Consider the following 72,089-nt stretch of genomic DNA (forward strand, 5'->3'; position numbering starts at 1 on the left):
GTCATAGAGGATGTGTAGTGATGGTGTCATAGAGGATGTGTAGTGATGGTGTCATAGAGGATGTGTAGTGATGGTGTCATAGAGGATGTGTAGTGATGGTGTCATAGAGGATGTGTAGTGATGGTGTCATAGAGGATGTGTAGTGATGGTGTCACATAGAGGATGTGTAGTGATGGTGTCATAGAGGATGTGTAGTGATGGTGTCATAGAGGATGTGTAGTGATGGTGTCATAGAGGATGTGGAGTGATGGTGTCATAGAGGATGTGTAGTGATGGTGTCACATAGAGGATGTGTAGTGATGGTGTCATAGAGGATGTGTAGTGATGGTGTCATAGAGGATGTGGAGTGATGGTGTCATAGAGGATGTGGAGTGATGGTGTCATAGAGGATGTGGAGTGATGGTGTCATAGAGGATGTGGAGTGATGGTGTCATAGAGGATGTGGAGTGATGGTGTCATAGAGGATGTGTAGTGATGGTGTCATAGAGGATGTGTAGTGATGGTGTCATAGAGGATGTGGAGTGATGGTGTCATAGAGGATGTGGAGTGATGGTGTCATAGAGGATGTGGAGTGATGGTGTCATAGAGGATGTGGAGTGATGGTGTCATAGAGGATGTGGAGTGATGGTGTCATAGAGGATGTGTAGTGATGGTGTCATAGAGGATGTGTAGTGATGGTGTCATAGAGGATGTGGAGTGATGGTGTCATAGAGGATGTGGAGTGATGGTGTCATAGAGGATGTGGAGTGATGGTGTCATAGAGGATGTGTAGTGATGGTGTCATAGAGGATGTGTAGTGATGGTGTCATAGAGGATGTGGAGTGATGGTGTCATAGAGGATGTGTAGTGATGGTGTCATAGAGGATGTGGAGTGATGGTGTCATAGAGGATGTGTAGTGATGGTGTCATAGAGGATGTGGAGTGATGGTGTCATAGAGGATGTGTAGTGATGGTGTCATAGAGGATGTGTAGTGATGGTGTCATAGAGGATGTGTAGTGATGGTGTCATAGAGGATGTGTAGTGATGGTGTCATAGAGGATGTGTAGTGATGGTGTCATAGAGGATGTGGAGTGATGGTGTCATAGAGGATGTGTAGTGATGGTGTCATAGAGGATGTGTAGTGATGGTGTCATAGAGGATGTGTAGTGATGGTGTCATAGAGGATGTGTAGTGATGGTGTCATAGAGGATGTGGAGTGATGGTGTCATAGAGGATGTGGAGTGATGGTGTCATAGAGGATGTGTAGTGATGGTGTCATAGAGGATGTGGAGTGATGGTGTCATAGAGGATGTGGAGTGATGGTGTCATAGAGGATGTGGAGTGATGGTGTCATAGAGGATGTGTAGTGATGGTGTCATAGAGGATGTGGAGTGATGGTGTCATAGAGGATGTGTAGTGATGGTGTCATAGAGGATGTGTAGTGATGGTGTCATAGAGGATGTGTAGTGATGGTGTCATAGAGGATGTGTAGTGATGGTGTCATAGAGGATGTGTAGTGATGGTGTCATAGAGGATGTGTAGTGATGGTGTCATAGAGGATGTGTAGTGATGGTGTCATAGAGGATGTGTAGTGATGGTGTCATAGAGGATGTGTAGTGATGGTGTCATAGAGGATGTGGAGTGATGGTGTCATAGAGGATGTGGAGTGATGGAGTCATAGAGGATGTGTAGTGATGGTGTCATAGAGGATGTGGAGTGATGGTGTCATAGAGGATGTGTAGTGATGGTGTCATAGAGGATGTGTAGTGATGGTGTCATAGAGGATGTGTAGTGATGGTGTCATAGAGGATGTGTAGTGATGGTGTCATAGAGGATGTGTAGTGATGGTGTCATAGAGGATGTGGAGTGATGGTGTCATAGAGGATGTGTAGTGATGGTGTCATAGAGGATGTGTAGTGATGGTGTCATAGAGGATGTGTAGTGATGGTGTCATAGAGGATGTGTAGTGATGGTGTCATAGAGGATGTGGAGTGATGGTGTCATAGAGGATGTGGAGTGATGGTGTCATAGAGGATGTGTAGTGATGGTGTCATAGAGGATGTGGAGTGATGGTGTCATAGAGGATGTGGAGTGATGGTGTCATAGAGGATGTGGAGTGATGGTGTCATAGAGGATGTGTAGTGATGGTGTCATAGAGGATGTGGAGTGATGGTGTCATAGAGGATGTGTAGTGATGGTGTCATAGAGGATGTGTAGTGATGGTGTCATAGAGGATGTGTAGTGATGGTGTCATAGAGGATGTGTAGTGATGGTGTCATAGAGGATGTGTAGTGATGGTGTCATAGAGGATGTGTAGTGATGGTGTCATAGAGGATGTGTAGTGATGGTGTCATAGAGGATGTGTAGTGATGGTGTCATAGAGGATGTGTAGTGATGGTGTCATAGAGGATGTGGAGTGATGGTGTCATAGAGGATGTGGAGTGATGGTGTCATAGAGGATGTGTAGTGATGGTGTCATAGAGGATGTGGAGTGATGGTGTCATAGAGGATGTGTAGTGATGGTGTCGTAGAGGATGTGTAGTGATGGTGTCATAGAGGATGTGTAGTGATGGTGTCATAGAGGATGTGTAGTGATGGTGTCATAGAGGATGTGTAGTGATGGTGTCACATAGAGGATGTGTAGTGATGGTGTCATAGAGGATGTGTAGTGATGGTGTCATAGAGGATGTGTAGTGATGGTGTCATAGAGGATGTGTAGTGATGGTGTCATAGAGGATGTGGAGTGATGGTGTCATAGAGGATGTGTAGTGATGGTGTCATAGAGGATGTTGAGTGATGGTGTCATAGAGGATGTGTAGTGATGGTGTCATAGAGGATGTGTAGTGATGGTGTCATAGAGGATGTGGAGTGATGGTGTCATAGAGGATGTGGAGTGATGGTGTCATAGAGGATGTGTAGTGATGGTGTCATAGAGGATGTGTAGTGATGGTGTCATAGAGGATGTGGAGTGATGGTGTCATAGAGGATGTGGAGTGATGGTGTCATAGAGGATGTGGAGTGATGGTGTCATAGAGGATGTGGAGTGATGGTGTCATAGAGGATGTGTAGTGATGGTGTCATAGCTGATGTGTAGTGATGGTGTCATAGAGGATGTGTAGTGATGGTGTCATAGAGGATGTGGAGTGATGGTGTCATAGAGGATGTGGAGTGATGGTGTCATAGAGGATGTGTAGTGATGGTGTCATAGAGGATGTGTAGTGATGGTGTCATAGAGGATGTGTAGTGATGGTGTCATAGAGGATGTGTAGTGATGGTGTCATAGAGGATGTGTAGTGATGGTGTCATAGAGGATGTGTAGTGATGGTGTCATAGAGGATGTGGAGTGATGGTGTCATAGAGGATGTGTAGTGATGGTGTCATAGAGGATGTGGAGTGATGGTGTCATAGAGGATGTGGAGTGATGGTGTCATAGAGGATGTGGAGTGATGGTGTCATAGAGGATGTGGAGTGATGGTGTCATAGAGGATGTGTAGTGATGGTGTCATAGAGGATGTGTAGTGATGGTGTCATAGAGGATGTGTAGTGATGGTGTCATAGAGGATGTGTAGTGATGGTGTTATAGAGGATGTGTAGTGATGGTGTCATAGAGGATGTGGAGTGATGGTGTCATAGAGGATGTGTAGTGATGGTGTCATAGAGGATGTGGAGTGATGGTGTCATAGAGGATGTGTAGTGATGGTGTCATAGAGGATGTGTAGTGATGGTGTCATAGCTGATGTAGGATGTATCCAATCCCCTCTCTCCATAGAGCCCAAGACCCAGGATAAGTCCCAAATGGCACCCTATTCCCTATAGGACATGGTCAAAAGTAGTGCAAAAAGGAGCGCACTACATAGGGAAACTAGGGTGGAGAGAAGAGAGGAGGGCAGGGCAGAAGAGGAGAGGAGAGGGGAGAGGAGGGCAGGGCAGAAGAGGAGAGGAGAGGAGAGGAGAGGAGAGGAGAGGAGAGGAGAGGAGAGGAGAGGAGAGGAGAGGAGAGGAGAGGCGTTACAGATTGTGAACTAGAAATGTAAAGGTCATTTCCGATTGGGCCGACATATGCAGCGTTTACCGTTGCCTTTAAATGTAACACTGAACTTCCGCCATGAATATGAATAAATCCCCCGCGTCATCATGCTTCTACCAGGTGGATGAATAAATCCCCCGCGTCTTCATGCTTCTACCAGGTGGATGAATAAATCCCCCACGTCCTCATGCTTCTACCAGGAGGATGAATAAATCCCCCACGTCCTCATGCTTCTACCAGGAGGATGAATAAATCCCCCACGTCCTCAAGCTTCTACCATGAGGATGAATAAATCCCCCACGTCCTCATCCTTCTACCAGGTGGATGAATAAATCCCCCACGTCCTCATGCTTCTACCATGAGGATGAATAAATCCCCCACGTCATCATGCTTCTATCAGGAGGATGAATAAATCCCCCACGTCATCATGCTTCTACCAGGAGGATGAATAAATCCCCCACGTCCTCATGCTTCTACCAGGAGGATGAATAAATCCCCCACGTCCTCAAGCTTCTACCAGGTGGATGAATAAATCCCCCACGTCCTCATGCTTCTACCAGGAGGATGAATAAATCCCCCACGTCCTCATGCTTCTACCATGAGGATGAATAAATCCCCCACGTCCTCATGCTTCTACCAGGTGGATGAATAAATCCCCCACGTCCTCATGCTTCTACCAGGAGGATGAATAAATCCCCCACGTCCTCAAGCTTCTACCAGGTGGATGAATAAATCCCCCACGTCCTCATGCTTCTACCAGGTGGATGAATAAATCCCCCACGTCTTCATGCTTCTACCAGGAGGATGAATAAATCCCCCACGTCCTCATGCTTCTACCAGGAGGATGAATAAATGCCCCACGTCCTCATGCTTCTACCAGGAGGATGAATAAATCCCCCACGTCCTCATGCTTCTACCAGGAGGATGAATAAATCCCCCACGTCATCATGCTTCTACCAGGAGGATGAATAAATCCCCCACGTCATCATGCTTCTACCAGGAGGATGAATAAATCCCCCACGTCATCATGCTTCTACCAGGAGGATGAATAAATCCCCCACGTCATCATGCTTCTACCAGGTGGATGAATAAATCCCCCACGTCCTCATGCTTCTACCAGGAGGATGAATAAATCCCCCACGTCATCATGCTTCTACCAGGAGGATGAATAAATCCCCCACGTCCTCAAGCTTCTACCAGGAGGATGAATAAATCCCCCACGTCCTCAAGCTTCTACCAGGAGGATGAATAAATCCCCCACGTCATCATGCTTCTACCAGGAGGATGAATAAATCCCCCACGTCATCATGCTTCTACCAGGTGGATGAATAAATCCCCCACGTCCTCATGCTTCTACCAGGAGGATGAATAAATCCCCCACGTCATCATGCTTCTACCAGGAGGATGAATAAATCCCCCACGTCCTCAAGCTTCTACCAGGAGGATGAATAAATCCCCCACGTCCTCAAGCTTCTACCAGGTGGATGAATAAATCCCCCACGTCCTCATGCTTCTACCAGGAGGATGAATAAATCCCCCACGTCATCATGCTTCTACCAGGAGGATGAATAAATCCCCCACGTCCTCAAGCTTCTACCAGGAGGATGAATAAATCCCCCACGTCCTCAAGCTTCTACCAGGAGGATGAATAAATCCCCCACGTCATCATGCTTCTACCAGGAGGATGAAGAAATCCCCCACGTCCTCAAGCTTCTACCAGGAGGATGAATAAATCCCCCACGTCCTCATGCTTCTACCAGGTGGATTCCTGTTTTAAAATTGATTTTGTAAATGAATATCACTATCAACAACAGATGCAACGAATTTTGGACAAGGGATCCGTGGAAAAGGTTTAGAGGGTGCAATACAATAATACAATGTTATATTATTCATCCACAGTTTATGTTCTAAACACTTAAATGCACCACGTCGTCCTGGGAGGCTCACAGGGATACTGGTGTCCACAGTAGTGGTGTGCGGGTCAGGTGTTATATTAAATGCACCACGTCGGCCTGGGAGGCTCACAGGGATACTGGTGTCCACAGTAGTGGTGTGCGGGTCAGGTGTTTGTTCACCCGCAGCCCCAGGCAATTACAATAACCCATCAGCAACTACTATGTGATAAAGTAAAATCCGAGCCCCGCAGCCACCCCTCAAATACAGAAAAGGCACAATAGGCTACAGGGGTGGCAGGACTCTTTTTGTTGCCTGATATAGATATGTTTCTGCTTATAATGTCCGACATTTTGGTAGGCTATTTGTTGGTCAACTTGTCTATAATGACATAAATGCAGCTTCTCTTCTGTCATTATGTGTTGCCCTAGAAGACTGAATAAACCCTTACTCAACAGAATGACGAAATGCACGGATGGAATGAATGCTTAGTAAAGTTCTCTGTGTCATCTTTCGTGGAGCAAATACAAAAAACGGAAAATATTTTCTGTTGAAAATGTCCAAATGAAATCAGTTTGACCAGTTGTAGGGAAAAAACAAAGCTGTGAAAACGACGTGTTTTCTGATAAGATTTCAGTTCGGTTTAAATGCATATTTGATGTGGTTGAAAAACGATCAGCTTTTTATGAGCTTTTATCAAACTGAACATCTCAAGATGCAGAAATAAATAAACAAATCATATTTCTCCACTTCTGTTCATTTTAGTGCAGGAAACGCTTCATTCTGCAGGAGTGTTTATTAAGGCTACAGCCCTATTCGCACCGTACTAGTATTACTAGAGAACGTTGGTCATGTTTTTATTACACCACAAGGTCCGTTATTCCAGATGTCGATTCGGATTAGTATTTTTCAAACTGTTTTCTGTAATTCTATAAATTGACAGTTATGACGGAAACCCAGAGGTTATTTTTTCTAGGCGTGAAGATATGTCAACAAGTCCAGGCGATGACAGGCTACTGTAACGCTTGTTCTCCTCCTCTTCGTCCGAAGAGGAGGAGTAGGGATCAGACCAAAATGCAGCGGGTTTTGAGAACATAATGAATTTATTCAACCACGAAGACGAACACGAAACAACACTTGGACTAATACAAAATAACAAAACGAACGAAGACAGACCTGAAATAGAGAACTACATATAACAAGAAGAACTCACAAACAGGAATAGACTACAAACAAAACGCTACAGTCCCGTGTGGTACGAACATACAATACACACGGAAGACAACCACCCACAAACAAACAGTGTAAACACCCTACCTTTATATGGTTCTCAATCAGAGGAAACGTCAAACACCTGTCCCTGATTGAGAACCATATAAGGCTAATTACCACTAACCTAAACATAGAAACACATAACATAGAATGCCCACCCCAACTCACGCCCTGACCAACTAAACACATACAAAAATAACAGACAACAGGTCAGGAACGTGACAGCTACACTGATAACTCAAGTTTGGTTCTCAGGTTTCTAAACCAAACATACCGTAGCATGTAGGCTGTTTGGCGCGTTCATACAGTACAGTTTAGGTTTATACAGTATAGCAAGATAGCCTAAATGAAATAAAAACCTCCAATGACGACGCCGAACGCATTGAATAACACATTCATAAATGGCAAAAAAGACAGTCAAAGAAGTAATAATAAGAAACTGGATTTGAAATGTTTGTCCTGTATCTAGGAGATATAAAACAGCTCAGGAAATATATACATTTACAGATTTTTAACCCCATTTTTTTGATCGGGACAAAATTACCTTCATACTTCCATGCATTTTTTAAAAACGGGTACCTGTTACCTTCAGACCAGTCCCGTAACATTTGTGGGCAGTAGCGGATTTATGCACGGGGCCGCTTCATGACAAAATCGGAATGGTGACATTTGCGTGATCGGTTTTGTATCGCTTATTTGCACGTTAAAGTCAATGATATCATGTCACCGTGTGGGACTGTGGGTCAATTAACCTTATCGGAGTGGGCGCCCTGATTTTAGTTTGTGAGCTCGGCAGGCTACTGCCTGGGAAGGGTCTCCCACTGGAAGCCCGAGGTAGGGGAGCGGGCGATTCTATCAAATAGCGCACCTCTAACTTTGTACAGGACTAATGCAATTAGTAAAATCAGTCACACTACGAAATGTTACCAAATAAACAACAATTCATTCATAATACTGTGAATATATAGTTTCACAGACATATTGTTGCATTTTTTTTCTGGTTTGTGTGAAATCGTTAAGAATAATATAAAACCAGTCTGCACACCACCAAGGTGAATTGATTTAGTCTTGACTCTTGGTTGACAGTGTTGGGGGATGGGTAATGTAGTCTTGACTCTTGGTTGACAGTGTTGGGGAATGGGTAATGTAGTCTTGACTCTTGGTTGACAGTGTTGGGGGATGGGTAATGTAGTCTTGACTCTTGGTTGACAGTGTTGGGGGATGGGTAATGTAGTCTTGACTCTTGGTTGACAGTGTTGGGGGATGGGTAATGTAGTCTTGACTCTTGGTTGACAGTGTTGGGGGATGGGTAATGTAGTTTTGACTCTTGGTTGACAGTGTTGGGGGATGGGTAATGTAGTCTTGACTCTTGGTTGACAGTGTTGGAGGATGGGTAATGTAGTCTTGACTTTGATTGACAGTGTTGGGGGATGGGTAATGTAGTCTTGACTCTTGGTTGACAGTGTTGGGGGATGGGTAATGTAGTCTTGACTCTTGGTTGACAGTGTTGGGGGATGGGTAAGGTAGTCTTGACTCTTGGTTGACAGTGTTGGGGGATGGGTAATGTAGTCTTGACTCTTGGTTGACAGTGTTGGGGGAGGGGTAATGTAGTCTTGACTCTTGGTTGACAGTGTTGGGGGATGGGTAATGTAGTCTTGACTTGGTTGACAGTGTTGGGGGATGAGTAATGTAGTCTTGACTCTTGGTTGACAGTGTTGGGGGATGGGTAATGTAGTCTTGACTCTTGGTTGACAGTGTTGGGGGATGGGTAATGTAGTCTTGACTCTTGGTTGACAGTGTTGGGGGATGGATAATGTAGTCTTGACTCTTGGTTGACAGTGTTGGGGGATGGGTAATGTAGTCTTGACTCTTGGTTGACAGTGTTGGGGGATGGGTAATGTAGTCTTGACTCTTGGTTGACAGTGTTGGGGGATGGATAATGTAGTCTTGACTCTTGGTTGACAGTGTTGGGGGATGGGTAATGTAGTCTTGACTCTTGGTTGACAGTGTTGGGGATGGGTAATGTAGTCTAGACTCTTGGTTGACAGTGTTGGGGGATGGGTAGTGTAGTCTTGACTCTTGGTTGACAGTGTTGGGGGATGGGTAATGTAGTCTTGACTCTTGGTTGACAGTGTTGGGGGATGGGTAAGGTAGTCTTGACTCTTGGTTGACAGTGTTGGGGGATGGGTAATGTAGTCTTGACTCTTGGTTGACAGTGTTGGGGGATGGGTAATGTAGTCTTGACTCTTGGTTGACAGTGTTGGGGGATGGGTAATGTAGTCTTGACTGCTGTTTGACAGTGTTGGGGGATGGGTAATGTAGTCTTGACTCTTGGTTGACAGTGTTGGGGGGGATGGGTAATGTAGTCTTGACTCTTGGTTGACAGTGTTGGGGGATGGGTAATGTAGTCTTGACTCCTGGTTGACAGTGTTGGGGGATGGATAATGTAGTCTTGACTCTTGGTTGACAGTGTTGGGGGATGGGTCATGTAGTTTTGACTCTTGGTTGACAGTGTTGGGGGATGGGTAATGTGGTCTTGACTCTTGGTTGACTGTTGGGGGATGGGTAATGTAGTATTGACTCTTGATTGACAGTGTTGGGGGATGGGTTATAGAGCAGCTTCCTGTTGGAGACTCAACATAGTGATTTACCTGCTCTGTGGGGTTGGGTTATAGAGCAGCTTCCTGTTGGAGACTCAACATAGTGATTTACCTGCTCTGTGGTGTTGGGTTATAGAGCAGCTTCCTGTTAAAGACTCAACATAGTGATTTACCTGCTCTGTGGTGTTGGGTTATAGAGCAGCTTCCTGTTGGAGACTCAACATAGTGATTTACCTGCTCTGTGGTGTTGGGTTATAGAACAGCTTCCTGTTGGAGACTCAACATAGTGATTTACCTGCTCTGTGGTGTTGGGTTATAGAGCAGCTTCCTGTTGGAGACTCAACATAGTGATTTACCTGCTCTGTGGTGTTGGGTTATAGAGCAGCTTCCTGTTGGAGACTCAACATAGTGATTTACCTGCTCTGTGGTGTTGGGTTATAGAACAGCTTCCTGTTGGAGACTCAACATAATGATTTACCTGCTCTGTGGTGTTGGGTTATAGAACAGCTTCCTGTTGGAGACTCAACATAGTGATTTACCTGCTCTGTGGTGTTGGGTTATAGAACAGCTTCCTGTTGGAGACTCAACATAGTGATTTACCTGCTCTGTGGTGTTGGGTTATAGAGCAGCTTCCTGTTGGAGACTCAACATAGTGATTTACCTGCTCTGTGGTGTTGGGTTATAGAGCAGCTTCCTGTTGAAGACTCAACATAATGATTTACCTGCTCTGTGGTGTTGGGTTATAGAGCAGCTTCCTGTTGGAGACTCAACATAGTGATTTACCTGCTCTGTGGTGTTGGGTTATAGAGCAGCTTCCTGTTAAAGACTCAACCTAGTGATTTACCTGCTCTGTGATGTTGGGTTATAGAACAGCTTCCTGTTAAAGACTCAACCTAGTGATTTACCTGCTCTGTGGTGTTGAGTTATAGAACAGCTTCCTGTTGAAGACTCAACAGACTCTCTCTGAGCATGATCTTTCCCACACATCTCACATTCCACAGCCGGCCAGCCGCTTTCTATTGGAATATTCTGAATTGTAATAACTTCCGTAGAAACAATTAACAATGAGAGAATGTATTGCGGGAAAGAGAGGGAGGGGAGAGAGGAGAGAAGAGAGGGGAGGAGGCGGAGGAGGAGAAGAGAAGGGGGCTGGAGCATCAAGAGGGGTTTGTAAGAAGTCAACTGAAGGCTGAGGACAGAGAGAGAAAGGAGTCTCAGATGTTCGGCTGGAGAAGAGCTCTGTGATGTGTTGCCAGACCTTCACTATATGAAAGAGTACAAAAAACTGTTAAGTCTTGGCTTTACCAGCCATACCGGCTCAATGGTTTCTGTTGAGGCTAGAAGGAGATGAGAGTCTGTTTCACACTCCCACATCACTCACATTATCACAGATGTGACAGAGCTGTCACTCTCTACCGGAATGGACATCTCACAAATTACATCTTTGAAAATGACCCTCCTCCTTGAGAAGTCCACAGCTTTGAGAGAGAGAAAGAGAGAGAGAGAGAGCGGGACCTAGAGAGGGAGAGGGGAGAGAGAGAGGAGGAGAGAGAGGGAGAGAGGGGGGAGAGATACAAAAAGAGAGGGAGAGAGCGAGGAGAAGGAGAGGGGGGAGAGAGAGGTAAAACGAGAGAGGGAGGGAGAGAGAGAGAGAGAGGGGAGAGAAAGATAAAAAGAGAGAGGAGGAGAGAGAGAGAGAGATATAGAGAGAGAGAGAGACAGAGAGAGAGAGAGGGAGAGAGAGGGGGGAGAGAGACAAAGAGAGAGGGAGAGAGAGAGGAGAAGGAGAGGGGGAAGAGAGAGGTAAAACGAGAGAGGGAGGGAGAGAGAGAGAGAGAGGGGAGGGAGAGAGGGGAGAGAAAGATAAAAAGAGAGGGAGAGAGAGATAAAAAGAGAGAGGAGGAGAGAGAGAGATATAGAGAGAGAGAGAGAGAGAGAGAGAGAGAGAGGGAGGGAGAGAGAGAGAGAGAGAGACAGAGATGTACTGTACCATGACATCATCAATTCTCTTTCTTCCCTTACTCTGTAGGAAAGAAGTGCATAACACAGTGTATCATTGTATTAGACACACACACACACACACACACACACACACACACACACACACACACACACACACACACACACACACACACACACACACACACACACACACACACACACACACACACACACACACACACACACACACACACACACACACACACACACACACACACACACACACACACACACAGTACAGACGGTTTCTACCACCAGGCTAACATGACAGACCTACACACAGTACAGACGGTTTCTACCACCAGGCTAACATGACAGACCTACAGACAGTACAGCCGGTTTCTACCACCAGGCTAACATGACAGACCTACAGACAGTACAGACGGTTTCTACCACCAGGCTAACATGACAGACCTACAGACAGTACAGCCGGTTTCTACCACCAGGCTAACATGACAGACCTACAGACAGTACAGACGGTTTCTACCACCAGGCTAATATGACAGACCTACAGACAGTACAGACGGTTTCTACCACCAGGCTAACATGACAGACCTACAGACAGTACAGCCGGTTTCTACCACCAGGCTAACATGACAGACCTACAGACAGTACAGACGGTTTCTACCACCAGGCTAACATGATAGACCTACAGACAGTACAGACGGTTTCTACCACCAGGCTAACATGACAGACCTACAGACAGTACAGACGGTTTCTACCACCAGGCTAATATGACAGACCTACAGACAGTACAGACGGTTTCTACCACCAGGCTAACATGATAGACCTACAGACAGTACAGACGGTTTCTACCACCAGGCTAACATGACAGACCTACAGACAGTACAGACGGTAAAATGTGATCACATGAATTATTTTATTTGAATGTTATTTGAATGTTTGAGTGTTACGTTATAAAATAGTTTATTACTCATTTAAGAAACGTTAGGTAGCAACCTTGAGTGTTACACCAAACATTGTTGGAGCAAATATCCACATTACCCCGAACTGACATTTGGTTTTCCTTTCCAGCACACATCTGAAATATGGACGACCCCCGGTAAGATCGACCCCCGGTAAGATCGACCCCCGGTAAGATCGACCCACGGTAAGATCGACCCCCGGTAAGATCGACCCACGGTAATATCGACCCCCGGTAAGATCGACCCCCGGTAAGATCGACCCACGGTAATATCGACCCCCGGTAAGATCGACCCACGGTAAGATCGACACACGGTAAGATTGTGTTGCTAGGGAACTATTCAATCACAACTGGTCACCACATTTTCAAGGAAAGTCTAAAACAACATTCATTTTCATTTTGTTTCATGGGTTTATTGACGACATGGAAACATGGACATGTGAGAATCTTGGCTTGGATTGTTTGATTTACGGATTCCTTTTGGGTTTTGATGTACGGAAATCCAGTTACAGGTTTTGATTGAATACCGCCCTCCGTTTTCTTCAAACCAAACCTTTTGTGCTGACAACATTTTGTCAAAATGTTTTGCATAATTTCAGAAAAACAGTTTCAAATTACTGTCGTCTTCGCAGTCTTCTTTAAAATGTCAGATTCAGAGAACCAGGCGTCCTCTGGTTGAACCAGTCAGTAAGGACCAGGCTTCCTCTGGTTGAACCAGTCAGTAAGGACCAGGCGTCCTCTGGTTGAACCAGTCAGTAAGGACCAGTCAGTAAAGACCAGGCGTCCTCTGGTTGAACCAGTCAGTAAGGACCAGACAGTAAGGACCAGGCGTCCTCTGGTTGAACCAGTCAGTAAGGACCAGTCAGTAAGGACCAGGCGTCCTCTGGTTGAACCAGTCAGTAAGGACCAGGCGTCCTCTGGTTGAACCAGTCAGTAAGGACCAGGCGTCCTCTGGTTGATATGTTATACTATGAGGTGTAGCTATTTGCAGGCAGACTGTTTCAGTGGGTCTAGTCTGGTACGGAAGGTTTCCTCCTGGACTCTCAGCTTCTCTGTGAATTCAGCCTGTAACAACACAAGAGGAAAGACATTGATAATAGTTTGGATAATTACTCATTATTTAACACATGAAGACTGCTTCAACGTAGTCATCTAAAAGATGTCCGTATTCCCCTGGCTGCATCTATTCCCATTGGCTGCATCTATTCCCTTGGCTGCATCTATTCCCATTGGCTGCATCTATTCCCCTGGCTGCATCTATTCCCATTGGCTGCATCTATTCCCTTGGCTGCATCTATTCCCATTGGCTGCATCTATTCCCCTGGCTGCATCTATTCCCCTGGCTGCATCTATTCCCATTGGCTGCATCTATTCCCCTGGCTGCATCTATTCCCATTGGCTGCATCTATTCCCCTTGGCTGCATCTATTCCCCTTGGCTGCATCTATTCCCCTTGGCTGCATCTATTCCCCTTGGCTGCATCTATTCCCCGGTCGGTCGGTCAGTCAGCCAGCCAGCCAGCCAGTCAGCCAGCCAGTCAGTCAGCCAGTCAGTCAGCCTGTCAGTCAGTATGTCAGCCAGCCAGTCAGTCAGCCAGTCAGTCAGCCTGTCAGTCAGCCAGTCAGTCAGCCAGTCAGTCAGCCAGTCAGTCAGCCAGTCAGTCAGTCAGTCAGCCTGTCAGTCAGCCAGTCAGTCAGCCAGCCAGTCAGCCAGTCAGTCAGCCAGTCAGCCAGCCAGCCAGTCAGCCAGTCAGTCAGTCAGTCAGTCAGCCAGCCAGTCAGCCTGTCAGTCAGCCAGCCAGTCAGCCAGCCAGTCAGCCAGCCAGTCAGTCAGCCAGTCAGTCAGCCTGTCAGTCAGCCAGCCAGTCAGCCAGTCAGCCGGCCTGTCAGTCAGCCAGCCAGTCAGCCAGTCAGCCGGCCTGTCAGTCAGCCAGCCAGTCAGCCAGTCAGCCTGTCAGTCAGCCAGCCAGTCAGCCAGTCAGCCGGCCTGTCAGTCAGTGCAGCTGTTCAGCTCTTTATCACAGGCCTGTCTACTGTTATTACGTCTGGCACCCTATTCACTATTTAGTGCACTACTTTCAACCAAGTCCCATAGGACTCTGGTCAAACGTAGTGCGCTACATAGGGAATAGGGTGCCATTTGGAACACATCCCTACATGTCTCTGTTGTCCTATTTAGACCTGTCATAATGACAACTACTTGTACTGTTTAATAACACGACAGCTATTACTATAAAACAAACCTGCGTTTCCTGTTTAACATCCAAAACATTCAACTTGTGTGGAAGACATGAAAACCACCAACAACAATCCCTAAGCCCTTGTTCTGATGACACCAGCATGGTGATAGATGGACTGGTTATTGGTTATTGGTTATTAGTTGGACTGGTTACTGGTTATTAGTTGGACTGGTTACTGGTTATTGGTTATTAGTTGGACTGGTTACTGGTTATTGGTTATTAGTTGGACTGGTTATTGGTTATTGGTTATTAGTTGGACTGGTTACTGGTTATTGGTTATTAGTTGGACTGGTTACTGGTTATTGGTTATTAGTTGGACTGGTTACTGGTTATTGGTTATTAGTTGGACTGGTTACTGGTTATTGGTTATTAGTTGGACTGGTTACTGGTTATTGGTTATTAGTTGGACTGGTTACTGGTTATTGGTTATTAGTTGGACTGGTTATTGGTTATTGGTTATTAGTTGGACTGGTTACTGGTTATTGGTTATTAGTTGGACTGGTTATTGGTTATTGGTTATTAGTTGGACTGGTTACTGGTTATTGGTTATTAGTTGGACTGGTTACTGGTTATTGGTTATTAGTTGGACTGGTTACTGGTTATTGGTTATTAGTTGGACTGGTTACTGGTTATTGGTTATTAGTTGGACTGGTTACTGGTTATTGGTTATTAGTTGGACTGGTTATTGGTTATTGGTTATTAGTTGGACTAGTTACTGGTTATTGGTTATTAGTTGGACTGGTTACTGGTTATTGGTTATTAGTTGGACTGGTTACTGGTTATTGGAGATCAGGTGATAACTGACGTCTGATTGGAACAATGATCACATTCAACTGTATGAAACACCAGCAGGGTGATAGATGGACTGGTTATTGGTTATTGGTTATTAGTTGGACTGGTTACTGGTTATTGGAGATCAGGTGATAACTGACCTCTGTTTGGGGACAATGATCACATTCAACTGTATGAAACACCAGCAGGGTGATAGATGGACTGGTTATTGGTTATTAGTTGGACTGGTTACTGGTTATTGGAGATCAGGTGATAACTGACGTCTGATTGGAACAATGATCACATTCAACTGTATGAAACACCAGCAGGGTGATAGATGGACTGATTATTGGTTATTGGTTATTAGTTGGCTGATTGGAACAATGATCCCATTCAACTGTATGAAACACCAGCAGGGTGATAGATGGACTGGTTATTGGAGATCAGGTGATAACTGACCTCTGATTGGGAACAATGATCACATTCAACTGTATGAAACACCAGCAGGGTGATAGATGGACTGGTTATTGGTTATTGGTTATTAGTTGGACTGGTTACTGGTTATTGGAGATCAGGTGATAACTGACCTCTGTTTGGGAACAATGATCCCATTCAACTGTATGAAACACCAGCAGGGTGATAGATGGACTGGTTATTGGAGATCAGGTGATAACTGACCTCTGATTGGAACAACGATCACATTCAACTGTAAGAAACACCAGCAGGGTGATAGATGGACTGGTTATTGGAGATCAGATGATAACTGACCTCTGATTGGAACAACGATCACATTCAACTGTAAGAAACACCAGCAGGGTGATAGATGGACTGGTTATTGGAGATCAGGTGATAACTGACCTCTGATTGGAACAACGATCACATTCAACTGTAAGAAACACCAGCAGGGTGATAGATGGACTGGTTATTGGAGATCAGGTGATAACTGACCTCTGATTGGAACAACGATCACATTCAACTGTATGAAACACCAGCAGGGTGATAGATGGACTGGTTATTGGAGATCAGATGATAACTGACCTCTGATTGGAACAACGATCACATTCAACTGTAAGAAACACCAGCAGGGTGATAGATGGACTGGTTATTGGAGATCAGGTGATAACTGACCTCTGATTGGAACAACGATCACATTCAACTGTATGAAACACCAGCAGGGTGATAGATGGACTGGTTATTGGAGATCAGATGATAACTGACCTCTGATTGGAACAATGATCCCATTCAACTGTATGGAACACCAGCAGGGTGATAGATGGACTGGTTACTGGAGATCAGGTGATAACTGACCTCTGATTGGAACAATGATCCCATTCAACTGTATGAAACACCAGCAGGGTGATAGATGGACTGGTTATTGGTTATTACAACAACAATCCCTAAGCCTTGTTCTGATGACATCAGCATGGTGATAGTTCCAACAACAATCCCTAAGCCTTGTTCTGATGACATCAGCATGGTGATAGTTCCAACAACAATCCCTAAGCCTTGTTCTGATGACATCAGCATGGTGATAGTTCCAACAACAATCCCTAAGCCTTGTTCTGATGACATCAGCATGGTGATAGTTCCAACAACAATCCCTAAGCCTTGTTCTGATGACATCAGCATGGTGATAGTTCCAACAACAATCCCTAAGCCTTGTTCTGATGACATCAGCATGGTGATAGTTCCAACAACAATCCCTAAGCCTTGTTCTGATGACATCAGCATGGTGATAGTTCCAACAACAATCCCTAAGCCTTGTTCTGATGACATCAGCATGGTGATAGTTCCAACAACAATCCCTAAGCCTTGTTCTGATGACATCAGCATGGTGATAGTTCCAACAACAATCCCTAAGCCTTGAATGGAACATACATGAAGGTGGTTCATATCAATAAGCTTTAAAGGAATCAGATTCATCATGAAATCCTACCTGTAGGTCTCCCAGCATCTCGTTGGTCAGGTCTTTGACATCCTGAACGTTGAATCCTTCAAACTCTGTAGCCTTGTTCTCCTTCTCCTGCTGCAGACCTGTTTCAGCTGGTCCCTCTCCATCCTCCTCCTGGCTGGACCTCTGTCCCTGGGTCAACAGAACACCACCTATCAGACAGGCTGGTCCCCTGGGTCAACAGAACACCACCTATCAGACGGGCTGGTCCTCTGGGTCAACAGAACACCATCTATCAGACAGGCTGGTCCTCTGGGTCAACAGAACACCACCTACCAGACAGGCTGGTCCTCTGGGTCAACAGAACACCACCTATCAGACGGGCTGGTCCTCTGGGTCAACAGAACACCACCTATCAGACAGGCTGGTCCTCTGGGTCAACAGAACACCACCTACCAGACAGGCTGGTCCTCTGGGTCAACAGAACACCACCTATCAGACGGGCTGGTCCTCTGGGTCAACAGAACACCACCTATCAGACAGGCTGGTCCTCTGGGTCAACAGAACACCATCTACCAGACAGGCTGGTCCTCTGGGTCAACAGAACACCATCTATCAGACAGGCTGGTCCTCTGGGTCAACAGAACACCACCTATCAGACAGGCTGGTCCTCTGGGTCAACAGAACACCACCTATCAGACAGGCTGGTCCTCTGTCCCTGGGTCAGCAGAACACCACCTATCAGACAGGCTGGTCCTCTGTCCCTGGGTCAGCAGAATACCACCTATCAGACAGGCTGGTCCTCTGTCCCTGGGTCAGCAGAACACCACCTATCAGACAGGCTGGTCCTCTGGGTCAACAGAACACCACCTATCAGACAGGCTGGTCCTCTGGGTCAACAGAACACCACCTATCAGACAGGCTGGTCCTCTGTCCCTGGGTCAGCAGAACACCACCTATCAGACAGGCTGGTCCTCTGTCCCTGGGTCAACAGAACACCACCTATCAGACAGGCTGGTCCTCTGGGTCAGCAGAACACCACCTATCAGACAGGCTGGTCCTCTGTCCCTGGGTCAACAGAACACCACCTATCAGACAGGCTGGTCCTCTGGGTCAACAGAACACCACCTATCAGACAGGCTGGTCCTCTGGGTCAACAGAACACCACCTATCAGACAGGCTGGTCCTCTGGGTCAACAGAACACCACCTATCAGAAAGGCTGGTCCTCTGGGTCAACAGAACACCACCTATCAGACAGGCTGGTCCTCTGGGTCAACAGAACACCACCTATCAGACAGGCTGGTCCTCTGTCCTCTGGGTCAGCAGAACACAACCTATCAGACAGGCTGGTCCTCTGTCCCTGGGTCAGTATCAGACAGGTAGAACATTCCAGGAGGGAGATCCACATTATTGTTCCATTATGGTTCTGCATGTTGAATAGGAATGAGATGAATGCAAAGCTACTGGCATGTTCAGAATACCATTACAACTTTAACTACCATCTCCTACCCTTACACCCTGTTAAATGTTCAGAATACCATTACAACTTTAACTACCATCTCCTACCCTGTTACATGTTCAGAATACCATTACAACTTTACCTACCATCTCCTACCCTTACACCCTGTTACATGTTCAGAATACCATTACAACTTTACCTACCATCTCCTACCCTTACACCCTGTTACATGTTCAGAATACCATTACAACTTTACCTACCATCTCCTACCCTTACACCCTGTTACATGTTCAGAATACCATTACAACTTTACCTACCATCTCCTACCCTTACACCCTGTTACATGTTCAGAATACCATTACAACTTTAACTACCATCTCCTACCCTTACACCCTGTTGCATGTTCAGAATACCATTACAACTTTACCTACCATCTCCTACCCTGTTACATGTTCAGAATACCATTACAACTTTAACTACCATCTCCTACCCTTACATCCTGTTACATGTTCAGAATACCATTACAACTTTACCTACCATCTCCTACCCTGTTACATGTTCAGAATACCATTACAACTTTAACTACCATCTCCTACCCTGTTACATGTTCAGAATACCATTACAACTTTAACCACCATCTCCTACCCTTACTTCCTGTTACATGTTCAGAATACCATTACAACTTTAACTACCACCTCCTACCCTTACAGAATACCATTACAACTTTACCTACCATCTCCTACCCTTACACCCTGTTACATGTTCAGAATACCATTACAACTTTAACTATCGTATCCTACCCTGTTACATGTTCAGAATACCATTACAACTTTAACTACCATCTCTTACCCTGTTACATGTTCAGAATACCATTACAACTTTACCTACCATCTCCTACCCTGTTACATGTTCAGAATACCATTACAACTTTAACTACCATCTCCTACCCTTACAGAATACCATTACAACTTTACCTACCATCTCCTACCCTGTTACATGTTCAGAATACCATTACAACTTTACCTACCATCTCCTACCCTTACACCCTGTTACATGTTCAGAATACCATTACAACTTTACCTACCATCTCCTACCCTGTTACATGTTCAGAATACCATTACAACTTTACCTACCATCTCCTACCCTTACTTCCTGTTACATGTTCAGAATACCATTACAACTTTACCTACCATCTCCTACCCTGTTACATGTTCAGAATACCATTACAACTTTAACTACCATCTCCTACCCTTACTGTCTGTTACATGTTCAGAATACCATTACAACTTTACCTACCATCTCCTACCCTTACACCCTGTTACATGTTCAGAATACCATTACAACTTTAACTACCATCTCCTACCCTTACTTCCTGTTACATGTTCAGAATACCATTACAACTTTACCTACCATCTCCTACCCTTACACCCTGTGACATGTTCAGAATACCATTACAACTTTAACTACCATCTCCTACCCTGTTACATGTTCAGAATACCATTACAACTATAACTACCATCTCCTACCCTGTTACATGTTCAGAATACCATTACAACGTTACCTACCATCTCCTACCATCTCCTACCATCTCCTACCCTTACACCCTGTTACATGTTCAGAATACCATTACAACTTTACCTACCATCTCCTACCCTTTCAGAATACCATTACAACTTTACCTACCATCTCCTACCCTTAAACCTGTTACATGTTCTGAATACCATTACAACTTTAACTACCATCTCCTACCCTGTTACATGTTCAGAATACCATTACAACTTTACCTACCATCTCCTACCCTTACACCCTGTTACATGTTCAGAATACCATTACAACTTTAACTACCACCTCCTACCCTTACAGAATACCATTACAACTTTAACCACCATCTCCTACCCTGTTACATGTTCAGAATACCATTACAACTTTAACCACCATCTCCTACCCTGTTACATGTTCAGAATACCATTACAACTTTAACTACCATCTCCTACCCTTACACCCTGTTACATGTTCAGAATACCATTACAACTTTAACTACCACCTCCTACCCTTACAGAATACCATTACAACTTTAACCACCATCTCCTACCCTGTTACATGTTCAGAATACCATTACAACTTTAACCACCATCTCCTACCCTTACATCCTGTTACATGTTCAGAATACCATTACAACTTTAACTACCATCTCCTACCCTGTTACATGTTCAGAATACCATTACAACTTTAACTACCATCTCCTACCCTGTTACATGTTCAGAATACCATTACAACTTTAACTACCATCTCCTACCCTTACAGAATACCATTACAACTTTAACTACCATCTCCTACCCTGTTACATGTTCAGAATACCATTACAACTTTAACTACCATCTCCTACCATCTCCTACCATCTCCTACCATCTCCTACCCTTACAGAATACCATTACAACTTTAACTACCATCTCCTACCCTTACACGCTGTTACATGTTCAGAATACCATTACAACTTTAACCACCATCTCCTACCCTTACATCCTGTTACATGTTCAGAATACCATTACAACTTTAACTACCATCTCTTACCCTGTTACATGTTCAGAATACCATTACAACTTTACCTACCATCTCCTACCCTTACACCCTGTTACATGTTCAGAATACCATTACAACTTTAACTACCATCTCCTACCCTGTTACATGTTCAGAATACCATTACAACTTTAACTACCATCTCCTACCCTTACATCCTGTTACATGTTCAGAATACCATTACAACTTTACCTACCATCTCCTACCCTTACACCCTGTTACATGTTCAGAATACCATTACAACTTTACCTACCATCTCCTACCCTTACACCCTGTTACATGTTCAGAATACCATTACAACTTTACCTACCATCTCCTACCCTGTTACATGTTCAGAATACCATTACAACTTTAACTACCATCTCCTACCCTTACAGAATACCATTACAACTTTAACCACCATCTCCTACCCTGTTACATGTTCAGAATACCATTACAACTTTAACTACCATCTCCTACCCTTACACCCTGTTACAAGTTCAGAATACCATTACAACTTTAACTACCATCTCCTACCCTTACAGAATACCATTACAACTTTAACCACCATCTCCTACCCTTACACCCTGTTACATGTTCAGAATACCATTACAACTTTAACTACCATCTCCTACCCTTACATCCTGTTACATGTTCAGAATACCATTACAACTTTAACCACCATCTCCTACCCTGTTACATGTTCAGAATACAATTACAACTTTAACTACCATCTCCTACCCTGTTACATGTTCAGAATACCATTACAACTTTACCTACCATCTCCTACCATCTCCTACCCTGTTACATGTTCAGAATACCATTACAACTTTAACTACCATCTCCTACCCTTACAGAATACCATTACAACTTTAACCACCATCTCCTACCCTTACACCCTGTTACATGTTCAGAATACCATTACAACTTTAACTACCATCTCCTACCCTGTTACATGTTCAGAATACCATTACAACTTTAACTACCGTCTCCTACCCTTACTTCCTGTTACATGTTCAGAATACCATTACAACTTTAACTACCATCTCCTACCCTTACAGAATACCATTACAACTTTAACTACCATCTCCTACCCTTACAGAATACCATTACAACTTTAACTACCATCTCCTACCCTTACATCCTGTTACATGTTCAGAATACCATTACAACTTTAACCACCATCTCCTACCCTTACACCCTGTTACATGTTCAGAATACCATTACAACTTTAACTACCATCTCCTACCCTGTTACATGTTCAGAATACCATTACAACTTTAACTACCATCTCCTACCCTTACAGAATACCATTACAACTTTAACTACCATCTCCTACCCTGTTACATGTTCAGAATACCATTACAACTTTAACTACCATCTCCTACCCTGTTACATGTTCAGAATACAATTACAACTTTAACTACCATCTCCTACCCTTACACCCTGTTACATGTTCAGAATACCATTACAACTTTAACTACCGTATCCTACCCTGTTACATGTTCAGAATACCATTACAACTTTAACTACCATCTCTTACCCTGTTACATGTTCAGAATACCATTACAACTTTACCTACCATCTCCTACCCTGTTACATGTTCAGAATACCATTACAACTTTAACTACCATCTCCTACCCTTACAGAATACCATTACAACTTTACCTACCATCTCCTACCCTGTTACATGTTCAGAATACCATTACAACTTTACCTACCATCTCCTACCCTTACACCCTGTTACATGTTCAGAATACCATTACAACTTTACCTACCATCTCCTACCCTGTTACATGTTCAGAATACCATTACAACTTTACCTACCATCTCCTACCCTTACTTCCTGTTACATGTTCAGAATACCATTACAACTTTACCTACCATCTCCTACCCTGTTACATGTTCAGAATACCATTACAACTTTAACTACCATCTCCTACCCTTACATCCTGTTACATGTTCAGAATACCATTACAACTTTACCTACCATCTCCTACCCTTACACCCTGTTACATGTTCAGAATACCATTACAACTTTACCTACCATCTCCTACCCTTACACCCTGTTACATGTTCAGAATACCATTACAACTTTACCTACCATCTCCTACCCTGTTACATGTTCAGAATACCATTACAACTTTAACTACCATCTCTTACCCTGTTACATGTTCAGAATACCATTACAACTTTACCTACCATCTCCTACCCTTACACCCTGTTACATGTTCAGAATACCATTACAACTTTAACTACCATCTCCTACCCTGTTACATGTTCAGAATACCATTACAACTTTAACTACCATCTCCTACCCTTACATCCTGTTACATGTTCAGAATACCATTACAACTTTACCTACCATCTCCTACCCTTACACCCTGTTACATGTTCAGAATACCATTACAACTTTACCTACCATCTCCTACCCTTACACCCTGTTACATGTTCAGAATACCATTACAACTTTACCTACCATCTCCTACCCTGTTACATGTTCAGAATACCATTACAACTTTAACTACCATCTCCTACCCTTACAGAATACCATTACAACTTTAACCACCATCTCCTACCCTGTTACATGTTCAGAATACCATTACAACTTTAACTACCATCTCACTACCCTTACACCCTGTTACAAGTTCAGAATACCATTACAACTTTAACTACCATCTCCTACCCTTACAGAATACCATTACAACTTTAACCACCATCTCCTACCCTTACACCCTGTTACATGTTCAGAATACCATTACAACTTTAACTACCATCTCCTACCCTGTTACATGTTCAGAATACCATTACAACTTTAACTACCATCTCCTACCCTTACAGAATACCATTACAACTTTACCTACCATCTCCTACCCTTACACCCTGTTACATGTTCAGAATACCATTACAACTTTACCTACCATCTCCTACCCTTACACCCTGTTACATGTTCAGAATACCATTACAACTTTACCTACCATCTCCTACCCTGTTACATGTTCAGAATACCATTACAACTTTACCTACCATCTCCTACCCTTACATCCTGTTACATGTTCAGAATACCATTACAACTTTAACCACCATCTCCTACCCTGTTACATGTTCAGAATACAATTACAACTTTAACTACCATCTCCTACCCTGTTACATGTTCAGAATACCATTACAACTTTACCTACCATCTCCTACCATCTCCTACCCTGTTACATGTTCAGAATACCATTACAACTTTAACTACCATCTCCTACCCTTACAGAATACCATTACAACTTTAACCACCATCTCCTACCCTTACACCCTGTTACATGTTCAGAATACCATTACAACTTTAACTACCATCTCCTACCCTGTTACATGTTCAGAATACCATTACAACTTTAACTACCGTCTCCTACCCTTACTTCCTGTTACATGTTCAGAATACCATTACAACTTTAACTACCATCTCCTACCCTTACAGAATACCATTACAACTTTAACTACCATCTCCTACCCTTACAGAATACCATTACAACTTTAACTACCATCTCCTACCCTTACATCCTGTTACATGTTCAGAATACCATTACAACTTTAACCACCATCTCCTACCCTTACACCCTGTTACATGTTCAGAATACCATTACAACTTTAACTACCATCTCCTACCCTGTTACATGTTCAGAATACCATTACAACTTTAACCACCATCTCCTACCCTGTTACATGTTCAGAATACCATTACAACTTTAACTACCATCTCCTACCCTTACAGAATACCATTACAACTTTAACTACCATCTCCTACCCTGTTACATGTTCAGAATACCATTACAACTTTAACTACCATCTCCTACCCTGTTACATGTTCAGAATACAATTACAACTTTAACTACCATCTCCTACCCTTACAATCTGTTACTACATGTTTCAATCAATCGTTACGGTAACTACCATCTCCTACCCTTACAATCTGTTACTACATGTTTCAATCAATCGTTACGGTAACTACCATCTCCTACCCTTACAATCTGTTACTACATGTTTCAATCAATCGTTACGGTAACTACCATCTCCTACCCTTACAATCTGTTACTACATGTTTCAATCAACCGTTACGGTAACTACCATCTCCTACCCTTACAATCTGTTACTACATGTTTCAATCAATCGTTATGGTAACTACCATCTCCTACCCTTACAATCTGTTACTACATGTTACAATCAATCGTTACGGTAACTACCATCTCCTACCCTTACAATCTGTTACTACATGTTTCAATCAACCGTTATGGTAACTACCATCTCCTACCCTTACAATCTGTTACTACATGTTTCAATCAATCGTTATGGTAACTACCATCTCCTACCCTTACAATCTGTTACTACATGTTACAATCAATCGTTATGGTAACTACCATCTCCTACCCTTACATTCTGCTACTATAATGTTACAATCAATCGTTATGGTAACTACCATCTCCTACCCTTACAATCTGTTACTACATGTTTCAATCAATCGTTATGGTAACTACCATCTCCTACCCTTACAATCTGTTACTACATGTTTCAATCAATCGTTATGGTAACTACCATCTCCTACCCTTACAATCTGTTACTACATGTTACAATCAATCGTTATGGTAACTACCATCTCCTACCCTTACAATCTGTTACTACATGTTTCAATCAATCGTTATGGTAACTACCATCTCCTACCCTTACAATCTGTTACTACATGTTTCAATCAATCGTTATGGTAACTACCATCTCCTACCCTTACAATCTGTTACTACATGTTACAATCAATCGTTATGGTAACTACCATCTCCTACCCTTACAATCTGTTACTACATGTTTCAATCAATCGTTACGGTAACTACCATCTCCTACCCTTACATTCTGTTACTACATGTTTCAATCAATCGTTATGGTAACTACCATCTCCTACCCTTACAATCTGTTACTACATGTTACAATCAATCGTTACGGTAACTACCATCTCCTACCCTTACAATCTGTTACTACATGTTTCAATCAATCGTTATGGTAACTACCATCTCCTACCCTTACAATCTGTTACTACATGTTTCAATCAATCGTTATGGTAACTACCATCTCCTACCCTTACAATCTGTTACTACATGTTACAATCAATCGTTATGGTAACTACCATCTCCTACCCTTACAATCTGTTACTACATGTTTCAATCAATCGTTATGGTAACTACCATCTCCTACCCTTACAATCTGTTACTACATGTTACAATCAATCGTTATGGTAACTACCATCTCCTACCCTTACAATCTGTTACTACATGTTACAATCAATCGTTATGGTAACTACCATCTCCTACCCTTACAATCTGTTACTACATGTTACAATCAATCGTTATGGTAACTACCATCTCCTACCCTTACAATCTGTTACTACATGTTTCAATCAATCGTTACGGTAACTACCATCTCCTACCCTTACAATCTGTTACTACATGTTTCAATCAATCGTTATGGTAACTACCATCTCCTACCCTTACAATCTGTTACTACATGTTTCAATCAATCGTTATGGTAACTACCATCTCCTACCCTTACATTCTGTTACTACATGTTTCAATCAACCGTTATGGAATGTACTAGTAGTAGTCGTGACACAGTGATCAGTCATAAGGTCAGGCTTCAGTTCTCAGTGAAGAGGTCGTCAACAGTGTGACAGCACCCCCCTGTGGTCTTATGGGAAACAGCACTGACTTGGAAGAGGAGTTTTAGAAAAGGAGTGATACTAACTCAGAAACAATACACAATAATACAATCTGTATGATTTATTCATCTACTTGTCTTTTTAATCCAGGTAGTAAACTAAAACAGCAAACTAAGACATCAGCTGTGAGCAACAACTTAAGCAGAGCCCATGGTAGAGTCAATTACAGTACAGGACCTCTTCCTGCTGTTCAACATGGTAGAGTCAATTACAGTACAGTACCTCTTCCTGCTGTTCAACATGGTAGAGTCAATTACAGTACAGGACTTCTTCCTGCTGTTCAACATGGTAGAGTCAATTACAGTACAGGACTTCTTCCTGCTGTTCAACATGGTAGAGTCAATTACAGTACAGGACCTCTTCCTGCTGTTCAACATGGTAGAGTCAATTACAGTACAGGACCTCTTCCTGCTGTTCAACATGGTAGAGTCAATTACAGTACAGGACCTCTTCCTGCTGGTCAACATGGTAGAGTCAATTACAGTACAGGACTTCTTCCTGCTGTTCAACATGGTAGAGTCAATTACAGTACAGGACCTCTTCCTGCTGTTCAACATGGTAGAGTCAATTACAGTACAGGACCTCTTCCTGCTGTTCAACATGGTAGAGTCAATTACAGTACAGGACCTCTTCCTGCTGGTCAACATGGTAGAGTCAATTACAGTACAGGACTTCTTCCTGCTGTTCAACATGGTAGAGTCAATTACAGTACAGGACCTCTTCCTGCTGTTCAACATGGTAGAGTCAATTACAGTACAGGACCTCTTCCTGCTGGTCAACATGGTAGAGTCAATTACAGTACAGGACCTCTTCCTGCTGTTCAACATGGTAGAGTCAATTACAGTACAGGACCTCTTCATGCTGTTCAACATGGTAGAGTCAATTACAGTACAGAACCTCTTCCTGCTGTTCAACATGGTAGAGTCAATTACAGTACAGGACCTCTTCCTGCTGTTCAACATGGTAGAGTCAATTACAGTACAGGACTTCTTCCTGCTGTTCAACATGGTAGAGTCAATTACAGTACAGGACCTCTTCCTGCTGTTCAACATGGTAGAGTCAATTACAGTACAGGACCTCTTCCTGCTGGTCAACATGGTAGAGTCAATTACAGTACAGTACCTCTTCCTGCTGGTCAACATGGTAGAGTCAATTACAGTACAGTACCTCTTCCTGCTGTTCAACATGGTAGAGTCAATTACAGTACAGTACCTCTTCCTGCTGTTCAACATGGTAGTCAATTACAGTACAGGACCTCTTCCTGCTGGTCAACATGGTAGAGTCAATTACAGTACAGTACCTCTTCCTGCTGTTCAACATGGTAGAGTCAATTACAGTACAGTACCTCTTCCTGCTGTTCAACATGGTAGTCAATTACAGTACAGGACCTCTTCCTGCTGGTCAACATGGTAGAGTCAATTACAGTACAGGACCTCTTCCTGCTGTTCAACATGGTAGAGTCAATTACAGTACAGTACCTCTTCCTGCTGTTCAACATGGTAGAGTCAATTACAGTACAGTACCTCTTCCTGCTGTTCAACATGGTAGTCAATTACAGTACAGGACCTCTTCCTGCTGTTCAACATGGTAGAGTCAATTACAGTACAGGACCTCTTCCTGCTGGTCAACATGGTAGAGTCAATTACAGTACAGGACCTCTTCCTGCTGTTCAACATGGTAGAGTCAATTACAGTACAGTACCTCTTCCTGCTGTTCAACATGGTAGAGTCAATTACAGTACAGTACCTCTTCCTGCTGTTCAACATGGTAGTCAATTACAGTACAGGACCTCTTCCTGCTGGTCAACATGGTAGAGTCAATTACAGTACAGGACCTCTTCCTGCTGTTCAACATGGTAGAGTCAATTACAGTACAGGACCTCTTCCTGCTGTTCAACATGGTAGAGTCAATTACAGTACAGAACCTCTTCCTGCTGGTCAACATGGTAGAGTCAATTACAGTACAGTACCTCTTCCTGCTGTTCAACATGGTAGTCAATTACAGTACAGGACCTCTTCCTGCTGGTCAACATGGTAGAGTCAATTACAGTACAGTACCTCTTCCTGCTGTTCAACATGGTAGAGTCAATTACAGTACAGGACCTCTTCCTGCTGTTCAACATGGTAGAGTCAATTACAGTACAGGACCTCTTCCTGCTGGTCAACATGGTAGAGTCAATTACAGTACAGGACCTCTTCCTGCTGGTCAACATGGTAGAGTCAATTACAGTACAGGACCTCTTCCTGCTGTTCAACATGGTAGAGTCAATTACAGTACAGGACCTCTTCCTGCTGTTCAACATGGTAGAGTCAATTACAGTACAGGACTTCTTCCTGCTGTTCAACATGGTAGAGTCAATTACAGTACAGTACCTCTTCCTGCTGTTCAACATGGTAGAGTCAATTACAGTACAGTACCTCTTCCTGCTGTTCAACATGGTAGTCAATTACAGTACAGGACCTCTTCCTGCTGTTCAACATGGTAGAGTCAATTACAGTACAGGACCTCTTCCTGCTGGTCAACATGGTAGAGTCAATTACAGTACAGGACCTCTTCCTGCTGTTCAACATGGTAGAGTCAATTACAGTACAGTACCTCTTCCTGCTGTTCAACATGGTAGAGTCAATTACAGTACAGTACCTCTTCCTGCTGTTCAACATGGTAGTCAATTACAGTACAGGACCTCTTCCTGCTGGTCAACATGGTAGAGTCAATTACAGTACAGGACCTCTTCCTGCTGTTCAACATGGTAGAGTCAATTACAGTACAGGACCTCTTCCTGCTGTTCAACATGGTAGAGTCAATTACAGTACAGAACCTCTTCCTGCTGGTCAACATGGTAGAGTCAATTACAGTACAGTACCTCTTCCTGCTGTTCAACATGGTAGTCAATTACAGTACAGGACCTCTTCCTGCTGGTCAACATGGTAGAGTCAATTACAGTACAGTACCTCTTCCTGCTGTTCAACATGGTAGAGTCAATTACAGTACAGGACCTCTTCCTGCTGTTCAACATGGTAGAGTCAATTACAGTACAGGACCTCTTCCTGCTGGTCAACATGGTAGAGTCAATTACAGTACAGGACCTCTTCCTGCTGTTCAACATGGTAGAGTCAATTACAGTACAGGACCTCTTCCTGCTGTTCAACATGGTAGAGTCAATTACAGTACAGGACTTCTTCCTGCTGTTCAACATGGTAGAGTCAATTACAGTACAGGACCTCTTCCTGCTGGTCAACATGGTAGAGTCAATTACAGTACAGGACCTCTTCCTGCTGTTCAACATGGTAGAGTCAATTACAGTACAGGACCTCTTCCTGCTGTTCAACATGGTAGAGTCAATTACAGTACAGGACTTCTTCCTGCTGTTCAACATGGTAGAGTCAATTACAGTACAGGACTTCTTCCTGCTGTTCAACATGGTAGAGTCAATTACAGTACAGGACCTCTTCCTGCTGTTCAACATGGTAGAGTCAATTACAGTACAGGACCTCTTCCTGCTGGTCAACATGGTAGAGTCAATTACAGTACAGGACTTCTTCCTGCTGTTCAACATGGTAGAGTCAATTACAGTACAGGACCTCTTCCTGCTGTTCAACATGGTAGAGTCAATTACAGTACAGGACCTCTTCCTGCTGTTCAACATGGTAGAGTCAATTACAGTACAGGACCTCTTCCTGCTGTTCAACATGGTAGAGTCAATTACAGTACAGGACCTCTTCCTGCTGTTCAACATGGTAGAGTCAATTACAGTACAGGACCTCTTCCTGCTGTTCAACATGGTAGAGTCAATTACAGTACAGGACCTCTTCCTGCTGGTCAACATGGTAGAGTCAATTACAGTACAGGACCTCTTCCTGCTGTTCAACATGGTAGAGTCAATTACAGTACAGGACTTCTTCCTGCTGTTCAACATGGTAGAGTCAATTACAGTACAGGACCTCTTCCTGCTGTTCAACATGGTAGAGTCAATTACAGTACAGGACCTCTTCCTGCTGGTCAACATGGTAGAGTCAATTACAGTACAGGACCTCTTCCTGCTGTTCAACATGGTAGAGTCAATTACAGTACAGTACCTCTTCCTGCTGTTCAACATGGTAGAGTCAATTACAGTACAGGACCTCTTCCTGCTGGTCAACATGGTAGAGTCAATTACAGTACAGGACCTCTTCCTGCTGTTCAACATGGTAGAGTCAATTACAGTACAGGACCTCTTCCTGCTGTTCAACATGGTAGAGTCAATTACAGTACAGGACCTCTTCCTGCTGTTCAACATGGTAGAGTCAATTACAGTACAGGACCTCTTCCTGCTGTTCAACATGGTAGAGTCAATTACAGTACAGGACCTCTTCCTGCTGTTCAACATGGTAGAGTCAATTACAGTACAGGACCTCTTCCTGCTGGTCAACATGGTAGAGTCAATTACAGTACAGGACCTCTTCCTGCTGTTCAACATGGTAGAGTCAATTACAGTACAGGACCTCTTCCTGCTGTTCAACATGGTAGAGTCAATTACAGTACAGGACCTCTTCCTGCTGTTCAACATGGTAGAGTCAATTACAGTACAGGACTTCTTCCTGCTGTTCAACATGGTAGAGTCAATTACAGTACAGGACCTCTTCCTGCTGTTCAACATGGTAGAGTCAATTACAGTACAGGACCTCTTCCTGCTGTTCAACATGGTAGAGTCAATTACAGTACAGGACTTCTTCCTGCTGTTCAACATGGTAGAGTCAATTACAGTACAGGACCTCTTCCTGCTGTTCAACATGGTAGAGTCAATTACAGTACAGGACCTCTTCCTGCTGTTCAACATGGTAGAGTCAATTACAGTACAGTACCTCTCCCTGCTGTTCAACAGGAGTCATGTAATGAGGTAGTCCTACAGTACAGTACCTCTTCCTGCTGGTCAACAGGAGTCATGTAATGAGGTAGTCCTACAGTACCTCTTCCTGCTGTTCAACAGGAGTCATGTAATGAGGTAGTCCTACAGTACAGTACCTCTCCCTGCTGTTCAACAGGAGTCATGTAATGAGGTACTCCTACAGTACAGTACCTCTTCCTGCTGTTCAACAGGAGTCATGTAATGAGGTAGTCCTACAGTACAGTACCTCTTCCTGCTGTTCAACAGGAGTCATGTAATGGAGGTAGTCCTACAGTACAGTACCTCTTCCTGCTGGTCAACAGGAGTCGTGTAATGAGGTAGACATCAGTATTCCTACAGTACAGTACCTCTTCATGCTGGTCAACAGGAGTCATGTAATGAGGTAGTCCTCAGTACCTCTTCCTGCTGGTCAACAGGAGTCATGTAATGGAGGTAGTCCTCAGTACCTCTTCCTGCTGGTCAACAGGAGTCATGTAATGGAGGTAGTCCTCAGTACCTCTTCCTGCTGGTCAACAGGAGTCATGTAATGGAGGTAGTCCTCAGTATTCCTACAGTACAGTACCTCTTCCTGCTGGTCAACAGGAGTCATGTAATGGAGGTAGTCCTCAGTATTCATGCCTTCTTCCAGGGGAGCTCCACAGTCTGCTGAGCTGATCACCTCTATGGTCCTCTGGAAGACAAGTTAGTCAGGAAACAGAGGTTGTAATGGCAGCCATGATCTTACAGTAGAATACGTTGGATGTCTGCCTTCACATTTGTGAATATATTAAGGATCATATGAACTGGTAACAGACCGTGTAAAGATATCAATGGGAGACCAAACAGACTCATCATAGCTCCAAACTGTCAGGGTTGAGTCACTATACTACAGCTCTCTGTCTCTGGAAATGATGAGTAGTTTATTATGTCACATCCTGGAACGTTGCAGCTCCTAGAAAATAGCTCTGGTTGAACAAATCAATTTAAAGGGATCTGATGTTATTATAGGCTCCATACATGCTGTGATAATGAAATCTGATGTTATTATAGGCTCCATACATGTTGTGATAATGGTATCTGATGTTATTATAGGCTCCATACATGCTGTGATAATGAGATCTGATGTTATTATAGGCTCCATACATGCTGTGATAATGGGATCTGATGTTATTATAGGCTCCATACATGCTGTGATAATGAGATCTGATGTTATTATAGGCTCCATATATGCTGTGATAATGGGATCTGATGTTATTATAGGCTCCATACATGTTGTGATAATGGGATCTGATGTTATTATAGGCTCCATACATGCTGTGATAATGAGATCTGATGTTATTATAGGCTCCATACATGCTGTGATAATGGGATCTGATGTTATTATAGGCTCCATACATGCTGTGATAATGAGATCTGATGTTATTATAGGCTCCATACATGCTGTGATAATGGGATCTGATGTTATTATAGGCTCCATACATGCTGTGATAATGAGATCTGATGTTATTATAGGCTCCATACATGCTGTGATAATGAGATCTGATGTTATTATAGGCTCCATACATGCTGTGATAATGGGATCTGATGTTATTATAGGCTCCATACATGTTGTGATAATGAGATCTGATGTTATTATAGGCTCCATACATGCTGTGATAATGGGATCTGATGTTATTATAGGCTCCATACATGCTGTGATAATGATATCTGATGTTATTATAGGCTCCATACATGCTGTGATAATGATATCTGATGTTATTATAGGCTCCATACATGCTGTGATAATGAGATCTGATGTTATTATAGGCTCCATACATGCTGTGATAATGGGATCTGATGTTATTATCGGATACATAAATGCTGTGATAATGAGATCTGATGTTATTATAGGCTCCATACATGTGATAATGCGATCTGATGTTATTATAGGATACATACGTGCTGTGATAATGGGATCTGCTGTTATTATAGGCTCCATACATGCTGTGATAATGAGATCTGATGTTATTATAGGCTCCATACATGCTGTGATAATGGGATCTGATGTTATTATAGGCTCCATACATGCTGTGATAATGGGATCTGATGTTATTATAGGCTCCATACATGCTGTGATAATGAGATCTGATGTTATTATAGGCTCCATACATGCTGTGATAATGGGATCTGATGTTATTATAGGCTCCATACATGCTGTGATAATGAGATCTGATGTTATTATAGGCTCCATACATGCTGTGATAATGGGATCTGATGTTATTATAGGCTCCATACATGCTGTGATAATGAGATCTGATGTTATTATAGGCTCCATACATGCTGTGATAATGAGATCTGATGTTATTATAGGCTCCATACATGCTGTGATAATGGGATCTGATGTTATTATAGGCTCCATACATGTTGTGATAATGAGATCTGATGTTATTATAGGCTCCATACATGCTGTGATAATGGGATCTGATGTTATTATAGGCTCCATACATGCTGTGATAATGATATCTGATGTTATTATAGGCTCCATACATGCTGTGATAATGATATCTGATGTTATTATAGGCTCCATACATGCTGTGATAATGAGATCTGATGTTATTATAGGCTCCATACATGCTGTGATAATGGGATCTGATGTTATTATCGGATACATAAATGCTGTGATAATGAGATCTGATGTTATTATAGGCTCCATACATGTGATAATGCGATCTGATGTTATTATAGGATACATACGTGCTGTGATAATGGGATCTGATGTTATTATAGGCTCCATACATGCTGTGATAATGAGATCTGATGTTATTATAGGCTCCATACATGCTGTGATAATGGGATCTGATGTTATTATAGGCTCCATACATGCTGTGATAATGGGATCTGATGTTATTATAGGCTCCATACATGCTGTGATAATGAGATCTGATGTTATTATAGGCTCCATACATGTTGTGATAATGGGATCTGATGTTATTATAGGCTCCATACATGCTGTGAGAGGAACAGAGTGAACTGTTTGAATAACTTTGTTTCAGCACAGTACATGCAGTATAGGGCCAGTACATGCAGTATAGGGCCAGTACATGCAGTATAGGGCCAGTACATGCAGTATAGGGCCAGTACATGCAGTATAGGGCCAGTACATGCAGTATAGAGCCAGTACATGCAGTATAGAGCCAGTACATGCAGTATAGAGCCAGTACATGCAGTATAGAGCCAGTACATGCAGTATAGGGCCAGTACATGCAGTATAGGGCCGGTCCATGCAGTATAGGGCCAGTACATGCAGTATAGAGCCAGTACATGCAGTATAGGGCCAGTACATGCAGTATTGAGCCAGTACATGCAGTATAGGGCCAGTACATGCAGTATAGGGCCAGTACATGCAGTAAAGGGCCAGTACATGCAGTATAGGGCCAGTACATGCAGTATAGGGCCAGTACATGCAGTATAGGGCCAGTACATGCAGTATAGAGCCAGTACATGCAGTATAGAGCCAGTACATGCAGTTTAGGGCCAGTATATGCAGTATAGGGCCAGTACATGCAGTATAGAGCCAGTACATGCAGTATAGGGCCAGTACATGCAGTACAGGGCCAGTACATGCAGTATAGGGCCAGTACATGCAGTATAGAGCCAGTACATGCAGTATAGGGCCAGTACATGCAGTATAGGGCCAGTTCATGCAGTATAGGGCCAGTACATGCAGTATAGAGCCAGTACATGCAGTATAGGGCCAGTAATTGCAGTATAGGGCCAGTACATGCAGTATAGAGCCAGTACATGCAGTATAGGGCCAGTACATGCAGTATAGGGCCAGTACATGCAGTATAGGGCCAGTACATGCAGTATAGGGCCAGTACATGCAGTATAGGGCCAGTACATGCAGTATAGGGCCAGTACATGCAGTATAGAGCCAGTACATGCAGTATAGAGCCAGTACATGCAGTATAGGGCCAGTACATGCAGTATAGGGCCAGTACATGCAGTATAGGGCCAGTACATGCAGTATAGAGCCAGTACATGCAGTATAGAGCCAGTACATGCAGAATGGGACCAGTGCATTTACAGTAAAGTGCTTCCACTAGTTTGACTTCTGATGGTGAGACAGTCAGAGATGACAGATAAATGGTCTCCTGATGGTGAGACAGTCAGAGATGACAGATAAATGGTCTCCTGATGGTGAGTTAGTCAGATGACAGATAAATGGTCTCCTGATGGTGAGTTAGTCAGAGATGACAGATAAATGGTCTCCTGATGGTGAGTTAGTCAGAGATGACAGATAAATGGTCTCCTGATGGTGAGTTAGTCAGATGACAGATAAATGGTCTCCTGATGGTGAGTTAGTCAGAGATGACAGATAAATGGTCTCCTGATGGTGAGATAGTTAGTCAGAAATGAAAGTTACAGATACATGGTTAGGGACAATGACAGGAACGGACTCTCTTTATGGTCACTGCCCTTCCAAGGTACCCACTAGCTTCCTTAAGGAAACCTCATACATACAGACAGACACAGCCTCACCTTCTTTCCAAGGAGCAGCTCCTCTCTAGGTTGGTTGAAGGGCATACATACAGACACACACAGCCTCACCTTCTTTCCAAGGAGCAGCTCCTCTCTAGGTCAGTTGAAGAGCATACATACAGACACACACAGCCTCACCTTCTCTCCAAGGAGCAGCTCCTCTCTAGGTTGGTTGAAGAGCATACATACAGACACACACAGCCTCACCTTCTCTCCAAGGAGCAGCTCCTCTCTAGGTCAGTTGAAGAGCATACATACAGACACACACAGTCTCACCTTCTCTCCAAGGAGCAGCTCCTCTCTAGGTCGGTTGAAGAGCATACATACAGACACACACAGCCTCACCTTCTCTCCAAGGAGCAGCTCCTCTCTAGGTTGGTTGAAGAGCATACATACAGACACACAGCCTCACCTTCTTCCCAAGGAGCAGCTCCTCTCTAGGTTGGTTGAAGAGCATACATACAGACACACACAGCCTCACCTTCTCTCCAAGGAGCAGCTCCTCTCTAGGTCGGTTGAAGGGCATACATACAGACACACACAGCCTCACCTTCTCTCCAAGGAGCAGCTCCTCTCTAGGTTGGTTGAAGAGCATACATACAGACACACACAGCCTCACCTTCTTTCCAAGGAGCAGCTCCTCTCTAGGTCAGTTGAAGAGCATACATACAGACACACACAGCCTCACCTTCTCTCCAAGGAGCAGCTCCTCTCTAGGTCGGTTGAAGAGCATACATACAGACACACAGCCTCACCTTCTTCCCAAGGAGCAGCTCCTCTCTAGGTTGGTTGAAGAGCATACATACAGACACACACAGTCTCACCTTCTCTCCAAGGAGCAGCTCCTCTCTAGGTCAGTTGAAGAGCATACATACAGACACACACAGTCTCACCTTCTTTCCAAGGAGCAGCTCCTCTCTAGGTTGGTTGAAGAGAAACTCATAGAGTTGGTAGTTCTGAAAGAGACTATAGTAAAACAGGTGAACCAAGATGAGTAACCAACAGATCAGAACTTCAACATCCACTATGAGGTTCACTGCTCTGAATGGATTATCACCAGGTAACATTTACATTTACATTTAAGTCATTTAGCAGACGCTCTTATCCAGAGCGACTTACAAATTGTAAAGTTCATACATATTCATCCTGGTCCCCCCGTGGGAAATGAACCCACAACCCTGGCGTTGCAAGCGCCATGCTCTCCCAACTGAGCCACACGGGACTCGAGGTAAGTAAGGGCAGTGTTCGTGTGATATTAATCATGTAGGCCCTACTTTAAAAAAAAGGCTAAGAGAGAAGAGTCTTGCTACCTGCACTTCAGGTAGTCAGTGATGCACACGGCATGCTCAGCATCAAACAGGGAGTCCACCTCTGGAGAAGGAGACTGGCGCGTTCCTGACATCAACTTGGCAAACTCATTCAGGTTATCAACAAACGGCATCTGCTTCTCTGGGACTTCGAGGACAGATATGAACACAGGTATTAGCCGCAGCACGTCCATATTGACGTTAGCCATAAGAGTCTGACTGGACGTTCATTACTTTCCTCTCTAGCAGGAACGGTGCCGTGCCAAGATCAGGACAGCCAAGATCAGGACAGCCAAGATCAGGACAGCTAAGATCAGGACAGCCAGATCAGGACAGCCAGATCAGGACAGCCAGATCAGGACAGCCAGATCAGGACATCCAGATCAGGACAGCCAGATCAGGACAGCCAGATCAGGACAGTCAGATCAGGACAGCCAAGATCAGGACAGCTAAAATCAGGACAGCCAGATCAGGACAGCCAGATCAGGACAGCCAGATCAGGACAGCCAGATCAGGACATCCAGATCAGGACAGCCAGATCAGGACAGCCAGATCAGGACAGTCAGATCAGGACAACCAGATCAGGACAGCTAAGATCAGGACAGCCAGATGTGGACAGCCAGATCAGGACAGTCAAGATCAGGACAGCCAGATCAGGACAGCCAGATCAGGACAGCCAGATCAGGACATCCAGATCAGGACAGCCAGATCAGGACAGCCAGATCAGGACAGCCAGATCAGGACAGCTAAGATCAGGACAGCCAGATGTGGACAGCCAGATCAGGAAAGTCAAGATCAGGACAGCCAGATCAGGACAGCCAGATCAGGACAGCCAAGATCAGGACAGCCAGATCAGGACAGTCAGATCAGGACAGCCAGATCAGGACAGCCAGGAGCGTGAGATGTGTCTCGGTAAATGTACCTTAATCCAAGGATGGGAGATGGCGCTGTATTCCTAATTATCCCAAATCCCATTTATGGATTAAGGTACGTTTTCCCAAGCAATATCTCGCGCCGGCTCCATGGTGTCCACATTCTGGCAGAGCACCGCCCCGGCTAGAGAGAGAAGTAATAAACGTCTAGTAGGATTCTTATGGCTACATTGATCAATTCCACAACTAGCACAGCCCCTAATGGGATTAATGATTAGGAGGTGAACACACAGCCCCTAATGAAGGTCTTGATGATTAGGAGGTTGAACACACAGCCCCTAATGAAGATATTAATGATTAGGTGGTGAACACACAGCCCCTAATGAAGGTCTTGATGATTAGGAGGTTGAACACACAGCCCCTAATGAAGGTCTTGATGATTAGGAGGTTGAACACACAGCCCCTAATGAAGATATTAATGATTAGGTGAACACACAGACCCTAATGAAAGGCAAAATAGTAGAATTGTGTGAAATTAGTTATAAATTGCTCAATCTTCTCTCCATGACTCTGTTCCAGGGCAAAATGAGTAGAATTGTGTGAAATTAGTTATAAATTGCTCAATCTTCTCTCCATGACTCTGTTCCAGGGCAAAATAGTAGAATTGTGTGAAATTAGTTATAAATTGCTCAATCTTCTCTCCATGACTCTGTTCCAGGGCAAAATGAGTAGAATTGTGTGAAATTAGTTATAAATTGCTCAATCTTCTCTCCATGACTCTGTTCCAGGGCAAAATAGTAGAATTGTGTGAAATTAGTTATAAATTGCTCAATCTTCTCTCCATGACTCTGTTCCAGGGCAAAATGAGTAGAATTGTGTGAAATTAGTTATAAATTGCTCAATCTTCTCTCCATGACTCTGTTCCAGGGCAAAATAGTAGAATTGTGTGAAATTAGTTATAAATTGCTCAATCTTCTCTCCATGACTCTGTTCAAGGGCAAAATGAGTAGAATTGTGTGAAATTAGTTATAAATTGCTCAATCTTCTCTCCATGACTCTGTTCCAGGGCAAAATGAGTAGAATTGTGTGAAATTAGTTATAAATTGCTCAATCTTCTCTCTATGACTCTGTTCCAGGGCAAAATGAGTAGAATTGTGTGAAATTAGTTATAAATTGCTCAATCTTCTCTCTATGACTCTGTTCCAGGGCAAAATGAGTAGAATTGTGTGAAATTAGTTATAAATTGCTCAATCTTCTCTCTATGACTCTGTTCAAGGGCAAAATGAGTAGAATTGTGTGAAATTAGTTATAAATTGCTCAATCTTCTCTCTATGACTCTGTTCCAGGGCAAAATGAGTAGAATTGTGTGAAATTAGTTATAAATTGCTCAATCTTCTCTCTATGACTCTGTTCAAGGGCAAAATGAGTAGAATTGTGTGAAATTAGTTATAAATTGCTCAATCTTCTCTCTATGACTCTGTTCAAGGGCAAAATGAGTAGAATTGTGTGAAATTAGTTATAAATTGCTCAATCTTCTCTCTATGACTCTGTTCCAGGGCAAAATGAGTAGAATTGTGTGAAATTAGTTATAAATTGCTCAATCTTCTCTCTATGACTCTGTTCCAGGGCAAAATGAGTAGAATTGTGTGAAATTAGTTATAAATTGCTCAATCTTCTCTCCATGACTCTGTTCCAGGGCAAAATGAGTAGAATTGTGTGAAATTAGTTATAAATTGCTCAATCTTCTCTCCATGACTCTGTTCCAGGGCAAAATGAGTAGAATTGTGTGAAATTAGTTATAAATTGCTCAATCTTCTCTCCATGACTCTGTTCCAGGGCAAAATGAGTAGAATTGTGTGAAATTAGTTATAAATTGCTCAATCTTCTCTCCATGACTCTGTTCCAGGGCAAAATGAGTAGAATTGTGTGAAATTAGTTATAAATTGCTCAATCTTCTCTCCATGACTCTGTTCCAGGGCAAAATGAGTAGAATTGTAGCAAACTTGCTTTCAAACGGCAACATTATCTCAGATTGTGAAGTTTTGGAGGAAATTAACTCTAAAACGTCTATTTTCTTCGCTCTGCTGTCAAGCGGGGAGCAACTTAAAATTTCTCGCAAAGTGAGGTGGAACCCCAACTAAATGTTACTTAGGGCCCACAAAAAAGGCTGTCTGCATGTGTGGGTATAGATGTGGATATGCAGGCCTGCGAGCCACTGTGGCCGGGCATGATGAGTTCAGATTTTGTGGCCCCCACCCCCAATCAAAGTTTCTCCATCCCTGGTTGGGGCACACTCGTGGTAACCAATCAAAATGATAGGTTGCACAGTAAATTACTCATCTCATATGTAAATACTGTATTCTATACTATACCACGGTATCTCATTCACTTAATAATGTTTACATATCTTGCATTTCTCATCTCATATGTATATACTGTATTCTATACTATACTACGGGTATCTCATTCACTTAATAATGTTTACATATCTTGCATTTCTCATCTCATATGTATATACTGTATTCTATACTATTCTACGGTATCTCATTCACTTAATAATGTTTACATATCTTGCATTTCTCATCTCATATGTATATACTGTATTCTATACTATTCTATGGTATCTCATTCACTTAATAATGTTTACATATCTTGCATTACTCATCTCATATGTATATACTGTATTCTATACTATTCTATGGTATCTCATTCACTTAATAATGTTTACATATCTTGCATTTCTCATCTCATATGTATATACTGTATTCTATACTATTCTACGGTATCTCATTCACGTAATAATGTTTACATATGTTGCATTTCTCATCTCATATGTATATACTGTTTTCTATACTACTGTATCTTAGTCCGTTCCGCTCTGACATCACTTGTCCATATGTATATATTCTTAACTCCATTTCTTTACTTTAGATTTGTGTATATTGGGTATATGTTATGTAATCTGTTAGATATTACTTGTTAGATATTACTGCACTGTCGGCGCTAGAAACACAAGCAATACGCTACACCCGCAATAACATCTGCTAATCATGTGTATGTGACCGATAAAATGTGATTTGATACTGTCTGTTACCTCTAAATCCTATGACTTACCCCTGATATTGTCCAGTAACACTTGCAGTAGAGCCATGATGAATGAGATCTGTTGACAGGTGTAGTTCATCTCCCTGGCCCACCAGAAGCCAGAGACAAAGTAGTCCAACAGGGCTGCCTCCTTCAGACATGTCTGGTAGTTCTTCAAACCAAGTATTTCTTCAAACTGGCTGTAGTAAAACAAAAAGGTTAGCATACATGAAACACTTACAAATAAACTGGCTAGTAGGCCTATATATCCTTGCTACTTACAGTTGCACTTGTTCCACTGTCAAATCCAACAGCGTGTTGATTTGTTCATGGGAAATAAGTTTCCATTGAGGGTTGGCTTTTTCAGCATCATTGTCCTGTATTCATTGGGTTCAGAACACAAGTGGGTTTGGTTAGCTAGCCAAACTATGTTAGCTTTAGCTATGATACAAGTTTGTCAAATAATCCAAATAACCAGACAAATGATGTAGTAAATCATTCAAATAATATCAACTATTAATAGGGTTTTAACATATCTTCCTACTTTGGACGCTGCGTCATTTCTGTCGTTTGCATTTTTATCCGCTGACTTGTTGCTTTGTTTCGCTTTTGCCGACATGTTATTGTCACCTGCGTTACTATGGCAACATGTCCACAGTGAACGGGCGGTGAGCTTCCGGTCAGTCTGGTCTATCGAGATGGATAAAGCTGATATTAGAATCTCAGTGTTGCCAATTATATTTAGCGAGTATTCAGACACCTCTAGCGACACATTTTCAAAAAAGGACAGCCAATAGCTACTTTCCTTACTGAGGAGTTGGCAACACTGTGCTAGATCTGTGTAGTCAACTTGTAACCAGTGCTTGACTTGGGCCGGAGATGTCCGGAGCGCCGTACTGGTACTTCTAATTTAAGACGAATTGCATTCCGTCTCCTCTATAAAAGAAAGCCAATGAAAGTACAGTATGAAGAGAGGCAGAAGCTGCTTCTCCAATATAAAACCTCACAGCACTTGAAGGCGTTGACATGCTGTTGTCTGGCTGAACTCATGGGTAGAAACATGTCGGTCTCTCGCACCGAACTGCGCATGTGCAAGCCGTCGTTTGATATAAAGTTATTTTTTATGAAAATCAAAACGTGTCATTTTTCTCACTTTCACTTGGTTGGAGTAATAACATGTTCAACTAATTAAGCCACTAGCTTAAATCTATGTTGTGCTTTTATATTTCGAGAAAAATTATCAAATACGAATGAAGGCGGGATCTGCATTGAATAGCAATGAAGAGTGGACATTCATTTCCTTGTTCAGCTTTGTATTATTATACTTGTAGGTCTATTTCAATACAGGCCAGGTGTATTATTATACATGCTAGGTCTATTATAATACAGGCCAGGTGTATTATTATACATGCTAGGTCTATTATAATACAGACCAGGTCTATTATAATACAGACCAGGTCTATTATAACACAGACCAGGTATATTATTATAATTATAAGATCTATTTCAATACAGGCCAGGTCTATTATAAAACAGGCCAGATCTATTATAATACAGGCTAAGTCTATCATAATACAGACCAGGTCTATTATAATACAGACCAGGTCTATTATAACACAGACCAGGTATATTATTATAATTATAAGATCTATTTCAATACAGGCCAGGTCTATTACAAAACAGGCCAGATCTATTATAATACAGGCTAAGTCTATCATAATACAGACCAGGTCTATTATAATACAGACCAGGTCTATTATAACACAGACCAGGTATATTATTATAATTATAAGATCTATTTCAATACAGGCCAGGTCTATTATAGTACAGACCAGGTATATTATAATACAGACCATGTCTATTATAATACTGTCCAGGTCAATTATAATACAGGCCAGGTCTATTGTAATACAGGCCAGGTCATCAGGCCAGGTCTATTATTATACAGGCAAGGTCTATTATAATACAGACCAGGTCTATTATAATACAGACCAGGTCTATTATAATACAGACCAGGTCAATTATAATACAGACCAGGTCTAATATAATACAGACCAGGTCTATTATAATACAGACCAGGTCAATTATAATACAGACCAGGTCTAATATAATACAGACCAGGTCTAGTATAATACAGGCCAGGTCTATTATAATACAGGCCAGGTCAGGTCTATTATAATGCAGGCCAGGTCTATTATAATACAGGCCAGGTCTATTATAATACAGGCCAGGTCTACAGGCCAGGTCTAGTATAATACAGGCTAGGTCTATTATAATTCAGACCAGGTCTAGTATAGTACAGGTCAGGTCAGGTCTATTATAATGCAGGCCAGGTCTATTATAATACAGGCCACGTCTATTATAATGCAGGCCAGGGCTACAAGCCAGGTCTAGTATAGTACAGGTCAGGTCAGGTATATTATAATACAGGTCTGGCCTACAGGTCAGGTATATTATTATACAGGCCACGTCTATTATAATACAGACCAGGTCTATTATAATATAGGCCACGTCTATTATAATACAGGCCAGGCCTACAAGCCAGGTATATTATAATACAGGCCACGTCTATTATAATACAGGCCAGGTCTATTATAATACAGGCCAGGTCTAATATAATACAGGTCAGGTCTAGTATAAAACAGGCCAAGTCTATTATAATACAGGCCAGGTCTACAGGCCAGGTCTATTATAATGCAGGCCAGGTCTAATATAATACAGGCCAGGTCTAGTATAATACAGACCAGGTCTATTATAATACAGGCCAGGTCTATTATAATACAGGTCAGGTCTAGTATAATACAGGCCAGGTCTTTTATAATACAGACCAGGTCTAATATAATACAGGTCAGGTCTATTACAATACAGACCAGGATTATTGTAAAACAGGCCAGGTCTATTATTTACATTTACATTTAAGTCATTTAGCAGACGCTCTTATCCAGAGCGACTTACAAATTGGTGCATTCACCTTATGACATTATAATACCAGCCAGGTCTACAGGCCAGGTCTATTATAATACAGGCCAGGTCAATTATACTACAGACCAGGTCTATTATAATAGAGGCCAGGTCTATTAAAATACAGGCCATGTCTATTATTATACAGGCCAGGTCTACAGGCCAGGCCTATTATAATATAGACCAGGTCTAGTATAGTACGGTCAGGTCTATTATAATGCAGGCCAGGTCTAATATTATACAGTCCAGGTATATTATAATACAGGTCTGGTCTACAGGCCAGGTCTATTATAATAAAGGCCACGTCTATTATAATACAGGCCAGATCTAGTATAGTACAGGTCAGGTATATTGTGATACAGGTCAGGTCTATTATAATACAGGCCAGGTATATTATGATACAGGCCAGGTCTACAGGTCAGGTCTATTATTGTGCTTACAAACTGCCTGGGAGCTCCTCAGTGGTGAAACTCCTCCTCCTTCAATCAGTGGTGAACCAGGTGGAACAAATCTTCCAGGCAATCTGGGCGTGCCAGCACCTGGCTCTGCTGTTGTCTTTAGAACGCAGTGAAAGGAGCATTTATAGCACCACAAGACCAAGGAAACTTCATCTATGTGATCAAGGTGACTGTGCAAGTCCAAGCCCTCCACAAAACTGTGAAAGACAGCCGGTAAGCGCCATATTGGCCATGTTTGGTTAGACTGACTTAAGCAGTGCACTGCTAATGATACTCTGGAAAACACAGACTTAACGCTTAACTTTGATAGGACTTTTGCAGTGGTATTTATAACTTCAAATGTTGTTTGTGGGGTATAAATGAAAAGTAAGAAGAGCCAAATTCCATTGTTGACAAAGAACTTGTTTGAAATGGTTAAAAGTAATTTAAACTTTGTAGAAATCTTAGTAAACCAAGTTCTTAATTCAGTAACAAATGTATAGTCTAAAAAATCTTTGGCTAAAAAATGTAAGATTTGTCTGCTTAAATCTACTGATTAGAAAATAAATGTCATTTTTTACTACTAAAAATATTTTGAATGTATTTGGCTAAAATGCAAATTTAGATAAAAATATACTGATTCTGCTCATTTGATTAAAAATGGTGGGTTTCTATTTTGGGAAACATTTGCTTAAAAGTGGAAACCTTGTATTTTATAATGGCAGAAATGTGTTTATTTGAGGTGAATGTGGATCATTTTGTGTATTTAATTAGGCTGTCAACTCAAATAATAACTTGTATTTGTCTTCTCTTTTTTGAGGTTTTTCACCTGTTTACTGCCAACCAAAGAATGGTAAATAAAAGACAAACAACTGATTCCATGGCTGTTTATTAAGTGAAATCCAGTTAAAATCTTCATGTGGAGGGACTGTCCTTTTCAAGTGGGGAATTGCACAAGAAAGGGGTCAAAACTTGACAATTATAATACAGGCCAAGTCAATTATAATACAGGCCAGGTCTACAGGCCAGGTCTAGTATAATACTGGTCAGGTCTATTGTAATACAGGCCAGGTCTAATATAATAGAGGTCAGGTCTAATATAATAGAGGTCAGGTCTAATATAATACATGCCAGGTCTATTATAATAGAGGTCAGGTCTAATATAATACAGGCCAGGTCTAGTGTAATACAGGCCATGTATATCATTATACAGGCCAGGTCAATTATACTACAGACCAGGTTTATTATAATAGAGGTCAGGTCTATTAAAATACAGACCAGGTCCATTATAATACAGGCCAGGTATATTATAATACAGGCTAGGTATATTATAATACAGGTCAGGTCTACAGGTCAGGTATATTATTATAAAGACCAGGTCTACAGGCCAGGTCTATTATAATGCAGGCCAGGTCTATTATAATGCAGGCCAGGTCTATTATAATGCAGGCCAGTTCTAATATAATACAGGCCAGGTCTATTATAATACAGAACAGGTGTATTATAATACAGGCCAGGTCTACAGGCCAGGTCTAGTATAATACTGGTCAGGTCTATTGTAATACAGGCCAGGTCTAATATAATACATGCCAGGTCTAATATAATACATGCCAGGTCTAATATAATACATGCCAGGTCTAATATAATACATGCCAGGTCTAATATAATACATGCCAGGTCTAATATAATACAGGACAGGTCTGTATAATACAGGCCAGGTCTATTATAGTACAGGCCAGGTCTATTATAATGCAGGCCAGGTCTATTATAATGCAGGCCAGGTCTATTATAATGCAGGCCAGGTCTATTATAATGCAGGCCAGGTCTATTATAATACAGACCATGTCTATTATTATACAAGACAGGTCTACAGGCCAGGTCTATTATAATACTGGCCAGGTCTATTATAATACTGGCCAGTTCTATTAACATACAGACTAGGTATATTATAATACAGGCCAGGTATATTGTACTACAGGCAGGACTACAGATCAGGTCTATTATATTACAGACCATGTCTATTATAACACAGACTAGGTCTCTTATAAAACACGCCAGGTCTATTATAATATCAGACCAGATCTGTTATAATACAGACCAGATCTGTTATAATACAGACCAGGTCTATTATAACGCAGGCCAGGTCTATTATAATACAGGACAGGTCTAATCTAATACAGGTCAGGTCTGTATAGTACAGGCCAGGTCTATTATAATTCCGGCTAGGTTCATTATAATACAGGCCAGGTTTAATATAATACAGGCCAAGTCTATTATAATACAGGCCAGGTCTACATGCCAGGTCTAGTATAATACAGGTCAGATCTATTATAATACAGACCAGGTATATTATAATACAGGCCGGGTCTATTATAATACAGACCAGGTCTATTATAATACAGGCCAGGTCTATTATAATACAGGCCAGGTCTACAGGCCAGGTCTATAATTATACAGGCCAGGTCTATAATTATACAGGCCAGGTCTATAATTATACAGGCCAGGTCTATAATTATACAGGCCAGGTCTATAATTATACAGGCCAGGTCTATAATTATACAGGCCAGGTCTATAATTATACAGGCCAGGTCTATAATTATACAGGCCAGGTCTATAATTATACAGGCCAGGTCTATAATTATACAGGCCAGGTCTATAATTATACAGGCCAGGTCTATAATTATACAGGCCAGGTCTATAATTATACAGGCCAGGTCTATAATTATACAGGCCAGGTCTATAATTATACAGGCCAGGTCTATAATTATACAGGCCAGGTCTATAATTATACAGGCCAGGTCTATAATTATACAGGCCAGGTCTATAATTATACAGGCCAGGTCTATTATAATAGACACAAGGTCTAATAAAATACAGACCAGGTCTATAATTATACAGACCAGGTCTATTATTATACAGTGCAGGTCTATTATTATACAGTGCAGGTCTATTATAATACAGGCCAGGTCTATTATAATGCAGGCCAGATCTATTATAATACAGACCAGGTCTACAGGCCAGGTATATTATAATACAGGTCAGATCTATTAAAATACAGGCCAGGTCTATTAGAATACAGGCCAGGTCTACAGACCAGGTCTATTATAAAACAGGCCAGGTCTACAGGCCAGGTCTATTATAATACAGGCCAGATCTATTATATTACAGACCAGGTCTATTATAATATAGACAAGGTCTATTATAATACAGACCAGGTATATTATAATACAGACCAGGTATATTATAATACAGACCAGGTCTGTTACAATACAGCCCAGGTCTGTTACAATACAGGCCAGGTCTATTATAATACAGGTCAGATCTATTATAATACAGGTCAAGTCTATTGTAATACAGGCCAGGTCTATTATAATACAGGCCAGGTCTAGTATAACACAGGTCAGATCTATTATAATACAGACCAGGTCTAATATAATAATGGCCAGGTATATCATAATAATGGCCAGGTCTAATATAATACAGACAAGGTCTTTATAATACAGACCAGGTCTATTATAATACAGGCCAGGTCTACAGACCATGTCTATTATAATACAGGCCACGTCTATTATAATACAGACCAGGTCTATTATAATACAGGCCAGGTCTATTAACATACAGACCAGGTATATTATAATACAGGCCAGGTATATTATAATACAGGCCAGGTCTATTAACATACAGGCCAGGTCTATTATAATACAGGCCAGGTCTATTATAATACAGGCCAGGTATATTGTAATACAGGCCAGTTCTATTATAATAGAGGTCAGGTCTACATGTCAGGTATATTATTATACAGGTCAGGTCTATTACAATACAGACCAGGTCTAATATATTACAGGCCAGATCTAGGTCTAATATATTACAGGCCAGATCTATACTAGACCAGGTCTAGTATAATACAGGCCAGGTCTATTATAATAGAGGCCAGGTCTATTATTATACAGGCCAGGTCTACAGGTCAGGTCTATTATAATAGAGGCCAGGTCTATTATTATACAGGCCAGGTCTATTATTATACAGGCCAGGTCTATTAAACTACAGACCAGGTCTATTATAATACAGGCCAGGTCTATTATAATACAGGCCAGGTCTATTATAATACAGGCCAGGTTTATTATAATACAGGCCAGGTCTATTAAACTACAGACCAGGTCTATTATAATACAGGCCAGGTCTAATAAAATACAGACCAGTTCTATTATAATGCAGGCCAGTTCTATTATAATGCAGGCCAGGTTTATTATAATACAGGCCAGGTTTATTATAATACAGACCAGTTATATTATAATACAGGCCAGGTCTATTATAATACAGGTCATGTCTATTATAATACAGGCCAGGTCTATTATTATACAGGCCAGGTCTATTATAATACAGGCCTGGTCTACAGATCAGATCTATGATATTACAGACAATGTCTATTATAATACAGACCAGGTCTATTATAATACAGACCAGGTCTATTATAATACAGGCCTGGTATATTATAATACAGGCCAGATCTATTATAATACAGACCAGGTCTATTACAATACAGACCATGTTTATTATAATACAGGCCATGTCTATTATAATACATGTCAGGTCTATTATAATACATTCCAGGTCTACAGGTCAGGTCTATTAAATTACAGACCAGATCTATTATAATACAGGCCAGGTCTACAGGCCAGGTCTATTATAATACAGGCCAAGTTTCTTATAATACAGGCCTGGTCTATTATAATACAGGCCTGGTCTATTATAATACAGGTCAGGTCTATTATAATACAGGCAAGGTCTATTATAATACAGGTCAGGTCTATTATAATACAGGCCATGTCTATTATAATACAGACCAGGTCAATTATAATACAGGCCAGGTCTATTATAATACAGGCCAGGTCTATTATAATACAGGCCAGGTCTATTATAATACAGGCCAGGTCTAGTATAATACAGGCCAGGTCTATTATAATACAGGCCAGGTCTAGTATAATACAGGCCATGTCTATTATAATACAGGCCAGGTCTACAGGCCAGGTCTAGTATAATACAGGCCAGATTTATTACAATACAGGCCAGGTATGTTATAATACAGCCCAGGACCGTTATAATGACCTCCCGGGTGGCGCAGTGGTCTAGGGCACTGCATCGCAGTGCTAGCTGCGCCACCAGAGTCTCTGGGTTCGCGCCCAGGCTGGGCTGGGTTCGCGCCCAGGCTCTGTCGCAGCCGGCCGCAACCGGGAGGTCCGTGGGGCGACGCACAATTGGCATAGCGTCGTCCGGGTCAGGGGGGGTTCGGCCGGTAGGGATATCCTTGTCTCAGTATGTAAAATGTAATAAAATGTATGCACTCTACTGTAAGTCGCTCTGGATAAGAGCGTCTGCTAAATGACTAAAATGTAAATGTAAATAGTACAGACCAGGCCAATTATAATACATGCCAGGATTTAATGCTGGCCAGGTCTAGTAAAATACAGGCCAGGTCTATTATAATACAGCCCAGGTTTATTATAATACAGGCAAGGTCTATTTTAATACAGGCCAAGTCAACAGGCCAGGTCTATTATAATACAGGCCAGGTCTATTATAATACAGGCCAGGTCTATTACAATACAGGTCAGGTATATTATAATACAGGCCAGGTCTATTATCATAACGGAAAGGTTTATTATAATACAGACCAGGTCTATTGTAATACAGGCCATATGCTCTAATCTGATAGTGGTAGTGGGGTGGTAGATACCTAGTCTCCAAATTTGGCTCTAATCTGAAAGTGGTAGTGGGGTGGTAGATACCTAGTCTCCATTATGGCTCTAATCTGTTAGTGGTAGTGGGGTGGTAGATGCCTACTCTCCATTATGGCTCTAATCTGATAGTGGTAGTGGGGTGGTAGATACCAAGTGTCCATTATGCCTCTAATCTGATAGTGGTAGTGGGGTGGTAGATACCTAGTCTCCATTATGGCTCTAATCTGATAGTGGTAGTGGGGTGGTAGATACCAAGTGTCCATTATGGCTCTAATCTGATAGTGGTAGTGGGGTGGTAGATGCCTAGTCTCCATTATGGCTCTAATCTGATAGTGGTAGTGGGGTGGTAGATACCAAGTGTCCATTATGCCTCTAATCTGATAGTGGTAGTGGGGTGGTAGATACCAAGTGTCCATTATGGCTCTAATCTGATAGTGGTAGTGGGGTGGTAGATGCCTAGTCTCCATTATGGCTCTAATCTGATAGTGGTAGTGGGGTGTTAGATGTCTCGTGCCCTTATGGCTCTAATCTGATAGTGGTAGTGGGGTGGTAGATACCTAGTCTCCATTATGGCTCTAATCTGGTAGTGGTAGTGGGGTGGTAGTTGCCTAGTGCCCTTATGGCTCTAATCTGATAGTGGTAGTGGGGTGGTAGATACCTAGTCTCCATTTTGGCTCTAATCTGGTAGTGGTACTGTGCTGGTAGATACCAAGTCTCCATTATGGTTCTAATCTTATAGTGGTAGTGGGGTGGAAGATACCTAGTCTCCATTTTGGCTCTAATCTGGTAGTGGTAATGTGCTGGTAGATACCAAGTCTCCATTATGGCTCTAATCTTATAAAGGTAGTGGGGTGGTAGATGTCTAGTCTCCGTTCTAGGCTCTAATCTGGTAGTGGGAGTGGGGTGGTAGATGCCTAGTGCCCTTATGGCTCTAATCTGATAGTGGTAGTGGGGTGGTAGATACCTAGTCTCCATTATGGCTCTAATCTGTTAGTGGGAGAGTTGTGGTAGATACCTAGTCTTCATTATGGCTCTAATCTAATCTGATAGAAGTAGTGGGGGTGAAGATACCCTGTCTCCAATCTCCAATCTCTGGTAGTGGGGTGGTAGATACCTAGTCTCCATTATGGCTCAAATCTGATAGTGGTAGTGGGGTGGTAGATACCTAGTTTCCATTTTGGATCTAATCTGGTAGTGGTAATGTGCTGGTAGATACCAAGTCTCCATTATGGCTCTAATCTGATAGTGGTAGTGGGGTGGTAGATACCTAGTCTCTATTATGGCTCTAATCTGATAGTGGTAGAGAGGTGGAAAATACCTAGTCTCCATTTTGACTCTAATCTGATAGTGGTAGTGGGATGGTAGATACCTAGTCTCCATTACGGCTCTAATCTGATAGTGGTAGTGAGGTGGTAGATGCCTAGTGACCTTATGGCTCTAATCTGATAGAGGTAGTGAGGTGGTAGATGCCTAGTGACCTTATGGCTCTAATCTGGTAGTGGTAGTGAGGTGGTAGATGCCTAGTGACCTTATGGCTCTAATCTGATAGAGGTAGTGAGGTGGTAGATGCCTAGTGACCTTATGGCTCTAATCTGATAGAGGTAGTGAGGTGGTAGATGCCTAGTGACCTTATGGCTCTAATCTGATAGAGGTAGTGAGGTGGTAGATGCCTAGTGACCTTATGGCTCTAATCTGATAGAGGTAGTGAGGTGGTAGATGCCTAGTGACCTTATGGCTCTAATCTGATAGAGGTAGTGGGGTGGTAGATACCTAGTCTCCATTATGTCTCTAATCTGGTAGTGGTAGTGAGGTGGTAGATACCTAGTCTCCATTACGGCTCTAATCTGATAGTGGTAGTGAGGTGGTAGATGCCTAGTGACCTTATGGCTCTAATCTGATAGAGGTAGTGGGGTGGTAGATACCTAGTCTCCATTACGGCTCTAATCTGATAGTGGTAGTGAGGTGGTAGATGCCTAGTGACCTTATGGCTCTAATCTGATAGAGGTAGTGAGGTGGTAGATACCAAGTCTCCATTATGGTTCTAATTTTATAAAGGTAGTGGGATGGTAGATGCCAAGGGCCCTTATGGCTCTAATCTGATAGAGTTAGTGGGGTGGTAGATACCTAGTCTCCATTATGGCTCTAATCTGATAGTGGTAGTGGGGTGGTAGATACCTAGTCTCCATTATGGCTCTAATCTGATCGTGGTAGTGGGGTGGTAGATACCTAGTCTCCATTATGGCTCTAATCTGGTAGTGGTAGTGTGCTGGTAGATACCAAGTCTCCATTATGGTTCTAATTTTATAAAGGTAGTGGGGTGGTAGATGTCTAGTGCCCTTATGGCTATAATATGGTAGTTGTAGTGGGGTGGTAGATACCTAGTCTCCATTATGGCTCTAATCTGATAGTGGTAGTGGGTTTGTAGATACCTAGTCTCCATTATGGCTCTAATCTCATCGTGGGAGTGGGGTGGTAGATACCTAGCCTCCATTATGGCTCTATTCTGATAGTGGTAGTGGGATGGTAGATGCCTAGTGCCCTTATGGCTCTAATCTGATAGTGGTAGTGTGGTGGTAGATGCCAAGTGCCCTTATGGCTCTAATCTGATAGTGGTAGTGGGATGGTAGATGCCTAGTGCCCTTATGGCTCTAATCTGATAGAGGTAGTGGGGTGGTAGATACCTAGTCTCCATTATGTCTCTAATCTGGTAGTGGTAGTGGGGTGGTAGATACCTAGTCTCCATTACGGCTCTAATCTGATAGTGGTAGTGAGGTGGTAGATGCCTAGTGACCTTATGGCTCTAATCTGGTAGTGGTAGTGAGGTGGTAGATGCCTAGTGACCTTATGGCTCTAATCTGATAGAGGTAGTGAGGTGGTAGATGCCTAGTGACCTTATGGCTCTAATCTGATAGAGGTAGTGAGGTGGTAGATGCCTAGTGACCTTATGGCTCTAATCTGATAGAGGTAGTGAGGTGGTAGATGCCTAGTGACCTTATGGCTCTAATCTGAAAGAGGTAGTGGGGTGGTAGATACCTAGTCTCCATTATGTCTCTAATCTGGTAGTGGTAGTGAGGTGGTAGATACCTAGTCTCCATTACGGCTCTAATCTGATAGTGGTAGTGGGATGGTAGATGCCTAGTGCCCTTATGGCTCTAATCTGATAGAGGTAGTGGGGTGGTAGATACCTAGTCTCCATTATGTCTCTAATCTGGTAGTGGTAGTGGGGTGGTAGATACCTAGTCTACATTACGGCTCTAATCTGATAGTGGTAGTGAGGTGGTAGATGCCTAGTGACCTTATGGCTCTAATCTGATAGAGGTAGTGAGGTGGTAGATGTCTAGTCTCCATTATGGCTCTAATCTGATAGAGGTAGTGAGGTGGTAGATACCTAGTCTCCATTACGGCTCTAATCTGATAGTGGTAGTGGGATGGTAGATGCCTAGTGCCCTTATGGCTCTAATCTGATAGAGGTAGTGAGGTGGTAGATACCAACTCTCCATTATGGTTCTAATTTTATAAAGGTAGTGGGGTGGTAGATGTCTAGTGCCATTATGTCTCTAATATGGTAGTTGTAGTGGGGTGGTAGATACCTAGTCTCCATTATGGCTCTAATCTGATAGTGGTAGTGGGGTTGTAGATACCTAGTCTCCATTATGGCTCTAATCTGATAGTGGTAGTGGGTTTGTAGATACCTAGTCTCCATTATGGCTCTAATCTCATCGTGGGAGTGGGGTGGTAGATACCTAGCCTCCATTATGGCTCTATTCTGATAGTGGTAGTGGGATGGTAGATGCCTAGTGCCCTTATGGCTCTAATCTGATAGTGGTAGTGTGGTGGTAGATGCCAAGGGCCCTTATGGCTCTAATCTGATAGTGGTAGTGGGGTGGTAGATACCTAGTCTCCATTATGGCTCTAATCTGGTAGTGGTAGTGGGGTGGTAGATACCTAGTCTCCATTATGGCTCTAATCTGGTAGTGGTAGTGGGGTGGTAGTTGCCTAGTGCCCTTATGGCTCTAATCTGATAGTGGTAGTGGGGTGATAGATACCTAGTCTCCATTTTGGCTCTAATCTGGTAGTGGTACTGTGCTGGTAGATACCAAGTCTCCATTATGGTTCTAATCTTATAGTGGTAGTGGGGTGGAAGATACCTAGTCTCCATTTTGGCTCTAATCTGGTAGTGGTAATGTGCTGGTAGATACCAAGTCTCCATTATGGCTCTAATCTTATAAAGGTAGTGGGGTGGTAGATGTCTAGTCTCCGTTCTAGGCTCTAATCTGGTAGTGGGAGTGGGGTGGTAGATGCCTAGTGCCCTTATGGCTCTAATCTGATAGTGGTAGTGGGGTGGTAGATACCTAGTCTCCATTATGGCTCTAATCTGTTAGTGGGAGAGTTGTGGTAGATACCTAGTCTTCATTATGGCTCTAATCTAATCTAATCTGATAGAAGTAGTGGGGGTGAAGATACCCTGTCTCCAATCTCCAATCTCTGGTAGTGGGGTGGTAGATACCTAGTCTCCATTATGGCTCAAATCTGATAGTGGTAGTGGGGTGGTAGATACCTAGTTTCCATTTTGGATCTAATCTGGTAGTGGTAATGTGCTGGTAGATACCAAGTCTCCATTATGGCTCTAATCTGATAGTGGTAGTGGGGTGGTAGATACCTAGTCTCTATTATGGCTCTAATCTGATAGTGGTAGAGAGGTGGAAAATACCTAGTCTCCATTTTGACTCTAATCTGATAGTGGTAGTGGGATGGTAGATACCTAGTCTCCATTACGGCTCTAATCTGATAGTGGTAGTGAGGTGGTAGATGCCTAGTGACCTTATGGCTCTAATCTGATAGAGGTAGTGAGGTGGTAGATGCCTAGTGACCTTATGGCTCTAATCTGGTAGTGGTAGTGAGGTGGTAGATGCCTAGTGACCTTATGGCTCTAATCTGATAGAGGTAGTGAGGTGGTAGATGCCTAGTGACCTTATGGCTCTAATCTGATAGAGGTATTGAGGTGGTAGATGCCTAGTGACCTTATGGCTCTAATCTGATAGAGGTAGTGAGGTGGTAGATGCCTAGTGACCTTATGGCTCTAATCTGATAGAAGTAGTGAGGTGGTAGATGCCTAGTGACCTTATGGCTCTAATCTGATAGAGGTAGTGGGGTGGTAGATACCTAGTCTCCATTATGTCTCTAATCTGGTAGTGGTAGTGAGGTGGTAGATACCTAGTCTCCATTACGGCTCTAATCTGATAGTGGTAGTGAGGTGGTAGATGCCTAGTGACCTTATGGCTCTAATCTGATAGAGGTAGTGGGGTGGTAGATACCTAGTCTCCATTACGGCTCTAATCTGATAGTGGTAGTGAGGTGGTAGATGCCTAGTGACCTTATGGCTCTAATCTGATAGAGGTAGTGAGGTGGTAGATACCAAGTCTCCATTATGGTTCTAATTTTATAAAGGTAGTGGGATGGTAGATGCCAAGGGCCCTTATGGCTCTAATCTGATAGAGGTAGTGAGGTGGTAGATGCCTAGTGACCTTATGGCTCTAATCTGATAGAGGTAGTGAGGTGGTAGATGCCTAGTGACCTTATGGCTCTAATCTGATAGAGGTAGTGAGGTGGTAGATGCCTAGTGACCTTATGGCTCTAATCTGAAAGAGGTAGTGGGGTGGTAGATACCTAGTGACCTTATGGCTCTAATCTGATAGAGGTAGTGGGGTGGTAGATAACTAGTCTCCATTATGTCTCTAATCTGGTAGTGGTAGTGGGGTGGTAGATACCTAGTCTACATTACGGCTCTAATCTGATAGTGGTAGTGAGGTGGTAGATGCCTAGTGACCTTATGGCTCTAATCTGATAGAGGTAGTGAGGTGGTAGATACCTAGTCTCCATTATGTCTCTAATCTGGTAGTGGTAGTGGGGTGGTAGATACCTAGTCTCCATTACGGCTCTAATCTGATAGTGGTAGTGAGGTGGTAGATGCCTAGTGACCTTATGGCTCTAATCTGATAGAGGTAGTGAGGTGGTAGATACCAAGTCTCCATTATGGTTCTAATTTTATAAAGGTAGTGGGATGGTAGATGTCTAGTGCCCTTATGGCTATAATATGGTAGTTGTAGTGGGGTGGTAGATACCTAGTCTCCATTATGGCTCTAATCTGATAGTGGTAGTGGGGTTGTAGATACCTAGTCTCCATTATGGCTCTAATCTGATAGTGGTAGTGGGGTTGTAGATACCTAGTCTCCATTATGGCTCTAATCTCATCGTGGGAGTGGGGTGGTAGATGCCTAGTGCCCTTATGGCTCTAATCTGATAGTGGTAGTGTGGTGGTAGATACCTAGTCTCCATTAAGGTTCTAATTTTATAAAGGTAGTGGGGTGGTAGATGTCTAGTGCCCTTATGGCTATAATATGGTAGTTGTAGTGGGATGGTAGATACCTAGCCTCCATTATGGCTCTATTCTGATAGTGGTAGTGGGATGGTAGATGCCTAGTGCCCTTATGGCTCTAATCTGATAGTGGTAGTGTGGTGGTAGATGCCAAGGGCCCTTATGGCTCTAATCTGATAGTGGTAGTGGGGTGGTATATACCTAGTCTCCATTATGGCTCTAATCTGATAGTGGTAGTGGGGTGGTAGATACCTAGTCTCCATTATGGCTCTAATCTGATAGTGGCAGTGGGGTGGTAGATGCCTAGTCTCCATTATTGCTCTAATCTGGTAGTGGTAGTGTGCTGGTAGATACCTAGTCTCCATTTTGGCTCTAATCTGGTAGTGGTAGTCTGCTGGTAGATACCAAGTCTCCATTATGGCTCTAATCTTATAAAGGTAGTGGGGTGGTAGATGTCTAGTCTCCGTTTTAGGCTCTAATCTGGTAGTAGTAGTGGGGTGTAGATGTCTAGTGCCCTTATGGCTCTAATCTGCTAGTGTTAGTGGGGTGGTTGATACCTAGTCTCCATTATGGCTCTAATCTGATAGTGGTAGTGGGGTGGTAGATACCTAGTCTCCATTATGGCTCTAATCTGGTAGTGGTAGTGGGGTGGTTGATACCTAGTCTCCAGTATGGCTCTAATCTGATAGTAGTAGTGGGGTGGTAGATACCTCGTCTCATATTATGGCTCTAATCTGATAGAGGTAATGTGGTGGTAAATGACTAGTCTCCCTTATGGCTCTAATCTGATAGTGGTAGTGGGGTGGTATATACCTAGTCTCCATTATGGCTCTAATCTGATATTGGTAGTGGGGTGGTAGATATCTAGTCTCCATTATGGCTCTAATCTGATAGTGGTAGTTTGGTGGCAGATGACCAGTGCCCTTATGACTCTAATCTGATAGAGGTAGTGGGGTGGATGATACCTAGTCTCCATTATGGCTATAATCTAGTAGTTGTAGTGGGGTGGTAGATACCAAGTCTCCATTATGGCTCTAATCTGATAGTGGGAGTGGGGTGGTAGATGCCAAGTGCCCTTATGGCTCTAATCTGATAGTGGTAGTGGGGTGGTAGATATCTAGTCTCCATTATGGCTCTAATCTGATAGAGGTAGAGGGGTGGTAGATACCTAGTCTCCATTATGGCTCTAATCTGATAGTGGTAGTGGGCTGGTAGATACCTAGCCTCCATTATGGCTCTAATCTGATAGAGGTAATGGGGTGGTAAATGACTAGTCTCCCTTATGGCTCTAATATGGTAGTGGTAGTGGGGTGGTAGATACCTAGTCTCCATTTTGGCTCTAATCTGGTAGTGGTAGTGTGCTGGTAGATACCAAGTCTCCATTATGGCTCTAGTCTTATAAAGGTAGTGGGGTGGTAGATGTCTAGCCTCCGTTTAAGGCTCTAATCTGGTAGTAGTAGTGGGGTGTAGATGTCTAGTACCCTTATGGCTCTAATCTGGTAGTGGTAGTGGGGTGGTTGATACCTAGTCTCTATTATGGATCTAATCTGATAGAGGTAGAGGGGTGGTAGATACCTAGTCTCCATTATGGCTCTAATCTGATAGAGGTAGAGGGGTGGTAGATACCTAGTCTCCATTATGGCTCTAATCTGATAGAAGTAGTGGGGTGGTAGATACCCCGTCTCCATTATGGCTCTAATCTGATAGAGGTAATGGGGTGGTAAATGACTAGTCTCCCTTATGGCTCTAATATGGTAGTGGTAGTGGGGTGGTATATACCTAGTCTCCATTACGGCTCTAATCTGATATTGGTAGTTGGGTGGTACCTGCCTAGTGCCCTTATGGCTCTAATCTGATAGTGGTAGTGGGGTGGTAGATACCTAGTCTCCATTTTGGCTCTAATCTGGTAGTGTTAGTGGGGTGGTAAATACCTAGTCTCCATTATGGCTCTAATCTGATAGAGGTAGTGGGTTGGGAGATACCTAGTCTCCATTATCAATCTAATCTAATCCTGTCAGTGGGGTGGTAGATACCTAGTCTCCATTATGGCTCTAATCTGATAGTGGTAGTGGTTTGGTAGATATCTTGTGCCCTTATGGCTCTGATCTGATAATGGTAGTGGGGTGGTAGATGCCTAGTCTCCATTATGGATCTAATCTGATAGTGGTAGTGGGGTGGTAAATACCTTGTCTCCATTATGGCTCTAATCTGATAGAGGTAGTGGGTTGGGAGATACCTAGTCTCCATTATGGCTCTAATCTAATCCTGTCAGTGGGGTGGTAGATACCTAGTCTCCATTATGGCTCTAATCTGATAGTAGTAGTGGGGTGGTAGATACCTAGTCTCCATTATGGCTCTAATCTGGTAGTAGTAGTGAGGTGGTAGATGCCTAGTGCCCTTATGGCTCTAATCTGATAATGGTAGTGGGGTGGTAGATGCCTAGTCTCCATTATGGATCTAATCTGATAGTGGTAGTGGGGTGGTAAATACCTAGTCTCCATTATGGCTCTAATCTGATAGAGGTAGTGGGTTGGGAGATACCTAGTCTCCATTATGGATCTAATCTGATAGTGGTAGTGGGGTGGTAGATGTCTTTTGCCCTTATGGATCTAATCTTATAGTGGTAGTGGGGTTGTAAATGACTAGTCTCCCTTATGGCTCTAATCTGATAGAGGTAGTGGGGTTGTAAATGACTAGTCTCCCTTATGGCTCTAATCTGATAGTGGTAGTGGGGTGGTAGATGTCTAGTCAACGTTTTGGCTCTAATCTGATAGTGGTAGTGGGGTGGTAAATACCTAGTCTCCATTATGGCTCTAATCTGATAGAGGTAGTGGGTTGGGAGATACCTAGTCTCCAATATGGCTCTAATCTAATCCTGTCAGTGGGGTGGTAGATACCTAGTCTCCATTATGGCTCTAATCTGATAGTGGTAGTGGGGTGGTAGATACCTAGTTTCCATTATGGCTATAATCTGATAGCGGTAGTGGGTTGGTAGATATCTTGTGCCCTTTTGGCTCTCATCTGATAATGGTAGTGGGGTGTTAGATGCCTAGTCTCCATTATGGATCTAATCTGATAGTGGTAGTGGGGTGGTAAATACCTAGTCTCCATTATGGCTCTAATCTGATAGAGGTAGTGGGTTGGGAGATACCTAGTCTCCATTATGGCTCTAATCTAATCCTGTCAGTGGGGTGGTAGATACCTAGTCTCCATTATGGCTCTAATCTGATAGTGGTAGTGGGGTGGTAGATACCTAGTCTCCATTATGGCTCTAATCTGGTAGTAGTAGTGAGGTGGTAGATGCCTAGTGCCCTTATGGCTCTAATCTGATAATGGTAGTGGGGTGGTAGATGCCTAGTCTCCATTATGGATCTAATCTGATAGTGGTAGTGGGGTGGTAAATACCTAGTCTCCATTATGGCTCTAATCTGATAGTGGTAGTGGGGTGGGAGATACCTAGTTTCCATTATGGATCTAATCTGATAGTGGTAGTGGGGTGGTAGATGTCTTTTGCCCTTATGGATCTAATTTTATAGTGGTAGTGGGGTTGTAAATGACTAGTCTCCCTTATGGCTCTAATCTGATAGAGGTAGTGGGGTTGTAAATGACTAGTCTCCCTTATGGCTCTAATCTGGTAGTATTAGTGGGGTGGTAGATGTCTAGTCTCCGTTTTGGCTCTAATCTGATAGTGGTAGTGGGGTGGTAAATACCTAGTCTCCATTATGGCTCTAATCTGATAGAGGTAGTGGGTTGGGAGATACCTAGTCTCCAATATGGCTCTAATCTAATCCTGTCAGTGGGGTGGTAGATACCTAGTCTCCATTATGGCTCTAATCTGATAGTGGTAGTGGGGTGGTAGATACCTAGTTTCCATTATGGCTATAATCTGATAGCGGTAGTGGGTTGGCAGATATCTTGTGCCCTTTTGGCTCTCATCTGATAATGGTAGTGGGGTGGTAGATGCCTAGTCTCCATTTTGGATCTAATCTGATAGTGGTAGTGGGGTGGTAAATACCTGGTCTCCATTATGGCTCTAATCTGATGGTGGTAGATGCCTAGTCTCCATTATGGCTCTAATCTCATAGAGGTAGTGGGGTGGTAGATACCTAGTCTCCATTATGGCTCTAATCTGATAGAAGTAGAGGGGTGGTAGATACCTAGTCTCCATTATGGTTCTAATCTGATAGAAGTAGAGGGGTGGTAGATACCTAGTCTCCATTATGGCTCTAATCTGATAGTGGTAGTGGGTTGGTTGATGTCTTGTGCCCTTATGGCTCTAATCTGATAGTGGTAGTGGGGTGGTAAATACCTAGTCTCCATTATGGCTCTTATCTGATAGTGGTAGTGGAGTGGTAGATACCTAGTCTCCATTATGGCTCTAATCTGATAGAGATAGTGGGATGGGAGATGACTAGGCTCCATTATGGCTCTAATCTGATATTGGTAGTGGGGTGGTAGATGCCTAGTCTCCATTATGGCTCTAATCTGATAGTGGTAGTGGGGTGGTAGATACCTAGTTTCCATTATGGCTCTAATCTGATAGTGGTAGTGGGTTGGTAGATGTCTTGTGCCCTTTTGGCTCTAATCTGATAATGGTAGAGGGGTGGTAGATGCCTAGTCTCCATTATGGATCTAATCTGATAGTGTTAGTGGGGTGGTAAATACCTAGTCTCCATTATGGCTCTTATCTGATAGTGGTAGTGGAGTGGTAGATACCTAGTCTCCATTATGGCTCTAATCTGATAGAGATAGTGGGATGGGAGATAACTAGGCTCCATTATGGCTCTAATCTGATATTGGTAGTGGGGTGGTAGATGCCTTGTGCCCTTATGGCTCTCATCTGATAGTGGTAGTGGGGTGGTAGATGCCTAGTCTCCATTGTGGCTCTAATCTGATAGAGGTAGTGGGGTGGTAGATGCCTAGTCTCCATTATGGCTCTAATCTGATAGTGGTAGTGGGGTGGTAGATACCTAGTCTCCTTCATGGCTCTAATCTAATCCTGTCAGTGGGGTGGTAGATGCCTAGTCTCCATTATGGCTCTAATCTGATAGAGGTAGTGGGTTGGTAGATACCTAGTCTCCATTATGGCTCTAATCTGGTCGTAGTAGTGGGGTGGTAGATGTCTAGTCTCCGTTTTGGCTCTAATCTGATAGTAGTAGTGAGGTGGTAGATGCCTAGTGCCCTTATGGATCTAATCTGATAGTGGTAGTGGGGTGGTAAATACCTAGTCTCCATTATGGCTCTAATCTGATAGAGGTAGTGGGTTGGGAGATACCTAGTCTCCATTATGGCTCTAATCTGGTAGTGGTAGTGGGGTGGTAGATACCTAGTTTCCATTATGGCTCTAATCTGATAGTGGTAGTCGGCTGTTAGATACCTAGTTTCCATTATGGCTCTAATCTGATAGTGGTAGTGGTAGATGTCTTGTGCCCTTATGGCTCTAATCTGATGATGGTAGTGGGGTGGTAGATGCCTAGTCTCCATTTTGGATCTAATCTGATAGTGGTAGTGGGGTGGTAAATACCTGGTCTCCATTATGGCTCTAATCTGATGGTGGTAGATGCCTAGTCTCCATTATGGCTCTAATCTCATAGAGGTAGTGGGGTGGTAGATACCTAGTCTCCATTATGGCTCTAATCTGATAGAAGTAGAGGGGTGGTAGATACCTAGTCTCCATTATGGCTCTAATCTGATAGAAGTAGAGGGGTGGTAGATACCTAGTCTCCATTATGGCTCTAATCTGATAGTGGTAGTGGGTTGGTTGATGTCTTGTGCCCTTATGGCTCTAATCTGATAGTGGTAGTGGGGTGGTAAATACCTAGTCTCCATTATGGCTCTTATCTGATAGTGGTAGTGGAGTGGTAGATACCTAGTCTCCATTATGGCTCTAATCTGATAGAGATAGTGGGATGGGAGATGACTAGGCTCCATTATGGCTCTAATCTGATATTGGTAGTGGGGTGGTAGATGCCTTGTGCCCTTATGGCTCTCATCTGATAGTGGTAGTGGGGTGGTAGATGCCTAGTCTCCATTGTGGCTCTAATCTGATAGAGGTAGTGGGGTGGTAGATGCCTAGTCTCCATTATGGCTCTAATCTGATAGTGGTAGTGGGGTGGTAGATGCCTAGTCTCCATTATGGCTCTAATCTGATAGTGGTAGTGGGGTGGTAGATACCTAGTCTCCTTCATGGCTCTAATCTAATCCTGTCAGTGGGGTGGTAGATGCCTAGTCTCCATTATGGCTCTAATCTGATAGAGGTAGTGGGTTGGTAGATACCTAGTCTCCATTATGGCTCTAATCTGGTCGTAGTAGTGGGGTGGTAGATGTCTAGTCTCCGTTTTGGCTCTAATCTGATAGTAGTAGTGAGGTGGTAGATGCCTAGTGCCCTTATGGATCTAATCTGATAGTGGTAGTGGGGTGGTAAATACCTAGTCTCCATTATGGCTCTAATCTGATAGAGGTAGTGGGTTGGGAGATACCTAGTCTCCATTATTGCTCTAATCTAATCCTGTCAGTGGGGTGGTAGATGCCTAGTCTCCATTATGGCTCTAATCTGATAGTGGTAGTGTGGTGGTAGATACCTAGTGTCCCTTATGGCTCTAATCTGATAGTGGTAGTCGGCTGTTAGATACCTAGTTTCCATTATGGCTCTAATCTGATAGTGGTAGTGGTAGATGTCTTGTGCCCTTATGGCTCTAATCTGATGATGGTAGTGGGGTGGTAGATGCCTAGTCTCCATTTTGGATCTAATCTGATAGTGGTAGTGGGGTGGTAAATACCTGGTCTCCATTATGGCTCTAATCTGATGGTGGTAGATGCCTAGTCTCCATTATGGCTCTAATCTCATAGAGGTAGTGGGGTGGTAGATACCTAGTCTCCATTATGGCTCTAATCTGATAGAAGTAGAGGGGTGGTAGATACCTAGTCTCCTTTATGGCTCTAATCTGATAGAAGTAGAGGGGTGGTAGATACCTAGTCTCCATTATGGCTCTAATCTGATAGTGGTAGTGGGTTGGTTGATGTCTTGTGCCCTTATGGCTCTAATCTGATAGTGGTAGTGGGGTGATAGATGTCTTGTGCCCTTATGGCTCTAATCTGATAGTGGTAGTGGGGTGGTAGATACCTAGTCTCCATTATGGCTCTAATCTGATAGAGGTAGTGGGGTTGTAAATGACTAGTCTCCCTTATGGCTCTAATCTGGTAGTATTAGTGAGGTGGTAGATGTCTAGTCTCCGTTTTGGCTCTAATCTGAGAGTGGTAGTGGGGTGGTAAATACCTAGTCTCCATTATGGCTCTAATCTGATAGAGGTAGTGGGTTGGGAGATACCTAGTCTCCGTTATGGCTCTAATCTAATCCTGTCAGTGGGGTGGTAGATACCTAGTCTCCATTATGGCTCTAATCTGATCGTGGTAGTGGGGAGCTAGATATCTAGTCTCCATTATGCTTCTAATCTGATAGAGGTAGAGGGGTGGTAGATGCCTAGTCTCCATTATGGCTCTAATCTGATAGTGGTAGTGGGGTGGTAGATACCTAGTCTCCATTATGGCTCTAATCTGGAAGTAGTAGTGAGGTGGTAGATGCCTAGTGCCCTTATGGCTCTAATCTGATAGTGGTAGTGGGCTGGTAGATACCTAGTTTCCATTATGGCTCTAATCTGATAGTGGTAGTGGGTTGGTAGATGTCTTGTGCCCTTATGGCTCTAATCTGATAATGGTAGTAGGGTGGTAGATGCCTAGTCTCCATTATGGCTCTAATCTGATAGAGGTAGTGGGTTGGGAGATACCTAGTCTCCATTATGGCTCTAATCTAATCCTGTCAATGGGGTGGTAGATACCTAGTCTCCATTATGGCTCTAATCTGATAGTGGTAGTGGGGTGGTAGATATCTAGTCTCCATTATGGCTCTAATCTGATAGTGGTAGTGTGGTGGTAGATACCTAGTCTCCATTATGGCTCTAATCTGATAGTGGTAGTGGGTTGGTAGATACCTAGTCTCCATTACGGCTCTAATCTGATAGAGGTAGTGGGGTTGTAAATGACTAGTCTCCCTTATGGCTCTAATCTGGTAGTATTAGTGGGGTGGTAGATGTCTAGTCTCCGTTTTGGCTCTAATCTGATAGTGGTAGTGGGGTGGTAGATATCTAGTCTCCATTATGGCTCTAATCTGATAGAGGTAGAGGGGTGGTAGATGCCTAGTCTCCATTATGGATCTAATCTGATAGTGGTAGTGGGGTGGTAGATACCTAGTCTCCCGTATGGCTCTAATCCGATAGAGGTAGTGTGTTGGGAGATACCCAGTCTCCATTATGGCTATAATCTGATAGTGGTAGTGGGGTGGTAGATGTCTTGTGCCCTTATGGCTCTAATCTCATAGTGGTAGTGGGGTGGTAGATGTCTAGTCTCTGTTTTGGCTCTAATCTGATAGTTGTAGTGGGGTGGTAGATGTCTAGTCTCCATTATGGATCTAATCTGATAGTGGTAGTGGGGTGGTAAATACCTAGTCTCCATTATGGCTCTAATCTGGTAGTAGTCGTGAGGTGGTAGATGCCTAGTGGCCTTATGGCTCTAATCTGATAGAGGTAGTGGGGTGGTAGATGCCTAGTCTCCATTATGGATCTAATCTGATAGTGGTAGTGGGGTGGTAAATACCTAGTCTCCATTATGGCTCTAATCTGAAAGAGGTAGTGGGTTGGGAGATACCTAGTCTCCATTATGGCTCTAATCTGATAGAGATAGTGGGGTGGTAGATACCTAGTCTCCTTTATGGCTCTAATCTGATAGTGGTAGTGGGGTTTTAGGTATCTAGTCTCCATTTTGGCTCTAATCTGATAGAGGTAGAGGGGTGGTAGATGCCTAGTCTCCATTATGGGTCTAATCTGATAGTGGTAGTGGGGTGGTAGATACCTAGTCTCCATTATGGCTCTAATCTGAAAGAGGTAGTGTGTTGGGAGATACCCAGTCTCCATTATGGCTCTAATCATATAGTGGTAGTGGGGTGGTAGATGTCTTGTGCCCTTATGGCTCTAATCTGATAGTGGTAGTGGGGTGGTAGATGTCTTGTGCCCTTATGGCTCTAATCTGATAGAGATAGTGGGGTGGTAGATACCTAGTCTCCTTTATGGCTCTAATCTGATAGTGGTAGTGGGGTGGTAGATACCTAGTCTCCACTATGGCTCTAATCTCATACTGGTAGTGGGGTGGTAGATACCTAGTCTCCTTTATGGCTCTAATCTGATAGTGGTAGTGGGGTGGTAGATATCTAGTCTCCATTATGGCTCTAATCTGATAGAGGTAGAGGGGTGGTAGATACCTAGTCTCCATTATGGCTCTAATCTGATAGAGGTAGTGGGTTGGGAGATACCTAGTCTCCATTATGGCTCTAATCATATAGTGGTAGTGGGGTGGTAGATGTCTTGTGCCCTTATGGCTCTAATCTGATAGTGGTAGTGGGGTGTTAGATGCCTAGTCTCCATTGTGGCTCTAATCTGATAGTGGTAGTGGGGTGGTAGATACCTAGTCTCCTTTATGGCTCTAATCTGATAGAGGTAGTGGGTTGGTAGATACCTAGTCTCCATTATGGCTCTAATCTGGTCGTAGTAGTGGGGTGGTAGATGTCTAGTCTCCATTATGGCTCTAATCTGATAGTGGTAGTGGGGTGGTAGATGTCTCCCTTGTGGCTCTAATTTGATAGTGGTAGTGGGGTGGTAGATGTCTAGTCTCCTTTATCGCTCTAATCTGATAGTGGTAGTGGGGTGGTAGATGTCTCCCTTATGGCTCTAATCTGATAGTGGTAGTGGGGTGGTAGATGTCTAGTCTCCTTTATCGCTCTAATCTGATAGAGGTAGTGGGGTGGTAGATGTCTTGTTTCCATTATGAGATATCTGGTGGTATGACTGGAGATATCTGGTGGTGGTATGACTGGAGATATCTGGTGGTGGTATGACTGGAGATACCTGGTGGTGGTATGACTGGAGATATCTGGTGGTGGTATGACTGGAGATACCTGGTGGTGGTATGACTGGAGATACCTGGTGGTGGTATGACTGGAGATATCTGGTGGTGGTATGACTGTAGATATCTGGTGGTGGTATGACTGTAGATATCTGGTGGTGGTATGACTGGAGATATCTGGTGGTGGTATGACTGGAGATATCTGGTGGTGGTATGACTGGAGATATCTGGTGGTGGTATGACTGGAGATATCTGGTGGTGGTATGACTGGAGATATCTGGTGGTGGTATGACTGGAGATATCTGGTGGTGGTATGACTGGAGATATCTGGTGGTGGTATGACTGGAGATATCTGGTGGTGGTATGACTGGAGATATCTGGTGGTGGTATGACTGGAGATATCTGGTGGTATGACTGTAGATATCTGGTGGTGGTATGACTGTAGATATCTGGTGGTGGTATGACTGGAGATATCTGGTGGTGGTATGACTGGAGATATCTGGTGGTATGACTGGAGATATCTGGCGGTGGTATGACTGGAGATATCTGGCGGTGGTATGACTGGAGATATCTGGTGGTGGTATGACTGTAGATATCTGGTGGTGGTATGACTGTAGATATCTGGTGGTGGTATGACTGGAGATATCTGGTGGTGGTATGACTGGAGATTTCTGGTGGTATGACTGGAGATATCTGGTGGTGGTATGACTGGAGATATCTGGTGGTGGTATGACTGGAGATATCTGGTGGTATGACTGGAGATATCTGGTGGTGGTATGACTGGAGATATCTGGTGGTGGTATGACTGGAGATATCTGGTGGTGGTATGACTGGAGATATCTGGTGGTGGTATGACTGGAGATATCTGGTGGTATGACTGGAGATATCTGGTGGTATGACTGGAGATATCTGGTGGTGGTATGACTGGAGATATCTGGTGGTGGTATGACTGGAGATATCTGGTGGTGGTATGACTGGAGATATCTGGTGGTGGTATGACTGGAGATATCTGGTGGTGGTATGACTGGAGATATCTGGTGGTGGTATGACTGGAGATATCTGGTGGTGGTATGACTGGAGATATCTGGTGGTATGACTGTAGATATCTGGTGGTGGTATGACTGTAGATATCTGGTGGTATGACTGGAGATATCTGGTGGTGGTATGACTGGAGATATCTGGTGGTGGTATGACTGGAGATATCTGGTGGTGGTATGACTGGAGATATCTGGTGGTGGTATGACTGGAGATATCTGGTGGTGGTATGACTGGAGATATCTGGTGGTGGTATGACTGGAGATATCTGGTGGTATGACTAGAGATATCTGGTGGTGGTATGACTGGAGATATCTGGCGGTATGACTGTAGATATCTGGTGGTGGTATGACTGTAGATATCTGGTGGTGGTATGACTGGAGATATCTGGTGGTGGTATGACTGTAGATATCTGGTGGTGGTATGACTGGAGATATCTGGTGGTGGTATGACTGTAGATATCTGGTGGTGGTATGACTGGAGATATCTGGTGGTGGTATGACTGTAGATATCTAGTGGTATGACTGGAGATATCTGGTGGTGGTATGACTGGAGATATCTGGTGGTGGTATGACTGTAGATATCTGGTGGTGGTATGACTGTAGATATCTGGTGGTGGTATGACTGTAGATATCTGGTGGTGGTATGACTGGAGATATCTGGTGGTGGTATGACTGGAGATATCTGGTGGTGGTATGACTGGAGATATCTGGTGGTGGTATGACTGGAGATATCTGGTGGTGGTATGACTGTAGATATCTGGTGGTGGTATGACTGTAGATATCTGGTGGTATGACTGGAGATATCTGGTGGTGGTATGACTGGAGATATCTGGTGGTATGACTGGAGATATCTGGTGGTGGTATGACTGTAGATATCTGGTGGTGGTATGACTGGAGATATCTGGTGGTGGTATGACTGTAGATATCTGGTGGTGGTATGACTGGAGATATCTGGTGGTGGTATGACTGTAGATATCTGGTGGTATGACTGGAGATATCTGGTGGTGGTATGACTGTAGATATCTGGTGGTATGACTGTAGATATCTGGTGGTGGTATGACTGGAGATATCTGGTGGTATGACTGGAGATATCTGGTGGTGGTATGACTGGAGATATCTGGTGGTGGTATGACTGTAGATATCTGGTGGTGGTATGACTGTAGATATCTGGTGGTGGTATGACTGGAGATATTTGGTGGTGGTATGACTGGAGATATCTGGTGGTGGTATGACTGGAGATACCTGGTGGTGGTATGACTGGAGATATCTGGTGGTGGTATGACTGAAGGGTGGTGGTGGTATGACTGGAGATATCTGGTGGTGGTATGACTGTAGATATCTGGTGGTGGTATGACTGTAGATATCTGGTGGTGGTATGACTGTAGATATCTGGTGGTATGACTGGAGATATCTGGTGGTGGTATGACTGGAGATATCTGGTGGTGGTATGACTGTAGATATCTGGTGGTATGACTGGAGATATCTGGTGGTGGTATGACTGTAGATATCTGGTGGTGGTATGACTGGAGATATCTGGTGGTGGTATGACTGGAGATATCTGGCGGTGGTATGACTGTAGATATCTGGTGGTGGTATGACTGTAGATATCTGGCGGTGGTATGACTGGAGATATCTGGCGGTGGTATGACTGTAGATATCTGGTGGTGGTATGACTGTAGATATCTGGTGGTGGTATGACTGGAGATATCTGGTGGTATGACTGGAGATATCTGGTGGTGGTATGACTGGAGATATCTGGTGGTATGACTAGAGATATCTGGTGGTGGTATGACTGGAGATATCTGGCGGTATGACTGTAGATATCTGGTGGTGGTATGACTGTAGATATCTGGTGGTGGTATGACTGGAGATATCTGGTGGTGGTATGACTGTAGATATCTGGTGGTGGTATGACTGTAGATATCTGGTGGTGGTATGACTGTAGATATCTGGTGGTGGTATGACTGGAGATATCTGGTGGTGGTATGACTGTAGATATCTAGTGGTATGACTGGAGATATCTGGTGGTGGTATGACTGGAGATATCTGGTGGTGGTATGACTGGAGATATCTGGTGGTGGTATGACTGTAGATATCTGGTGGTGGTATGACTGGAGATATCTGGTGGTGGTATGACTGGAGATATCTGGTGGTGGTATGACTGGAGATACCTGGTGGTGGTATGACTGGAGATATCTGGTGGTGGTATGACTGAAGGGTGGTGGTGGTATGACTGGAGATATCTGGTGGTGGTATGACTGTAGATATCTGGTGGTGGTATGACTGTAGATATCTGGTGGTGGTATGACTGTAGATATCTGGTGGTATGACTGGAGATATCTGGTGGTGGTATGACTGTAGATATCTGGTGGTATGACTGGAGATATCTGGTGGTGGTATGACTGGAGATATCTGGTGGTGGTATGACTGTAGATATCTGGTGGTGGTATGACTGGAGATATCTGGTGGTGGTATGACTGGAGATATCTGGCGGTGGTATGACTGTAGATATCTGGTGGTGGTATGACTGTAGATATCTGGCGGTGGTATGACTGGAGATATCTGGCGGTGGTATGACTGTAGATATCTGGTGGTGGTATGACTGTAGATATCTGGTGGTGGTATGACTGTAGATATCTGGTGGTGGTATGACTGGAGATATCTGGTGGTATGACTGGAGATATCTGGTGGTGGTATGACTGGAGATATCTGGCGGTGGTATGACTGGAGATATCTGGCGGTGGTATGACTGGAGATATCTGGTGGTGGTATGACTGGAGATATCTGGTGGTGGTACGACTGGAGATATCTGGTGGTGGTACGACTGGAGATATCTGGCGGTGGTATGACTGGAGATATCTGGTGGTGGTATGACTGGAGATATCTGGTGGTGGTATGACTGGAGATATCTGGTGGTGGTATGACTGGAGATATCTGGTGGTGGTATGACTGGAGATATCTGGTGGTGGTATGACTGGAGATATCTGGTGGTGGTATGACTGGAGATATCTGGTGGTGGTATGACTGGAGATATCTGGTGGTGGTATGACTGGAGATATCTGGTGGTGGTATGACTGGAGATATCTGGTGGTGGTATGACTGGAGATATCTGGTGGTGGTATGACTGGAGATATCTGGTGGTATGACTGGAGATATCTGGCGATGGTATGACTGGAGATACCTGGCGGTGGTATGACTGTAGATATCTGGTGGTGGTATGACTGGAGATATCTGGTGGTGGTATGACTGGAGATATCTGGTGGTGGTATGACTGTAGATATCTGGTGGTGGTATGACTGGAGATATCTGGTGGTGGTATGACTGGAGATATCTGGTGGTGGTATGACTGGAGATATCTGGTGGTGGTATGACTGGAGATATCTGGTGGTGGTATGACTGGAGATATCTGGTGGTGGTATGACTGGAGATATCTGGTGGTGGTATGACTGGAGATATCTGGTGGTGGTATGACTGTAGATATCTGGTGGTGGTATGACTGGAGATATCTGGTGGTATGACTGGAGATATCTGGTGGTATGACTGTAGATATCTGGTGGTGGTATGACTGAAGATATCTGGTGGTG

The 72,089-nt window shown here is 43.2% G+C and overlaps 1 protein-coding gene across 1 annotated transcript; it reads right to left on the bottom strand.

Annotated features, from left to right (window-relative positions):
• Window positions 1-12,683: 12,683 nt before the first annotated feature.
• Window positions 12,684-43,076, bottom strand: LOC129865178 (ciliary-associated calcium-binding coiled-coil protein 1-like). Its single transcript, XM_055937707.1, has 8 exons — window positions 42,550-43,076; window positions 42,288-42,382; window positions 42,036-42,205; window positions 38,053-38,191; window positions 37,636-37,708; window positions 32,805-32,912; window positions 17,644-17,790; window positions 12,684-13,763 (listed from the first exon to the last, which is right to left on the bottom strand). The coding sequence occupies exons 1-8, from the start codon at window positions 42,622-42,624 to the stop codon at window positions 13,680-13,682; spliced, it is 891 nt and encodes a 296-aa protein (XP_055793682.1). The 5' UTR covers window positions 42,625-43,076; the 3' UTR covers window positions 12,684-13,679.
• Window positions 43,077-72,089: the final 29,013 nt, after the last annotated feature.

This window comes from Salvelinus fontinalis, chromosome 1, assembly GCF_029448725.1.
Source record: "Salvelinus fontinalis isolate EN_2023a chromosome 1, ASM2944872v1, whole genome shotgun sequence".
Classification (NCBI taxonomy): Eukaryota; Metazoa; Chordata; class Actinopteri; order Salmoniformes; family Salmonidae; genus Salvelinus; species Salvelinus fontinalis.

Excerpts from the sequence above, each read along its gene's own strand:
- LOC129865178 (XM_055937707.1), bottom strand. The coding sequence starts at position 42,624 with ATGTCGGCAAAAGCGAAACAAAGCAACAAGTCAGCGGATAAAAATGCA. Across the intron at positions 38,192-42,035 it reads GTTACTGGACAATATCAGGG|AGAAGCAGATGCCGTTTGTT; the intron begins GTAAGTCATAGG and ends TCGAAGTCCCAG. Across the intron at positions 13,764-17,643 it reads AGATGCTGGGAGACCTACAG|GCTGAATTCACAGAGAAGCT; the intron begins GTAGGATTTCAT and ends GTGTTGTTACAG.